The sequence below is a fragment of the Pinus tabuliformis genome, chromosome 8, assembly GCF_031772625.1.
Source record: "Pinus tabuliformis cultivar Carrire ecotype Pingquan chromosome 8, CPIR1, whole genome shotgun sequence".
Classification (NCBI taxonomy): Eukaryota; Viridiplantae; Streptophyta; class Pinopsida; order Pinales; family Pinaceae; genus Pinus; species Pinus tabuliformis.
This window is the reverse complement of record NC_142294.1, coordinates 1,679,108,789-1,679,180,877: the sequence shown is the minus strand read 5'-3', so window position 1 is coordinate 1,679,180,877 and position 72,089 is coordinate 1,679,108,789. Positions and strand designations below refer to the sequence as shown.

The following is a 72,089-nucleotide window of genomic DNA, read 5'->3' as shown; positions in this document are numbered from 1 at the left end:
CCTTATTAAGTTCTTAGTTTGTTTTTAAAAAATGAAATGTTGATCTAGTAAAGAAAATTATGAGTCATCATACAAAGTGAGTAAATATAGAAGAAAAAATTCTTTGTTTTTTTAAATATTGATGTAAATAATGTTAATGTGAATTAAGAATATTTTTGAATATGTTTATAAATGAGTAAAGTTTATATTTAAGAAAAAATAAAATATAATTTTTAAAATAAGAATATTTATATTTTTTTAAGTTATGCTAGTGAAACATGTCTAAAGAGATTGAACTTTAGATTACTTAATACATAAGAGTTGTCTAACGAGGTGTAGGAATTGCCTCGACGACCAAAAGTGGTGAGAATCTGGGTAAAAATATTTCAAAAAATCTTGTAGAGACTGTTTGAATTGTGTTTTTGATGGTGAAAATGGATTCAGCACCATCAAAAACATCTAGGGTACCTAAAATTTTGAAGTTTAACAACTATAACTTGGATTTACAAAAATCTTTGCCGGATTTTCTCCAAATATAACGAGAATTTCCGTAACTTTCTGGGCAATTCCTTCAACTAGTTAAACTACGGCATACATAAGCGTTTGTCAACATGTTTTTTTTAGTGTGATACAAAATATTTATAAATTTAAATATAAACAATATTATATAATAAAATTATGCAATTTATAAATGTAATTAAAATAATAATATTAATAATATTTTAAAGTTATAAATATTAAAATGTATTAAAAATAATAAATTCTTTTCTTTTTAAGCTTGGCACGTCCATTCTATTTTCTATTATATAATAGGCAAGTTTACACTACCGAGATTAACCCGGTGGCCTCAACTTGCCCACAAGGCAAACCAAGTCTGTTGGCCAATGGTTAGTGTTATAAGACATCCAAAAACAATATTGTCTTAACCTTTGAGCTAGGATAGATATGTCTCTATCTCTTGTCCATACACTACATAAATGGAAAAACTAGCATTTGCAACATGAAAAGTAAAAGCTAACTGCATGAAACAAAATTATGCATGGGTAGGAGTCTAATCCTTTTGATCCTCTAAGGTAGATACAACAGATGTTGGATCCTCAGTGGATGCCCCTGGCATACCATATAGTTCCAGAATGCAAGGGATGTGGCTCTCAATTATGTCCAACCTAATATCATGCGGATGCCCCTCGTATACCATAGAGTTCTAGAATGCAAGGGATGTGGTTGTCGATTATGTCCAGCCTAATATCGTTTATGCAGTAGAAAAGTATTTTATCCATATCCTTCTTATTGTTGAGCATTCCCTGTAGAGTCACCGCCATACCCACGATATATGCTCCATGGCCTTGCGTAGTAAATTATTCATTAACCAGTACAAGTACAGTGTTTACTTGAACTATGTGATTCTCCCATGGGTGTTACCCAGATCTGGAACTAGAGTCCTCCAATTATCCATATCTTCCTCCGTCTCGCTTCCTTGTTTTACCTCCTCTTCCCATTCTTCCAGTAGTTTTTCGAATGCTAGCATCCGTCCCTTCTCGATAAGCCTTCATTGCTTCAGTGATGAGGTTTTCTACTGATTTCTGACCCTTGCTTGTTTCCGACATGCTCGACACCTTATCTTTCATGGGTGTCAGGTTTCTCCCCACACCCACAACCCCTCACAGCACGAGCTATAACATGTTTTCCAGAACACTGATGACACACATAATAAGTTAGAATAAAACACACCAGCTCGCTAGTTCATGATTCTTCTCTTCGTCATTTCTCACTGTATTCATGTTGGGGTGGGCTAAAGCCCGCAACGCCCAAAGAGAAAGTCCTTGTCCCTTACCCTTGGAACGCCTTTGTTCCCATCCCCCTTACCAATGTTTGTATACATGTCATCCCTTCCCGGCCCAAGCAGAGCCCATAAATTCTTATTTTAATTCCGAGAATAATTATATTATATAAAAAAAATTATATGTATGAACAAAGGGAAGAAATCATAATTTGTATGCATATGGTTAGAAAATGCATTAGGTAAAAATTTATATTTATTAACAAACATATTATCATATAAAATAAAATTTTACATATATATTATTTAAATTTATTGTTTTTATAAATATGTTATTATTCATGTTTATTTTCTCAAATATGTTATTATGTAACAATAGAGGAGGAATTTATATACATTATTTACGTTGTAATTTGGTTATATTGACATGATAAAATATAGATAATGAAAATATATAATATTTGGATTATAAAGAAAATATGTGTTACACTTTAAAAACTTATATTTATCTTATATAATAATGTTAAAACTTATATAATAATAATTTTAAAGAGAAAGCAAGTGACTTATATAGTTGATATCTAAATTTAATTTAATATTTTTTCATATAAAAAGATTTGATGTAGGTTTGGAAAATTAATTCATTAGAACATAGAAAAGACGAGTTAACATAAGATTAGATTGGTTTGTTTTGTTTTTTTTTTTGTTTTTTTTTTTGTTTTTCTTCTCCAAATCATCATTTGTATTATTATACCATGTTTTACCATGTTTTACATATAATTAAGTTAATAATATAACCACCACCATAGTCACAAGATATGGAAACATTACAAAACAAGTGTTGCATGGTGGTATGGTCCTTGTAACAAAAATTTATAAAAAGATATTAATATACAAAAAGGTACTTGAAAAAGGATAAGCAGAGGATACCTTGGTGTTGTGATTCTCATGTCTCTATCAACTCACAAAGAACTGAAAAATAGTTACATTAACGAAGCTCTCATGCTTTGGGGAAAATGTAGTTGCACAGCCTTAGTTGTAGCATAGAATACGGCTACACAACGGTTATTCCATTATGCTCCATTGTACATGTCATGAAGGTGGAAATAAGACCTTCAAAATATGAACCAGTGGGACAATTACAAATTCGTTTTTTAATAATGTTAAAAAATAAATCTATATTTTGTAAAGTTAACATTAGAGAATATATTGATCAAAGCTCAACTAATGAATAGTCAAAAGAAAAATGATTGTTAAGTTCCGCCTTAGGGACTATAAAGATAAATCCTCATGGTTGACAATCTTATTTTATGTTTTTCTAAATTCATATATATTCAAATTATATATTGATTAGTTTTATAATTAAATAATAATATTTTTAAATAAAATTATAATTTAGTTATATATATATATATATATATATATATATATATATATTTTCAAATTATATATTAATTACTTTTATAAATAAATAAATAATAATAATAATATTAAATTTATAATTTATTTTATTTTATTTTTAAAATTATTTTAACATAACAAGTATAATAAACTAATTATTTTTTATAGTAATCATTAAATTTAATTTATATTATTGCTTTAATATTACTTTTATCTTAATCTAACTAAAATTTTTATTTTAAATAGACAAAACAGATAGTGATACAAAAATTTTGTATCCAAGACACACACCCATGATTTGAGGTATTGCTTTCAATAAAGTTAAAAAGTTTGGATCATAATAATGTGTCTAATAATATAATATAATATAACATTTTTAACTCTAGCAGTATAATTGACGAGCATTATGAAAATGAATTGTTCTCTTAAAAAAACTAATTTCAAATCATACCCTTCTTTGAGCAGACGTGTGGTGTTACCATGGGCTCCCCCCTATCCCTTGTTGTTGCTAATCGTTTTATGGAAGATTTTGCATCCAAAGCTTTGGCCTCAACCCATCTCCTGCCCAATCTTTGGAAAAGGTTTGTAGATGACACAAATGTCATCTAGTCTCATGGCGGAGATGAGTTGAATCTCTTCTTCAAGCATATCAACAATCAATCCTCTGCCATTAAGTTCACCATGGAACAAGAAGTTGATGGATGCCTTCCTTTCCTTGATATTCTTATTTCGAGGAATAATGACAGTTCCTTCTCCCACCAAGTGTTTCGGAAGAAAACACATACTGAGCAGTATCTTCATGCAAGTTCCCATCATTTCCCTGCTCAAAAGTTGGCCATTCTCAACACACTTGCTACATGCCCTGAGAATCTCTGATGAAAAGAGCTTCAATAAAGAGAAAGCCCATCTCCTTAATGTCTTTGTTAATAATGGTTCTAATAGACACCTTGGTGAGACGGCTTTCCTTAAAGCCAACATGAATTCGTTGGTTAAGAAAGTCCCTAAGGATCGAGTCTTAGGGGTCCATCTACCTTTTATCCAAGAGACCACTGATAATATTGCAAGGATTCTTAGGAAGGATAATGTTCCCTCGACCTTTAGACCCCTTAACACCATTCGTAATTCCCTCCGATCGGTAAAGGATCCTGTCAACCCTAAGGACATAAAGGGTGTCTATATTATTCCATGTTCTTGTGGGACCCCCTACATTGGCGAGACTAGGCGCTCTATATCAGAGGATTAATGACCATTCAACAGACCTAAAACATGGGAGGACCGAGTCTTCCCACTAGCAAAACATGCGAAGAAGACTAAACATCATGTTTGTATTGAGGAGGTTCGTGTTATTGCTAAGGTTATGCAGTTCCATCACTGGAAATTTAGGGAAGCCACTGAGATTGAAAAAAGGTCAAGCAATATCAATAGAGATGATGGTTGGAAAATCAGTTGTTGTTGGATCCTTGCCCTCTCTTCCTAATCGTTTCTTCCCCCTCGCCTTCTCGTTGGTTGTTGTTTCTGTTTTTTCATTTCTTTAATTTTTTTTGGTCCCCTAGTTTCTTTCACCCCGCCTCAATTAATTATTTGAACTAATTGTATATTCATAAAAATCCTTTATCTTTCCCTAATTATTAAGTAGTAAAGTTTTTAACTAGCATGTTTTCTTTCTCCTTAGTTCCTCTTTGATTTTTTGGTCCTTTTAGAAATTTCCCTCATTTTCTTTTCCTTATATTTATTAGATGGTCCATTACATAACTAACTTAGTGGGTTAAGATTATCTATTATAGATGGTTATTGATCAAAATTTTAGAAAGTTCAAGCTTACATTAGACACCTTAACTAATAAATTTCTATTAATAAGTTACCCAAACCATTAATAATAATAATAATACTAAGAATAATACTATTATTAAAATATTATTATAGTAATAATAATATAATTTATGAGATAATAATTAGTTTTATAATATTATTATTATAGTTATATTAAGAATAATAATAAATCCATACTATTATTCATATTAATAATCCCTAGATCTATTAATAAATTATTATTAACATATTAAACATAAATATGTTAACATTTTACTCAATTATTATTATTAATATTCCCTAGATCTATTATTTTTTAACATAAATATAGTTAACATATTACTTAAATAATAAACAAGACCAACATAAAAATATTAAAATGATATTCATATATAGCATTTCATAAGTTTATCATTTTAGACATTAATGGCATTGAGAACATTAAAAAATATTATATTAAAAACTATAATACATTGAATAACTATTTATCTAATAATATTATTATAATTAATTAATTTTATCAAGTATAATATTCATCCTTGTCCCCATCCGCTAGTCCAGTCCAGTTGGCTAGTCAAATTTAGTTATTTCATGGTCAAATATAGTTGTTGGTCTAGTCTAGTCTGTTATAGTCGTTTTCCAGTCAAACCTAGCCATTCGAAGATCTGCTCTCCCTATTTAACATGCAGCCATGATCTAATTATTCAACTTGTCATGACGATGAACCACACTCGTTGGTTCCAAATGTGTTGACAAATGCATCATTATGTGATTTACATCGAATTTTTTTTCTCATGAAAGATATCTAACTAATTAGTTTCCTCTCGTCACCAAAAATATATATGTATATAATTGTTTTTATAAAAGGTGTGACATGTGCATTGTTTAGTCTATATGGTAGACTGAACGGAAATATGTGTAGTACTACCAAAAGTAGGGTTAGCTGTCTTAGGGTTTGTACACATGCAAAATATCCTATTGGGCGTTGTTTAAATCTTAAATGTACATGACAATAAGACTATTATTTATCTCCACTCCTTGTGATAGGTCACTGATTCAAATCCCCCATGGGTACTTAGGTTAGTCTTAATTAGAAAAAAAAAAAAGACTATTATTTATCTTAAATTAGCTTATTAAGAATTTCAATGTTTGGTTCAAGAGGTAATGAGATTTTAATGTATATTCATTTATATTTTTTGCTTAACCTTGTTCCTGTCTCTAAACATTTGTGTAGGTAATGTATCTTTGAAATTTACATTTTTTTAATAAGGAAGAAACATATTTTTGATATTTGGTAGGAAATCAAAAAGTACAATTTCTTGGTTGTATAGTAACACACTTGATAACTTAAAATTGGGTTGATAAAAAAATCCTACATATATCTTGGATCTCAAACATAAGTTGAGACTTAAATAAATATTATTTGAACATGATCAAACATATTAAAGGGAAAATAAGACAACACATTACTATTAGACACTTTTGAGATGGAAACTAACCTAGTAGAATTTCCTTGGGTAACATACAAATTTGTGAGCATCATCTATCAATGAAATTCAATTGAGTAATATGTTGGATAGATATATTTGAAGGAAAGATTCGTACAATGCAAAATTGTGTCCTAAAGATAGTGGGACAATAAGAACAACTTTTAAAAGAAGCCCAAGGTATGCATTACCTTTACGTAAAGGGAATAATAAAATGTCAAGTTGAACGTGACGTGGAGATATAATATGTGATGGGAATAAAGAAATGTGGATTTAAATGAGATTAACTTGAAGTCATTGTTGTGTCGCTTGCCCATTGGGTTGTGTTATATTCTTTCCACGACTAGCCCACGTAGTTAACTGGGGGGTTAGAGTGGGGGCGGAGCCCCCCCTTCGTTGCACCGATTGCGTAGCGGGGGGATCACAGGGGGTTTGAGGGGTGCAAGTAACCACACTTTATGGGGTCCGAGGCTCACCAACTTTGAAGGTGGTGAACCCCGGTAATATCACAATGGGATCCGGGGCTCACCACCTTTGTTCGGCATTCCGAGGATCTTGGCTAACTTTTGAATCTGGCTCTGATACCACTTGTAAGGACTCTAGACACCACATATCTCCACAATGGTATGATATTGTCCACTTTGGGCCTAACCTCTCATGGATTTGTTTTTGGGCTTTACCCCAAAAGGCCTCATACCAATCGAGATATTTTTCCATCCTTATATACCCATGATCCTCCCCACTTCTAGTTAATGTGGGACTTTGGTCGTATACCCAACAAAGAAGATCTAGCATTTAAAGCTTGTAGAGCACATTAGCATTGACAACTTGTTGGAGTAGACAATATGATCTTCGAACACGTTGAGGGACATCTTAATGCCAGAATTGATAGAATTTATTTGCATCATAGTGAAGACGTAGGAAATTACCTTGTTATATATATATATATATATATATATATATATATATATATATATATATATATATATAATAATGAGGAACTTATTAAAATTGGAATAATCTCAACATGGAGGAACTTATTAGAATTTGAATAATCTCAAATCCCTAGGAAATTGGTGGGTGGGGAGCCACGTGGCATGAATCTAATTTTTAAAATTTATTAAAAGTAATGGATCATTTTGCTAAATAAAATTTGCTTATATATAAATGAATGTTATAAATAATATTGAAGAACTTATTAGAATTGGAATAATCTCAAATCCCTAGGAAATTGGTGGGTGGGGAGCCACTTGACATGAATCTAATTTCTTATATTTATTAAAAGCAATGGAGTATTTTGTTAAATAAAATTTGTTTATATATAAATGAATGTTATAAATAATAATGAGGAACTTATTAGAATAATCTCAACATGTGGAACTTATTAGAATTGGAATAATATCAAATCCCTAGGAAATTGATAGGTGGGGAGCCACTTGGCACCAATATAATTTCTTAAATTTATTAAAGTGATGGACCATTTTGCTAAATAAAATTTGTTTATATATAAATGAATGTTATAAATAATAGTGAGAAACTTATTAGAATTGAAATAATATCAACGTGGAGGAACTTATTTGAATTGGAATAATCTCAAATCCTTTAAAAATTGATAGTAAGAACTACGTGGCACAATTATATCTTATTTTATAATTACATAATTAAAAAAATAAAAATTATATTAAATAAAATAAAATAAAATTTTTTAAATTTTAATTTCTATTAAGTTGATATATGTAATTTAATTTGTGTAAAAAGCTAATATGGATAACTTTAAGCAGCTTGGGTTACCTGGACAAGTAGTCGTCTTGGAGAATCTTTATTTTTAAGTCATAAGATTCACCGACCCAATAAAAAAGCCATACGCTGCCAACTTTTATGCTCCAACAGATTTATTCCTTCATTGCAAGCACGATGCCATTATCGTGCTTCTTTATTGATTTTACCAACCTATACGATGTCCCTTGAGCCATGAGATTGACCAGTGCAATATTCAAACTATAATCTAAACAAGAATTATTTCATCTCAATACCTTTCTCTAAATGTATGCTACGCCGGTGGCCAACTGTAAACATTGATATCACATGTGCTTCTTTATTGATTTTACCAACCTATACGATGTCCCTTGAGTCATGAGATTGACCAGTGCAATATCCAAGCTATAATCTAAACAAGAATTATTTCATCTCAATACCTTTCTCTAAATGTATGCTACGCTGGTGGCCAACTGTAAACATTGATATCACATCTGTTGCACTAAAATCCCACTGACCTGTTGGAGTCATGATTGTCGTTACACCAAAACCCACAGTGGCCAACTGTAAACATTAATATCACATCTGCTGCACTAAAAGTTCACTGACGTGTTGGAGTCACGATTTCCGTTACACCAAAACCCGCAGGTGTTAGTAAACATACACATTGCTAGATTTAAGCACATGCCATGAAAGAGATGGGGAGGGTTGACATTCTACACCGCCCTTAACGGGGAGCCAACAATCACCCCCCCCCCCAACGCAAGCCTAGTGTGTCTCGAGCTGGAGACCTCTGGCTCTAATACCACTTGTTGGAGTCACGATTGCCGTTACACCAAAACCCGCAGGTGTTAGTAAATAGACACATCGCTAGAATTAAGCACATGCCACGAAACACATGGGGAGCGTTGACCTTCTACACCGCCATTTGTTTCTAGATCATTCCAAATCTCCATCTGAATCACATACATGATTCTAGATCCTTCTTTTGCCTCTATAAATTTGTAATTGCTCTCGCCAAGGAAAGCAAGCCAAGGCTCAAGCTTGTTATGTAATGTAAAGTGATTTCTGTTCTCCAGTGATTGTTTTATCTATTTCGTTGTTTTTGATTGAGTAATCTTGTTGTTTCTCCATTTGTGTGTCTCTGTGAATTATTCTCTGCTTTTGTCATCTAAATCTCTGAGTATAAATTCGTTGTGTTATGTATGCTTTGAACTAATAACTAGTATCAGAGCTAGGGTCGAATATCCACTGTGTAAGCCACTTAGTGCCATCGCCTTACTCTGGCAACGTTCGTTAAAACGTTGGTTGTTACCCCTGGATTTGTTCAAGGATCTATCTAGGAAATCGCTGAGGAATGCTGGAACTAAAAGGCAGTTGCTGCAAGAAAAACAAGGTCATGGATCTATGTTGAAATGTGTTGCTAGAGTTTGAAACGTGGAGATCCGTGGAGATTGGAGTTGAAATGTGGTGTTCGTAAGTTTTTTTTACATCAAGTTTGCGCGTATACGTCAAGTTTTTTCTCAAACAAAATATGTATGTGTGAAATGTGAAAAGGTTAAAACATTATATATGTTTTTATATTTATTATGAAAAATATATAATTATATGTTGGAATTTTGATAAGTATATTTTTAAAGGAAGCAAGAATTTTGAAAAGGGTATTTTAAAAGGAGAAAGAATAATAATTAAAGTTTTATTTTTAAGTGGAGTTTTTGTGTTTTGGGGCGTGAATTTGATTGAAAATGGAGACAACAGATACAGATATGGAGAAGTTGAGCGGGGCTAATTTTGCCTATGGAAGTCATAGATGGAGGATATACTGATTTTAAAGGATTAGTATGTGCTGATTGAGGGCACAACAAAGAAACCCTCATCGATGACAAATGAAGAGTGGAATAAGCTAGATAGAAAAGCGATTGCAACAATCCACCAATATTTAGCAAAGAATGTTTATTTCAATGTGTGTGGAGAAAAGACTGCTGAAGGATTATGGAAGAAGCTCTATGATCTATATGAGAATAACACGACATCCAACAAAGTGTTCTTGATGAATAAGCTTTATAATCTCAAAATGAAGGAGGGTGCTTTAGTTGCTGAGCACTTGAATGCATTTAATATTATTACTAATGAACTTTCCTCTGTTAAAATCATTTTAGATGATGAAATTAGAGCCATATTGCTGATGTGTTCTATGCCAAAACGTTGGGAAAATTTAATTGTAGCTATGAGCACTTTAGCAACTACAAGGACCCTGAAGTTTGATGATGTCAGCAGTAGTTTAATGAATGAGGAGCTGTGACGCAAGTCAATTGCGGAAAACCAGGGAGGAGAGGCTCTAGCTCTAGCTGATCGTGGTAGGAGAATGGATCGAGGCCGGAAAGGGCGATCAAGATCGAGAGGCTGATCAAAATCAAGGAGAGGCAGAATCATCTACTTTCATTGTGGCAAACCCGGGCACATGAAGAAATAATGTCGATTCTGGATGAAAGGACAAAAAGATGAGAGACCGTCTAGTACAAATCACAAGTCATCTAGCACAAATGAAGGTGAGACTAATGTTGTAGCCAGAGATGGTGACGTATTGTTTACTGTTTTAGTAGAGGATGCATGTGTATACACATCTAACAGTATCTTTGATTGGATCCCTAACTCTGGGGCATCTCACCATGTAACCCCATGCAAAGATAGTTTTGTTTCATATAATCCTGGTGATTATGGTAGAGTGAATTTGGGGAATAATCGTTTTTGCAGTATTACTGGAGTGGCAGATGTCCAGATCAAGATGAAAGATAGACAAGATATATTTTTGAAAGAAGTCAGGCATGTAACAGAAATGTGCATGAGTTTAATCTCTATGGGATGACTGGATGATGAAGGATATTCGATAAGCTTTGGAAAAGGAGGCTAGAAAATTAACAAAGGTGCATTGGTCGTGGCCAAAGGACCCAAGGCAGGAACATTATACACATTGAAGAGGCTGATAGGAAAATCAGATTTGGCTGCTGTCACAAAAGAAGGAAATTTAGCAGATCTATGGCATAAGTGTTTGGGTCACATGAGCGAGAAGGGCTTAAAAATCCTTGTTGGTAAAAATTTATTGCCAGGTTTGAAATCCTACAATCTTGATCTTTGTGAGAATTGTATATATGGTAGACAAAGAAGGGTTTCATTCCTTAGAGGTGGCCATGACAGAAAGAAAAATGTGTTAGAATTGGTACACTCAGATGTTTTTGGGCTAGTTAATTCAAATCATTAGGAGGAGCAACATATTTTGTAGCATTTATAGATGATGCATCGAGGAAGGTTTGGGCATATCCTATGAAAAATAAAAGTGAATTGTTTGAAATATTTCAAAAATTCCATGTTGTTGTTGAAAGAGAGACTAACAAATTGCTGAAGTGTTTAAGAATAGATAATGGTGGAGAATATTGCTCAAATGCATTTAAGGAATATTGTAATAGGTTTGGCATAAAGCATGAGAAGACTGTTCCTGGTACTCCTCAACATAATGGTGTCGCAGAAAGGATGAATAACACCATTATGGAAAAGGTGCGAAGTATGTTGTCCAATTTTGGTTTGGAGAAGAATTTTTGGGCTGAAGCTATTAGGACCACTTCCTACCTCATAAATAGATCTCCAACTATAGTCTTAGATGGCGGTATCCTTGAAGAAGTTTGGACTGGTAAGAAGTTGAATTATTCTCACTTGAAAATCTTTGGATGTGAAACATTTGTACATATTCCCGAAGAAAATAGAACTAAGTTAGATGATAAATCTATGAAATGCATTTTTCTGGGATATGCAGATGAAGATTTTGGTTATCGTCTATGGGATCCAATCAAACATAAAATTATTAGAAGCAGGGATGTTATATTTAATGAGTCAAAAATGCTCAAGAGGACTGTAGGTGATTTAGAGGTCAAGAAGGTTATTGACAGGTTTAAAGAGCAATAGGAAAACATACCACCAATACAAGAAAATGAACAGAAAATTCAGGAGCATGAAGAACAACAAGTGGAAAATGATGAACAACAAGAAGAAGGAATCTTGCAGGAACCTTTACAGGAGATTCAACCTGATAATGCACCACCATAGTTGGTTCACAGATCTTCTAGGCCTCATAAGCCTTCACAAAGGTATTCTCCTTCAAACTATATTTTGTTGACTGATGAAGGTGAACCTAATTGTTTTCAAGAATCTAGTAAAGTTGAGCACAGTAAAGAATGGAAGAAAGCAATGGAAGAAGAAATGAACTCTTTGCTGGAAAATAAAACATGGGAGTTGGTAAACCTCCCAAAGGTAGAAATTCTCTACAAAACAAATGGGTTTATAGGATTAAGCATGAAGGTGACGAAAAGAAGGAGAGGTATAAAGCAAGGTTGGTGGTGAAAGGTTTTTCCCAAAAAGAAGGTATTGACATCACTGAAATTTTCTCACCTGTTGTTAAAATGTCACCCATTAGAGTCATTCTTGGTCTAGTTGCTGCTTTAGACCTAGAATGTGAACAATTAGATGTAAAAACTTCTTTGCTTCACAGTGAATTGGAGGAAAAAATTTATATGGAGCAGCGAGAAGGCTTCATAGAGAAAGGCAAAGAAAGCCTTGTTTGTAGGTTGAAGAAGAGCTTCTATGGCTTGAAATAGGCACCTTGACAATGGTACAAGAAATTTGATTCATTCATGTTGGAACATGGTTTTTAAAGGTTGAAAGCTGACCATTGTGTCTATATCAAGAGGTATGATCAAAGAAAGTATATCATGTTATTGTTATATGTGGATGTCATGTTGATTGTTGGGCATGATAAGAATAAGATCAATAAGTTGAAGAAAGATTTGTGTAACAAATTTCCAATGAAGGATTTGGGACCAACACAATAGATATTAGGCATGCACATTATGCATGACCGGAAAAACAAAAGGTTTTGGTTGTCACAAGAAAAATATATCAGGAAGGTGCTTGAGAGGTTTAATATGAAGGAAGCCAAGCCAGTTGGTACACCCCTTGCAACCCACTTCAAGCTGAGTACTGAATTATGTCCTAGTAATGACAAAGAGAAAGAAGAAATGAGCAAGATTCCTTATGCTTCAGCAGTTGGCAGTTTGATGTATGCCATGGTATGCACACGACCAGACATTGCATATTCAGTGGGAGTAGTGACTAGGTTCCTTGCCAATCTAGGCAAACAATATTGGCAAGCAGTAAAATGGATTTTGAGGTGTCTCAAGGGTACTAGTCATTATTGTTTATGTTTTGGTCATGATGAGACTATGCTTGAAGGATTTACATATGTGTATATGGTTGGAGATATGGATACTAGAAAGTCCACTACAAGTTATTTGTATACATTTGTAGGTGCAACAGTATGTTGGGCTTCAAGGCTACAAAGAATAGCAACCCTCTCTACAACAAAAGCAAAGTACATAGCTTCCTAGGAGAGATAGGAATAAAGCAGGACAAGTATGTGTTATATTGTGATAGTGAGAGTGCCATTCACTTGGAAAAAAACCTAGCATTTCATTCAAAAACCAATCATATTGACTTAAGGTACCATTGGATTCGACATGTGCTGGAGGAAGAACAATTATCCTTGGAAAAGATACATATAGATAGGAACTCTTCTGATATGCTCACTAAGATTCTACCATGAAATAAACATGAGTTATGTAGAGGCATGGTAGGACTTGATGACTCTTATTTGGCTTCAAGTTGGAGAATGTTAAGTGTGAAGCCAAATTCACTCAGGATTCTAGATCCTTCTAGATTAGATCTTTCTAGATCTCCACACCGCCATTAGTTTCTAGATCTCCAGGATTATAGATCTTTCTACCTCACCATTCCTTTCTAGATCATTCAAGATCTCCATCTGAATCACATACAAGATTCTAGATCCTTCTTTTTCCTCTATAAATTTGTAATTGCTCTCGCCAAGGAAAGGAAAGCAAGCCAAGGCCGAAACTTGTTATGTAGTGCAAAGTGATTTCTGTTCTCCAGTGATTGTTTTATCTATTCAGTGATTGTTTTATCTATTCCGTTGTTTCTGATTGAGTAATCTTGTTATTTCTCCATTTGTCTGTCTTTGTGAATTATTCTCTCCTCTTACTGTTTAAGTCTCTGAGTATAAATACACTGTGTGTTATGTATGCTTTGATCTAATATGACACAACCATACAGCATTATTATTCTTTAACAATCCTGTAATAAATGTCTATCTAATTCTCAACAGAACCAAAACCAAAACCAAACAATTCTGTAATAATTGTCTTTCTAATTCTCAACAAGATCAGAACCAAAACCAGCTCATCTCGAATCTAAATACACAGGTTCTTGCATTTTTTTCAAGAAATATTGGCATTGTCCGAAACCCTACTCCTCTCCTCAAGATGGAAGTGGCTACAACTATACTCACCATTACAGTTTTTCTTTTTACTATTTTTGTTGGGGTAACTTTGCTTTGGAAGCCTTCACCATGTCTGAAAACTCGACGGGGGAAGCATGTTCTAATAACAAGAGGGTCCAGTGGTATTGGCCTTGCTATTGCCAAAGAGGCTCTACCTCAAGGAGCTTTCGTTACTTTGATAGCGAGAAGCTCTGCCAAACTGGAAAAGGCCATAGACAAGTTGGTCGATAATACAACTATAAGTGCTGATAGAATATTCTCAAAGGTACATAAAACTGTCAGTGCTGATAGAATATTCACAAAGGTACATGGATAGGTTTTTCTCATTGTCTTTAATTATTAGATTTTCCAATTCTATACTTTTGGATAAGTTTTTCTCATTGTCTTTTATTACTGAAGTTCCAAATTGAGTACTTTTGGAATATGTAATCGAGTTAATTTCAAATTTTATTCTTGAAATCTAGAAATTAGAATTACTTTTTTCGCATGCCATACAACAATCATTTCAAAGGAGACCTATTGATGTGGTTGTTTGCAATGCTGGGTGGGCGAGAGTTGGATTTATAGATGAAATTCCCATCAAAGATTTGCATGAGACGATTAACACAAATTTATCAGGGATGGTAAACACTCTGCATGTTGCTCTTCGCTTGATGAAGCATCGCACAGACCAAGACCATGCCCGACCGCCCATGTCTGTTGTTCTCGTTAGTTCTTTGGGTGGTCTGGTATGATTCATGAAATTGGTTTTTGGGTTGCACATGGTTTTTATTTTTTGCGATCAGAGTTTCACTTTATTAACCATATAATTTATCATATAAGAGGAGATTTTTTTAGTTAGTTATAATTAAATTTGAGTAGTGATGTTTAAAAATTTGTTTAATTTATATAATTTTCAGAGTATCCAAAAATATATTTTCATAAAAAAAAATTACTATGTTATCTTAAAATTATATTTTAATATTCTAATAAAAAACTATTTCGTATAAGTTAGACTATTCATAAATGTGTGGCAATGGATTCACCCTTTCATGGGCTTTGCAGTACGCGCAGTATGGGGCTTCTGTTTATACTGCAACTAAATATGGCGTGAAAGCACTTGTTGAGGCTCTTAGACTTGAATTGATGCCTTATAACATCGGAGAGAGCGTTTTTTACCTTGGGTATGTGGAGACTCCCATCCTCGATGCGAGTAAGAAATCTTCATCCTTTGGACTAGTTTCATTTGTAATTGCATCATTGGGTGAAATTACATTGAAAATTTCATTTGCAGTTGCATCATTTGGTGAAATTGTAATATAAACTTACACTTTTGTTTCACCAAAAAGCTTAAATTCAGAATTAAAGTATATTATAGCTAGAGAACGTGATGGAATTTTCGCTATTGCAGATGGGCTGTAATATGAATTCTTAAAAATAATTAAACTGAAAAGAAAGAATAATTTAACCAGAGAACTTAATGGGGTTGATCATCACATTAACAAATTTTGCTTATAAATCTTTACAGTCACCCATTTGCGTCCATTAGACTTTGTTTCTTTAAATCTTCACATCTACCCATTTGTAAGTATAAATGGAGCCTCGTCTCTTGCACCATTCTTTTATATTAACATTTATCTTACTGGTTAAAATGCATTTTTTCTTACACAAAACCTTTAGATTACAATAATTCATTTTATTTATTACTATAAATAATTTTTCAAACCTTTTAACTTATAAAGAGAATCCTGATGGTCGTTTTACCTTACCAACTCAGATTTCATGGATAAGAATGTGACATGTTTCGCTGCAAAAATGTGGGGAAATTGTTTATACTAAGCTGTTAATAATTTTGAATAATATATAGTTTTAAAATTATAAAAATTACATTTCATTTTATTTTTTCATTGAAGCTAGTTTTTTTCTATTGAGAACTTGTTTATGGTTAGGTATTTAGTATATAAAAAGAGATTAACTCATATGAAGACAAGGAGTTTCTTAAAATTGCTTCAAATTCTAGCCAAAATCAGTTTTGAGTTAAGTAAATATGGCATAAGAATGGCTAAACCATTAAAGACAAAGGAAGATATGATTTTGCAGATCAAGATAATAGACCACAATGGTCTTAAGGTTGGATAGACCACATTGGTCTTAGTGGAAGTTAAATCATCATTAAAAATATTGTTAACTCAAATCTCAAAAATCAAAATTGTCTCTCTTTGGTGACTACTATAAAAAAAGAAAATAAACATTGGTAATATAAGAACAAATTTTCATGAACTCGATAAAATTTACCCTATTAAAAAAAATATAAACACTTCTAAAAGTACATCTATTTTTTCAAATTTTAAATAATGCTAGTATAGAATTACCATATACCAAAAAAATTCCCATATGTCAAAGATAATTACAACCAAATTACCTAAAACTCGTATTAGGAGAAAGTACACCAAACACTTAGCTACCTTCCACACATAAAAAAATAATTAATAACTTAACAAACATACATTATCTTCACCAATAAACTAATAACAAATTAACTTCTTCATCATCCTTACCATAAAAACAACATTTCCATCGACTTCCTTTTCCATCATCAATTAAATATATACTTAATTTTAACTTTACTTAAAATTTTAAATATACTTTGAATGTAATTCAAATAATGATCACTTACATCATGATTATTATACCAATAGGCATGTTTGTTTTAGAATAAAGATTAATTACCAATAATTATTAGGTGGATGGTAGAGATTTAACATCTACATAATATTTTAGAATATTCTTGGTAATATACACAAACCAAAAGTTGAGATTCATCTACAAAATAGTTATATATATTTTTTACCTATTTAATGGATTAATTAAATAAAGTGTGGACAAGTTTCATATGAAATGAGTTACTCTTGTTAGTATATGTTATTAATAAGCCATGGTATTAGCTCATGGTATTGTAACAAACCCTATTTATAAATTAAAAATCTCCTTAATGAAATATTGTTACAAAATTATTTAAATAGCTTTTTTAAATGTGAATATATTTTATATATTAATTCTTTTTATAATTATTAATAATAACAATAATAAGTTAAAATAAAATTATAACTAAATGTGTGTTTTGATGTTTATCAAAATTTACCAGCTATAATTAAATAATTACCTTAATTATTAACCAAATAAAATACATTTAAAACTTTTATCATTTAAATTTATTTATATTAACTTACATAATCATAATTCAACTTTCCACACAATTTTATATTCACTTACCAAAACTTATATCCCTATCATATTTATAGTCACATTTCCTCAACATAGTCAATGACGAAATTAAGCTACCCTATTAAATAACTACCTTAAATTAAGCTACCCTATTAAATAACTACCCTAATTAAATACCCTAATTAAATAAGATAACTCTTTATTAAATAACTATCCTAATTATTAACCAAATAATATACATTTAAAAATTTTATCATTTAAATATATTTCTACTAACTTACACGTTCACAATTCAACTTTCCACACAATTTTATATTCACTTACCGAGACCCATATCCCTTATCATCTTTATAGTTATCTTTCCTCAACTTACCACTGACGCTATTGAGCTTTTAAAAGATATACTTTGAATTTAATGATAGTCGTCTTTCCTCAACCTATACATGACTTACAAATGTTGAAATGGAGTTTTTAAAAGACCTACTTTGAATTTAATATCTTTAAATTATCTAAATGTTATTATTTTGAGAAATCTCTTATATTATAATATATTGTTAATGGTTTATCATATCATTCATATATATATATATATATATATATATATATATTTGTTTTTAATATTATATGTATAATTTTATTTTATTGTATATAAGGAAATTGGTAATTAGATTCCATATTTATATGACATAGGTAGATTTCAATTGTGATAATAATACAATTCAGGTGGTATAGAGACTTATACAAAGATATTGAAGATGTCAAAGGTATTTGGCTTGTACAATTGCATCCAAGCAGAGACATCAGAAGAGGTTGCCAACTATATATTGGATGCAACTAAGAATGGAACTTTTATGGTTACATATCATATTACTGGGTTCATGCTATCAACATTATCATGTGGATTTATATCTGTTGATTCAGTTGGGAGGGCTTTCACAGAATTGGTTTTGTATGTACCTTTCAGAATGTTTAGTTACGTGGTTGCCATTTTCTTTGAAGTTTCTAGGCGTGCCCTCACATAAAGGACAACTAAAGTTGTTTGACTTTCTCGTAAGGTAATGTAATGGCATAAGTGATAGACCTGAAGCTTTGGATAAAAGTAGGAATGATAAATTCTTATTGTATGACTTATTTAATTTTTATTATTAGGATATACAAATTCTTATGACTTTTAAAGTTATCTATGGTCATCCTCTTGATCATATTTTTCTGGTAATTTACTCATTTGAATGTGTGTCACACAATATGAAATAGGATTCATATTAATTACTTTAAAAGGGAGTTGATAGATAAGTTAACGAAAAAAGTATTTTTTTAAGAAGTTAAAGTTTTTTCAAATGTTTGGGTCGAACACTATTTCTGTATTCTTGTTGTTATTGTTGTCACATATGTTGTTTTGAAAGATGTTTTGATGTAACGGAAAATGGTTCACTTTGACACATTACATTCTTGTAAATTATTGATGTGATATAAAGTGCTCATATTTTAATATATTAGCATCTGTACCAAATGTTGCAAAGGAAATGCCATAAGTCGATAGCATATGAAAAAAGAGTAGAGATGAAGAGTGATGTGATATGTTATAGACTCTTATAAATACATATAACATAAGGCATTGTAATACACTTATTCATTTATCAGAATTACGTTATTTGAGATTGTTAATAATGTACTTGTTGCACATTTAAGTAAAAGGAAGGGTGTTGTGTTAGCTTATTATTACTGTAGTTGTTTTGTTCTTGATCACCTCTCTATCATTCACACTTTTACTCTCAAATTATTAGTAGGCTTACTTTATGCATAGATAAATGCAACCACAGTCTATATATGAGAATAGTACGAGTGAGCTAGAAGGGGGGCCATGGAGCTGTAGAGCCTATTTGAAAAGGGTTAGGGCTTTTTGCAGCCGAGCGACATGACTGCACCCTACCCAACCTACCTACGCCAATTGTCGCTGTTCGCTTACCTCCGGCTACCGCAATAGTGGCAGCACCCATATCCCATCAAAGCCTTCCATAATAGCACAGTTACCCCATCCTCCTCCCCGATTACTGCATTACTCGCCGATTTCCGAACACTCACAACGCGGAGATGGTTACGATTGTCCTGGAGGCAGCTGGTGGAGAACATCTCGGAACAAATATGGAGCTTAACCTAGTAGACTGTATGGAGGACTCGTTGGAGAATGTAAATATCTGGCAAACTCCTCGCTCCGTCGTGGATGTCCTCCTACCCTTCTGCTGCGATCTATCGGCTACCATCGCGGGTCTACCCTTGATATCGAGACCTTCCTACTCCACTGTGACTTTCTCTGAACCTCCTCTAATGTGGCAGATTCCTCCCTCGCCACCTCAGTTACCATCGGCTGCAAATTTTGAATTAACCTGCTTCTATCCAAAACCTGAGGTTGCAAACTTGCAAACCCCCCTCTCATCCCACCTAGTTGGATCTACAAGCAACCCCTCGAGGCACCTCAACTTGGCTCAGGGTAACCTACAAGCTGTTGTACCTGAGGTGCCTCCATTTGGTAGCTACGTGGCGGTACCCTCGCTTTTGAAACCAATTCTAGCGGTCGACCATATTTGCCCTCATAACCCTGATACAAGCCCTAACCAACTACAGGATCGATCGGACGCCCCTGAAGAACCAACTCAGCTGGGCAAAAAGAGGAAGTTTTTCAAACCTAGAGGCGAAGATGTTATTCTCAAACTCAGGGAGGATATACAGTAGGATGACACCATGGACACGGCAGATCGAGTGTTGGTTGGAAGGATTCGAGACCAAAGTTACAGAGCGGCTAGGCTCAAGCTGTGGACCTTTGAGGTATGGGGTTAGCACCTCGCGGATCTCCATTTTGTTCAAACCTTTGTTAGAGGTTGGTATGCTCTGCGCTTTTCCATAGTCGAGCACACAAAATGGGTCTTGTCTTCTTTCTGGCATTTTGAGCATGCTCCAATTCTTCTTCGGTGTTGGAACCTTCTTTTTGATCCGGAAAAAGAACAGATAGGAGTTGGGCCTATTTGGGTTTGGCTACCTAGACTACCCCTTTAATTCTGGTCAAAGGATATACTTTGGCACATCGGCAACACTCTGGAAACCTACGTAGAGCATGGTAGATCATATCTGGATACCAACATGATGGCATATGCCACGATACCTATTCATATGGATACTCAGGGCGACCTTCAGGAGCATATCAACTTATAGTGGAAAACCTTCTCCCGTTAGCAAATTCTAGATTACGAAGGAGTCCATTTCTGTTGCAGATGTTGTCACAAGGTGGGACACTTGTTCAAAAATTGTCCTCTAAATAAGAAGGCAAAGGAGGGAGCTAAGGGGAAGGAAAGTCCACAGAAAAGCTCACAATCACAAGGTAGCCCTACAGTGGTGGAAGAGGCTGCAAACTTGGCACATTCAGATTTAGTACCCGCACCTACTAAGGAGATAAAAAAGAAGCGGGGTAAGGAACCTATCAGCGCACCCTCTCCTCCTCTAACTAGAGCAAGGGCGGCTACCGAGGCTGCATTCTCTACGGGTATGTCGAATACATTCTCTTCCTCTGCTTACTCTATTGTTTCGCCACACTGTATTGATACAAGTTCTGTTCAGTCCCTTGCTCACACCTTCAACCCTCCCATCATTGTGGATTTCCCTATCAAGCCCTCCTCACCCATCATATCCTACACTCCATCATCCTTTCCCAAAGAACCTCTTCCCAACCCCCGCATCCATGCTCCTCCCCCTCATCCTAGCCCTCCATCCTTCAGATACCCCACCCGCTCTTAGCTTCGATCACAGACCCTTGACACCCTGGGTATTGGACTGATTACCTCTCCCCCTCCTCTAAATTTGACTAGAGGTAGACCCTGCTCCCTATCCAAAGCTAAGCTACAAGCCGGGGAAGAGATTGCTATCGACAAACAACATTCCATCAATTGGGTACTTAGAGCAGTGAATATCCATGAGCACCCTCCTCCATGAAATTTCTCTCCTTCAACTGTAGAGGGTTGGCTAGCCTTGACAAAAAACTAGCCATGAGCGGATTTCTCTTATCTGAACCCTTTGATATCCTTTTTCTTCAAGAAACCCTAGGTCAGGGTTGTGTTATTACCCACCTTCTTGAATCATGGCTACCTGGTTGGACTTTTTACACCCTTGATGCAACAGGGCATTTTGGGGGCCTCGCCCTGCCTGTAAACAACTATTCCATTAGAGTTTGTAATACTTGGGGGAGCTTAGGCCACCTAGGAGCAGACATATACTCCTCTAAACTCGATCCCGAGCTTAGGGTTATCAACATATATGGCCTCTATCACAATAGGGAAGATTTTTGGAGTAGACTGTTAGAATCACACATCCTTCAAAAGGACAAGCTCATTTTGTGTGGGTGGGGGGCACCTAAATTTCTCCATTGGTTTTTTGGAATCATGGCGGCACAATGCATAAAGAGATAACCTCTCAGATTTTTTTGAGATTATTTTGGAGGATCATAATCTCATTGATATCCCCTCCTCAAAAATCCTACCTACTTGGAGGAATACCAGATCAGGGGTGAAAATTTCTCCAGAAGACTAGACAGATCCCTCATCAAGGAACATTTGCTAAACTTGGGGTAGGGAATTAGACAGTGGGTGGGCTTAGGGGGATTATCAGACCATAGGCCAATCTATTTGGAAATCAGAGAGGGTGTGAACAAACCAAAAAGTCCCTTCAAATTCAATGCTACATGGCTAAGAGATGCAAATTACACCCTTCTAGTAATTGATTTTTGCAAGGCTCATCCCCTTGCGGCAGAAAGGACTATCTCGGAAGGATTTGCAAAAAACTTGAGAGAAGTAAAAAATCTATCCAAAAAATGGGCACATATGAAGACAACACAGGAATACAATATACTCAAATTGATTGAATAAGCCATAGAGGATTATGAGAATGAATTTGGGGGGATCTTCTCTTCCTATAACACAAATAACAGTTAACCTCTCTTCTAGCTGAGAGAAGCCAAATTCTTAACGATAGGGAGGAGAGATGGAGATTGAAGAGCAAAGCCATCTAGCTCAAGGAAGGAGATGATAACACCAGGTTCTATCATAAATTTCCAAATGGGCGCAAAGCTATAAATACTATTTCATATCTAGCAGATGAACAAGGAGAATTGGTGAACACCTTCCCCCGATTAGCAGCTATGGCCACAGCCCACTTCAGGAACATCTATAAGGCTCCCCCAAATGCCACCCTGGTGGAAATCATGAGGACTGCTCAATTGTTTCCAAGGTTTGTTGACCAAGAGGAAGCCTTCGAATTGGCAAAAGAGGTCTCCTTGGGAGAAGTAGAATCCACCCTTAAATGGTTTAGGGGAGACAAAAGCCTAGGCCTGGATGGCTGGAATGTGGAACTCTATATGGCTTTCTTTAATACTCTGGGTCGAGATCTCCTACAAGTTATAGAAGAATGCAGATCCTCTGGAAGAATGTATGAGGCCTACAACACAATCTTATCACCCTCATACCCAAATCGGACAACCCCACCTCCTTCAATGACTTCCGACCCATTTCCTTGGGTAACTATATCTACAAGATCATCGCCAATATCATAGCCAATTGCCTTCGGCTGATCTTATCAAACCATATCTTAGTTGAACAATTTGCCTTCCTTCAGAATAGACAAATCCATGAAGCAGTTGGAACTACTTAAGAAATTCTACATTCTATTCAGACCGAGAATCTCAAAGGTGTGGTCCTAAAAGTTGACCTCTCAAAAGCCTTTGACAGAGTAAATTGGCTATACATTAGAATGATATTAACAAACTTGGGATTTCCATATGAATTCATAAAATGGATTATGTGTTGTATTACTAATGTAACATTCAGTGTTCTTATAAATGGTGCAACCTCTCCTTTCTTCCACTCCGAAAGAGGTCTTAGGAAAGGATGTCTGCTGTCCCTACTACTTTTCTTACTCATCATAGAAGGATTCAGCCATATATTAAAGGAAGAACATTGATGGGGTAGGCTAAGGGGGATCCACATCACAGAAGGATGCACATTGACACACTTTCGCTTTGTTGACGATATGTTGCTCTTCCTAAATGGGAGTATTGGTGACGTGGCTTCTCTACTCAACTCTTTCATTATCTTTCTAGCAACTACTGGTTTGTTGGTTAATGATACAAAGTCCACTATAACGGCTATAAGATGCTCATCATACAAGATTCAGTATGCCCTACGAAGATTCCCATATACCCTCTAGCACTTGGATGAGGGCCTCAAATACTTGGGCTATGGATTAAAGCCCCTTGGATATAAGAACGTTGATTGGATCTGGAATATAACCAAAATGGAAAAAGGGATAAACATATGGTTCCAAAAATACTTATCAAGAGCAGGAAGGTTGACCCTCATAAAAGTAGTTCAAGAGCAGGAAGGTTGATCCTCATAAAAGAAGTTCTGGAAGCAACCCCAGTATACTGGATGTCTTTAGATTGAATACCAAGGGGAATACTGACCAGAATAAAAAACCTATGCTACAGATTCTTGTGGAATGGGAAACAGCGGGGAACGATACTTGCTTGGACCAATTGGGAATCCTTGGCACTCCAAAAGAAATGGGGAGGATGGGGAATCAAAATCCTTGGCAATTATCCACATCCCTAGTGGAAAAACTAGGGTGGCAGCTAGTCACATCACATAGCCTGTGGACTAAGGTGGCTATCTCTAAATACATATCTCCTTTAAACCTCATGGATTGGATTTGACAACCACAGTGGATACAAGCTGGAATATCAAACATATGGAAAGCAGTCCTACAAGCAATGCCCCTTATCAGGGAAGGTCTCACTTGGAGAATAAAGTCGGGAGATGCCGTCAAAATAGGGATTGATCCTTGGATTGGATGCGGGAATGCTCACAGACTCCCCTAGGAGCTTAGAACTCACCTCACTACCTGAGGGATATCACATCTTAGTCATATAACGGAAAATGAATGCTTTACTTTTTTGCAACAATCTTGGAAATTTTGGAGGGCATTGTAGATCCCTCAACCATGGCAACAACACTAGAAATAATACACAGAGGCCCTCACGGAATCTCATATCAGGATACAGGAAGGGGAGGATGAGTTAATCTCGGCACTTGTGAAGCATGGGAAATATACACCAAAAATGGGTTATATAACTCTTATGAACCTAATGAATCCTCCACTGTGTGAACCTTGGTGGCAAAGCTTATGGAAACTAAAAGCACCTCCCAGAACGAGGCTCCTCATGTGGACCATACTGAGATATAAAATCCCAACAGGAGAAAATCTTATCAAGAGATCCTTTCATGGACCCTTTTGGTGCGGCCTTTGCAAATTCCACAATGAATGAGTGGAGCATCTCTTCCTTACATGGCCATCCATAAAAGAGCTATGGACTGCTATACACTTACATATACCCTTGCTCCCACATTGGAAGGGTGCTACTATTCGGAAAGCCTGGGAGGGATGGTGGTCTATTATACCCTCAACAAAAGCTAAGAACCTCCCCTTACTTACTTGTTGAGCCATATGGATTGCGCAAAATAGATTTATTTTTCAGAACTCCCTCCCCCACTCGTCGGCCATCACTGCACAAGTCTTAGCTGACTATCAACTGATCCGAGATGAGGAACCAAATCCCAACCCCAGGCATATCATACCTGAGGGCATTAACCAATCTCACCCCTAGGAATATTTTGACAGCTGAGCTCAAGACATAGGATGTGGGGGGGCCACTGTCCTACATCTTATATCTATTCATTATTTCAAAATTCAAATGGGACTGGGCAAAGGGATGAACAATTTTGTTGAGCTTTCAATAGCAAAATACACCATACATTTTGCACTGGAAAAACAATGCAGAAACTTACAACTTTTTGGAGATTCAAAAACAGTATGCAATTGGATAAACAAAAATACAAATTGTAATGCTTTTTCTCTGAGACACATCATGGAAGAAATCCATAGACTCATAAACTTATTTGACACATTTAATTGTCAACATATATACAGGGAGAGGAACACAGTTGCCGATTTACTATCCAAGGAAGCAGTGCATAGGCCTATAGGAACATGGAGCATACTGGAGCAAAAGGATGGAACATTCCATCAGTACTATCATCAACCTTTTATAGACATATCAGAATAGCTAGCTCTAAAGAAGCTTGAACATATTTTTTGTTTATTTGTCTTTATATAATCTTATATATAAGCATCACCAAGAAGACTTATACATGATAGTTATTTTTTTATACTCTCCGCATAGGGTAAGTACATATTTTATATTGAAAATCCAAGTAACGGAGTAGTGTCTCCCTGTGTGGAGTACACCTCAAATTTTGATTTCTCAAACAAGATAGGATTTCTAGCCCAAAGTACAGTATATGCCATGGGCATCTTCAAAATGTAATTTTCCTCATTAACGAAAATTACAACTTTTTGCGAGGAGAAAAAAATGATAAAAGTAGAGCTATTCATTATATTTCACTATAGATCTCTACTTTTTATTACAAGAAAGTAGTTAACGTATTACTCCTTTCTGTTCAAAGGTAGATGTAAAAATGCATTGACAAAGCTTCATAATAAGCAAAGGAAATGGATGTTCTCATTTTCACTTTCTATGGCATTAAAATTTCTAGTTAACAAAGGGGCTAGGTAGATGTTAATTGTCTAATTGTGTTAAGTTTATAACAACATACTTGGAAAAAATGGATGTTCTCATTTTAACTATTCATGGCATCAAAATTTATAACTAAGAAAGAGGTAAGGTTGATGGTAAGAGCGTAAATGCGTTGATGGTAACATCCTAATTGGATTGGATTTTGCATGGTAAAACTTGTGTCTATTGACATTTGCCTTATGTTTGATACAATTTATGTGGTTTTGGGGATTCCCTAGTCCTCCTTATCCCATTCCTTTTTGAGTTGAGGGATTGGAATCAATGGAATAAATGCCTTGATGAGGCTACTTGTTAATCCATTACCAACAAAACCTTCAGCCTGATTATGGCATTCATTAAAACATCCTTTAGCATACCTAAAGCCAAATTCACCAAATATCAAATATAAAGGTGTTGAGGCAGTTGAACCAAATGCATGGGGAGTAAATTATGGTCATAAATTTATGACCCTTAATAGATTTGTATGCAATGATTTGTCGACTTAACAGATTATCTAAGGTACACGATCTAAAAACCTTCCAGTTGGGAGCTTGATACTCTGGCCAATGTGATGCAACTATAATTTCCATTTCTTCACTTAAGGAGGAAAGATTGGTATCATGAAATCTGATTTAAACCATTTCTAACTCATATAAAAGTTCCTTTTTGTCTACCTCCATTGATTTGGTCCCCACCATTAGACATGAGTATGGGAGTGGGTTAAGGAAACTATGTATATCCATTAGATTGAACTAAATATGTTGGTCTTCCAATGAGCCATTCAAAAATTCAACCAAATCATCCTCCATAAAAAATGGAATGTGGATAACAATGCTAAACCCTTTGATAGAAGCACTTACTTGAAAACTTATTGCTTATGGTAACCCTAAACACCATGATCCTACATTAGAACTTCGATTTCACATTCTCACTGTAAATTAATTATCATTCCACTTAATTGGTCTACCTGTATAGCTCCCTAAAATGGTAAAGAAACTAAACTCATTACTTCTTATCCATACCCCAATGAAGCTAAACTAATCTAGTCCCACCCCTTAGTTTAAATATGGCTAAATTACAATAAAAATGTTGAATTCAAATTAGTGTTAAGGTTTAGAATTCCATCAATTTAATTTTTATTGATTGGTAAAGTCTTGCTCTGTGCAATTAAAGACCAAGGCCTTGATTTCAATGCCTATGCAAACATAGCTTTTAAGAAAAATACTTGTAAAGGAAGCATTGTAAGGCATAAAATTGAGAAGAATCATGACATATTTGATTTATGAATATAAAAATTAGTGAACATAATTCCATTCAAAGCTAGAAGATAAAGATAAATCGATTACATTATGCTAAATTTGCAGATTCTATACCCTTTCCAACATAAATTTCCTTGCAATCTTCAAAGATGCTCTTTCAAGTTCTAATAGAAAATATTTGATCAAAAAGATGCATTTTTTCAATATTGAACTGTCTCACTTGATCAAAAGCTTATAATCTTTTACCACTTTCTCTTAAGGTGATTGGATTTGGCTTTGCTTGTCCTTGCTTAAATTATTTTTGGCATTTGGACTCATTTGTGACATAGGAAGTTTATTCAAAGATTTTTTCCAAAATGACAAATTCAAAATTTACCATTAGATGAACTAGTTTAAAGCAGATCTACGAAATAGATATATCAATAAAGTGAATCACTCACATGGAAACTTTACATTGTTTGATAGAAGAGAAGTGAATATTTTGTTGAGCATTGATTAAATAATTCTTCTAGCTAGCATAACAACTTTAATTCATTATTCAGAGTTACCATGGTGAACTCTTATGGTAGTAGCCACGAGCTTTCCTTTATTCAACATGATATTATGTGACACATGGCTATGTATTTGATGAGGAAAGAGAATATAAATAAACGAAAAAGGATTTTTATGCCTTCGAAAGTAGACTTTATTCCCAAAAAGTGGAAAAAGGCTATGAAGTGTACACTTGATGCTAAAATTATTTCCTTCCACACAGTTTTGGTGCATATTTCTTTCTCCTCTCCTAGTCATTTTTGATCATTTTTCAATATTGAACAGTCTCACTTGTTCAAAAGCTTGCAGTCTTTTACATTGTACATGCACATAATTTAATTTTGAATGTGTTGATTTCTGCATTATTGTATGTCAAGGTCCAATGGAGGAGAAGGATTGGTGTCATACATAGATTTCATAATTATCGTTAATTTACCTGAACATAATTTTGGATACATGAAAAAAAAAACAAAACAAAACAAAACTGTACATGTGAATTTTTGTACACGCTTTGCTTCAAGCAAATAAATTTCAATTTCTGCTTCACATTGTTCAATCCACATTCTTTGGAAAATTTATGAGCTTGCACCATGATGTGTGGGTATCCATCTTATAAGCTAAGGCAAGGGAGTCAACCCCACGAACTTGCTTTGCAATTTTATTATATGTAGGTTCTAATGCTTGGAAATGGCCACACCAAGGTGGGTATATCTACCAGGAACAAAAAATTGTCAAACAAGGATAAATATATTGACTTGAGAAAAGCCATCTAAAAGTCCCTTCTGATTTTTAAGGACATCAAACCTGGATTACCAATATGAATAAGACAACCAACTTCAATTGCAATACAATAAAAAGCTAGAAGTTTGAGTGACAAGTAATCAAAAGTCTCCTAAATTCAATAATCAATTACAATAAAATAAAGAGCTAATTTTTTTGAATAATACTCATGAAAAATCTATGAATGGTTTCGGACTCTGCTAATGGTTTGATTGGTTGTTAATCAATTATAGGATAGATTTACTATTGTGGAAAAAATCTCATAGGTATCCATCTGATGATTCAACAGGGATTAACTTTCCACACCATGTCTCTTTATTTTCCGCATGCACTTCACAATTGCAGCTGAAAAGGTTTTACTTGACATGTTTCTCTATCAAACTCCTGTTATCACCCCAAGAAACGCACCTAGGTTGTAAATCGCTGATGCCCAGGAACATTAAAAATTCAATAGTTTTGTTGGATAAAATGATGGATAAATGGAAGATGTGCAACACATTTAAGCCAGATAACCGTTTCTACTATGACTATCCCCAGACATGGGTGAAGACCCTCAAACAACAAGGCTTTCAACCACCAACTACTCACAATTTAAGTTAAAAGTGATAATGGAGAAGACTGATTGCACCAGCAGATGCACAGGACCCTATGATGGCCAGCTGCAACCAGTTAGAAGGTCTGCAAGGCTATTATTCAATAAACAGGGAGGATGAGAGCTCTCTGTTACTTAAATAACAGCAATATGCAAGCAAAAATCAATAAACCACTAAATTGTAACATTGAGGTGGGATGACAACCCCTCTGATGTTAAACATTCACATCATATCAACAAATGCAAGCAAGAAGAGCCTGGAACATAGAAGTAGTGAGAAGCGAGCAGGTGACAATAAAAGAAGCTTGTATTAGTGGAAATCAAGACCAGAAGCTGCAGGTCTCATAGTATTAATAGTCTCCAAAAGTTAAAAGGCTACAATAAGCTCTCATTCATCAAACACTCATCAATCCCTTACATTCTGTTTTCTGAGTATATATGGTGTTACAATACAAAATATCTCTGCTAAACAATGCGTGGAGGAGCCCATAAATGGCCACCAACCACATTTACACTTAGAAATGGGCCTCTGATACAAATTTGACTGTGTTTTAAATGGATTTGACCCTCTCTGGCGCTCTGAGGTCCTCCTTGGGCAGGTGGAGTGAAATATGGGTGAAACCCATAACCATTGAATGCTCTCAACTGATCGGCAGTGTCCTGCTTCCTCCTTGGCCATATTGCTGATTAATTGTAGTCGCTGAACATTAAAATGGCTCAATCATGACTGTTTTGCTTATAAACAGTGAAACGCGGCCAAACTGCTCCTTCCCGCCCATCACTGCTTCTTTTGGACTTTAAAAGTCCTTAGGCATGGTTCAATCATCTATCGGGTCCGCGATTCAGGCTGCAATCACATATGATAGCCAGCCAATGCTCTGTTTCCTTGTATTTGCAAATACATTCAAAAACGCTGCATAACATGAAAATTTCCCTTTGGCGGACTTCAAATATTAAATAATTTCGTTCCGGAAACCCATCGGGTCCGGGTCTCATCGCATCGACTCTCATATATGCAAATGCTATGCACCATTGGTTTCCCCGATTGTGATATGCCAATTGCGATATGGGCCGATACCGCCGACGCTCCTCTTTTCTTTATATTTGAAAATACATTGAAAAATGCTGCAAAACACGGGAAAATTGCTTTTTGCGGACTTGAAAACATATATATTTTACTTCCCGGACCCCATCGGGTCCCGGCTTCATCGCTATCGGCACCCACCAAGGCTTCCTTGATATTTCCTTATATTTCTTTATATAATGAAAATGCGCCAAAAATCATTGAAAACAGCCTTAGCGTGCAGACCTGAAAATTTATAAAAAATCCTTTATATCGCCATCGGGTCCGACCCATTGGGTCGCATACATGTATTATTTAAAAGCCCCACCTCTTTGAAAATGCCGATAGCGATATCGCTGCAGACCCGACAATTTATCAGAAATAATTTAAAATGCCATCGGGTCCGGCTCATCGGGTCGGAAGCATATCATATGTGAAGGCCCCGCCCCTTTGGCTATCTCGATAGCGATATTGCGACATGATCTCGGCCGTTGATCCTGATGCGTGATCGACGGTCCTCATGAAATCGCCGGTCAGCATTTCCATCGCCCTTTTTAAAAGCGCCAATACCGCCGATGCTTCCGTCGATTGCGACCCGCCGATGCAATATCGACGGTCGCTCATCGATGATGTATTGTGCCCCAACCCCTTTGTAAGTCCTCCATTGCGACATGATCTAGGCCGTTGATCCTGATGCAGTATCAGCGGCTCTGATTGAATCGCTATATCGCATCGCTATGCCACCGCCGATACCTCCGATTGCTCCGATGCTCCAACCCGCCGATACGCTAATCGGCAATATCCCATGTCACTGCCATTGCCTGCCTTCTCCGATTGCGATATGCTGACACGATCTTGGCCGTTGATCGGCCAGATTCAATGGCTGATATGATTTCGGACCTCTAAGCCTGCGATTTGAGTTTTTTCCTAATTTTAGAGTATTTGTGCCTTTTGATAGTGTATTTTTGCTTTCACAAGGGCTTTTCTTTTGCAACCAATTCGATCGGTGGAAGGATTTTAATCAAAATTTGAAGATTTCAACAACAACAATGGATCCTTTGGTATGATTTTAAGTGTTTTTGTAGCCTTTGAGACTGTTTTGAATCCATTTTTGATCCTTTTGCATAGCAGAGCTAACACTGGCTCCTTCTGGGGATGAGATCCTCCCTGTGAGGTCTCAAGAACCTGCAGATCAATGCCTTTCCAGCAACGAACAAATTAGCCAAAATTCCTAGTGTTCCATTGGGCATGGAGTCTACTACAACTATACTAAAAACTGAATAAAACACAATATTTACAGCTTTTCAAGGCCAAAGACCTTAAATCACATAGTTTTTCAAAAACCGCCCATTAACTGGGCCATCAAAAACTGTCTCTCCTTCCATACTTTTCAGTATGAAGGTATTGTTCCCTTGAATATGTGAAATTATGAAAGGGCCTGTCCAGAGAGCATCAAATTTCCCATGATTTCCTTTCTTTTCTTTAAATGCATCCCATTTTAGAACCAAATCCCCAACCTGCAAATTATCTCTTTTTGCCTTCTTTTCAAAGGCTCTCTTGATCTTTTTCTGTTGTGCTGTAGCTTTTTCAATCAATTGCTCTCTGATCTAATACAATTCTGTTAAATCAGTGATTCTATTGGCCATATCACCTTCTTCATCCTACGCTGTTTGGAGCAACTTTGACACAAGGAGGGTAAGTTGAATTGGAAAAACAACATCGGTACCATATACTAGCTTGAAAGGAGAGTAGCCTGTAGATCTCTTGATGGTAACCCTGTCTGCCCAAAGTGCATACTTGAGCTTGGCATCCCAATTCTTCTTATTATCCTCTAACTGCTTCTTAATTATCCTGATCAGACTCTTATTGGAGGATTCTGCTAAACCATTCCCTTGGGGATAATAGGAGGTGGAATGAACAAGTTTAATGCCCATTGAATCACACATTTCCACCAACTCTTTTGCCCTGAAGGCTGCTGCATTATCTGTTATTAGCTTATGGGGGCAACCAATTCTGTTGAAAATGTTTTCTGATAAGAATTTCATGACCACATTATGATCAACCTTCCTTGTTGGGATTGCTTCAATCCATTTTGTAAAATAGTTAGTGGCGACTAATATCCACCTATGTTGGCCACTAGAGTGTGGGTTGATTTCACCAATGAAATCCAAGCCCCATTGCTAAAAAGGTCCCTTTGCAATTATTGGCTTTAGGGACAAGGATTTTAACTACTGCTTACCTTCAAATCTTTGGCACCTGTCACAAGATTTAACAAAAGAAAATGCATCAGAAAATAAAGAGGGCCAATAGTACCCAGCTCTGAGAATCTTATGGGCAGTAGTTCTCCAATAATGATGTCCTCCACACATGCTGTCATGGAATTGTTGCATGACCTCTATTGACTGTTCTTTGTCCAGGCATCTTAAAAGCACTCCATATGGATCCCTCCAGTAGAGCAAGCAATCATTGATGCAATATTTTGTTGCCTTGAGCTTTAAAGTTCTTGCTTGAGTTTGAGAAAATTTTGAAGGGACTTCTAGCTTTAAAAGAAAATTAATTATTGCAGCATACCAGCTACATGAAGCTAGGTTCTCGGTGATTGGCTGTTTACTCTCCAATTTAGCTGTTTCATGCTCTTCTATTTGGCCATTTTCTGCCACAGTGAACAAGAAATCAATGTCCAAAGACTTGCAATTCTCTTTAGCCAATAACTTGGCAAGCCCCTGACCTCTTACCAACTTGGTGGGTTTCAGCTCTATGTTGAATTCTATCATTTTTGCAATCCATTTCACTCTTTTTCCATCCGCATCAGGCTGCGTTAAGACATCCTTTATTGCAGCAGAAGGCACATATTCAACTATTTCAGAATGCACGATGTACACTCTGAAAGCTTTCAAAGATTTAATAAGAGCATAAGCCTACGTTTCAATAATATCATACCATAGTTCAGCATCCCTCAGATTCTTGCAGAAAAAGGCCACTGGACGCTCTTGACCTGCTTCATCTTGCTGCAACAGAACAGCTGCAATGCTATCCTTAGAGGCAAATGAAAACAAGTTAAACTCCTTACTATAATTAGGGCTTATCAAAGTGGGAGCTTCCATAATAGCCTTCGTAATGGAATCAAAAGATTTCCTTGCTGCATCGGTCCATTTTACCTCTGCTCCCATTTTCAACATGAAGGTTATATGCTTAACCAGCTCTGCAAAATTCGGAATGAACCTCCTTACAAAATTAATTTTTCCCAGAAAAGACTGTATGTCTTTCTTTGATATTGGGAGCGCTAAGGCCTGAATCGCTTTGACTCTTTCTGGGTCAATTTGAACACCTACAGCAAACACTACATGCCCCAATAGTTTGCCTTCTTCCAGAGCGAATTGGGATTTTTTGGGATTGATTGAAATCCCAAACCTTCTGCACTTCAAAAACACCTTTCTTAAATGTTGTAAATGATCATGATGGCTGCTGGAATAGACTGTTATATCATCAAGGTAGATTAGCACAAATTTATCCTTCTCTCCCACAAAATAAATATCCATAGCGCGCTGAAAGGTGGCTCCAGCATTCATAAGCCCAAACGGCATTTTGGCATACATGAATGTGCCCCAAGGAGTGGTACATGTTGTCTTCTCTTAATCATATGGGTGCACAACGATTTGATTAAAGCCTGAAAATCCATCTATAAAAGACATTACTTTTGCACCTAAGACTTGTTGCAACAAATGCTCCATTTTTGGCAGAGGATAATTATCCTTTTTGGAACATTTATTTAGATTCCTGAAATCAACACACAGTCTGATTTCACCATTCTTCTTCCTCACAACAACCAGATTGGCCACCCATTTAGAATATCTGAGAGGCACTATAATCTTAGTAGCCAGCAACTTTTTGATTTCTTTCTCAACCAGAGGAAGGAGCATAGGATTCATTGGTCTCAGCTTCTGTTTGAAGGGAATAATGTCTTTCTCAAGCGAAATTTTATGCTGAATTATATTCTTGTCATATGTCTTCAGATCACTGTACTCCCAAGCGAAAACATCAACAAAATGCCTCATTAACTTGCAGTATTCGGCATTCTAATCAGTTGATAGATTAGTAGACAGATTTATAAATTTGGGCTGACATGGGCATCCTATATTATGCTTACACACAACAGATTGATCTTCTTTATGGGTAGCTTTGTAAGGCACATCATTGTGGTCAAATAATCTCTCAAGAGGAATCAGGCCCTAGGAATATGGTTGCCAGGGAGTTGGACTATGTTATTCTTGCCGATCTTATTTCTAAGGTGGGACTTGGGATCTTCTAACAAAGCATCATTATTTTGGTCAATTTTCATTTCAGAGAACTCATCAATGACTTGAAGGAACCTATTTAACTCATCATCATAATCAAAAACCTTCCAATGGTGGACATTATCAGGTATGGAGGGTCTATACTTCATTTGTGCCTCATAAAATAGTTTGGGAGGTGATGGAGGTATGAACAAACTAGCTGAAACAGAAATGGAGTCGGCAAGCTGATTTTGGGATCTAGGAATGTATGAAATGCAAAAAATCAAAGAAATCTTTGACTCTCCATACCTCATCTCTGTATCCTCTCAGCCTCGGATGCTTTGCTTGGAATGCTTTATTTACTTGCTGAATTATTAGGTTAGAATCTCCAAACACCTTCAGCCTTTTTATTCCTCTGTCTATGGCTGCATGAAGGCCCAATAACAGTGCTTCATATTCTGCTATGTTGTTTGTGACCTGAAAAACCAGCTTCAGAGACAATTCAACTCTTTCTTACCGTGGGGATACTAGCACCACCCCTACTCTTGTAGTCTCTTTGGTACAAGCTCCATCAAAGAACATCTCCCAAATCTATCCTCCTACATCATGCTCAGCCTGATCTGATTGTTTCCTGATCTGCAATGAGGCCTTTTCAGATTCTTCTTTTTGAAGAATGCATGCACCAAAATCATTGTCCACTGCATATATGGGATGGTTTGTAGGATTCTTCTCATCACTAATGATATATGCCAGTTGTGCTTCTCTATATAATCTCCCACTTTCTCCTCGAAACACTGGGACAGTTGCATAACATAGATCATTCTGTAATGTCCCTCCTGGTCTCTTAATCCACCCTCTAGACAACAACATACCAAACTTCGGAGGGACATCGGCCACCACTATATCCATCATCATACTCTTCATGGGCAGCTGGGTTAAGGTAATGGCTAGATCCTTAATCAATCCAAGGCATTTTACCTTCCTTGAATCAAAAGAGAACAAATCATGATAAGGTCTAGTGATATCAAGGCCTAACTCTTCCATGACAGTTTTAGGCATTAGATTGTTGCTGGCACCTATGTCTAGCAGGCAATTGTGGAGGATTTAAATATCATGGATAGTTAATGAAACATAGAAATATGGAGAACTATTATCAGCAGGTTCAATCATGGGACTAAGCACAATAGCAGGCTTGTCATCTTGCAAATTGACAGAGTCAATAGAGGTTTGTTTAGACTCTAGCTCAAGGGCTTCAAGGATGGGTTTTCTAAATAGTTCGCTCTTTACCAACACGACCAAAGGCACAACTACTTTCAATTTCTGAACTTCTGATTCAAAACTGAAGGAAGAGAATACTTTATCAGTAGCTTTTACCTCTTGAACTGGGGTTTTGACGGTGAGATTATCAGCTTCTAGTCTTCTTTGCCTAGTATTCTGTGGCGCTATTTGGGCAGCAGCTTCTTGTGCAACGGTTTCTTTGGCCTTCTTTGCATTGGATCTAAGATTATATTTTTGCTACTGCTCACCAGACTGTAGAACAACACCACTGTCCCACTTCTGACTGTTTTGCTCTTGCAGTAGTGACTCTTCATATTCGGCCAATGTTAAAAACACAGCGCTGCCTTTATCTTCCATGCAGTGAATTTCATCCTCCTCTTCTTCCAATTGTTCCCCCTCCATGACTGCATTTTGAAAGAGAGTTTTAACCTTATGATCCTCTTTTGCTTCTCCACCCTTTGCATGATTTGTAGCTAATCATTTGCTTTTCTGAATGGGTTTGGGTTTCTTGGAACAAATGTGCTTTGCTGCCTTGTTTTTCCTGAAGTTTGCTCAACCTTTAGCTTAGATATTTCAGCAGCCAATGACTCTATCATCTTAGTCATTTTGTCTAATTTCGGCTCTGAAGTAGAGGTAGAGGAAGAAGAGGCCTCACCTCTCAGCCTTCTTTTATCAACTTGACTCTTCAACTTCTCTGCTGCCATAATATTGGATTCCACCTCCAGGGTTGCTTCTTGCATATCATTCAAAGTGGCACATCGTCTTTCTCTCAACAATAAGTAGAAATCAGGGTCAAAAGCATTGGCATATGTGAGTTTGGTGGTGGTGGGGGTAGGCTTTACCTCAGCTAGTATTTTAGTATACATCCTATTAAATCTCTTATTGAAGTCAGGCAAAGACTCACCCTTTTCTCTTTTCAAGTCTCCAAACTCAGTATGATAATATAATAAGTCCTTCTTATCTCCCCATTGCTTCAAAAATGCTTCATCTAATGCTTCAATGTTTGTTATAGATCACTGGGGTAACCCTCTAAACCACTTCCTAGCCTCTCCATCAAGGCTCTGGACAAAAACTCTCATCCATTCATCATTTTCACTTATATCTAAGTTATCAGCATAACTGTAGAAGGCTTCAAGATGTTCTTCAGCTGTCACTCCCTCTGTTCCAGTAAATTTAGGCATATATTTTTGATATTCTCCCATAGGCATAGGATTTAGAGGCACAGGAAATACCAAAGGTCCATATCTAGCAGCAACAATCCTCTCAATCCTAGTGGGCGCTTGCTGTCCTGCCATATTTGGAATATGTGGAGGAATACTAACAGATGGAGCAGTAGGAAACAATGCAATGGATGGAAGAGATATTGGGATGTTTTGGACAGTATGGGAAGCTTTCTTTGGACTGAGATTCAAAGGGGAACTGACTGCACAAGGGGCTGAACTAATCTCTGAAGGAATTTCTTTATTAACAACGCTGGGCTCCAAGACTTCAGGTTGTGATTCTTCAACTATAAACTCATTTTTCATAGATAAATCAGAGTTTTTAGGCTTACCTGATCCTGATGCCCCTTTCTTTGATTATTTCTTCGATTTAACAACCTTTTCAGGGTCAAGCAACGGTTCAGTTGGATATTTCTGAGGATTCCTTCTTGTATGCCTCACAAACTAAGCTAGAACTTCAATGTGGAGTCGCCAAAGGATGGTTTGCCACCAATGGAGTCGCTAGACAGATGATTACAACCAACATATGTGTTCAAAATTTGTTTGTCATCAAAGCTTGAAACTATGTCGTTTTCCCAAGGAAGCTTGAGCTCCGATTCTCTTCACTCCCTGACAACGGCGCCAATTAATGTTATCACCCCAAGAAACTCCCCTAGGTTGTAAATCGGTGATGCTCAGGAACATTAAAAATTAAATAGTTTTGTTGGATAAAATGATGGATAAATGGAATATGTACGACACATTTAAGCCAGATAACTGCTCCTACTATGACTATCCCCAGACATGGGCGAAGACCCCCAAACAACCAGGCTTTCAACCACCAACTACTCATAGTTTAAGTTAAAAGTGATAATGGAGAAGATTGATTGCACCAACAGATGCACAGGACCCTGTGATGGCCAGCTGCAACTAGTTAGAAGGTCTGCAAGGCTATTATTCAATAAACAGGGAGGATGAGAGCTCTTTGTTACTTAAAGAACAACAATCTGCAAGCAAAAATCAATAAACCACTAAATTGTAACATTGAGGTGGGATGACAGCCCCTCTGATGTTAAACATTCACAACATATCAACAAATGCAAGCAATAAGAGCCTGGAACATAGAAGTAGTGTGAAGTGAGCAGGTGACAACAAAAGAAGCTTGTATTAGTGGAAATCAAGACCAGAAGCTGCAGGTCTCATAGTACTAACAGTCTCCAGAAGTTAAAAGGCTACAATAAGCTCTCATTCATCAAACACTCATAAATCCCTTACATTCTGTTTTCTGAGTATATATGGTGTTACAATACAAAATATCTCTGCTAACCAATGCGTGGAGGAGCCCATAAATGGCCACCAACCACATTTACACTTAGAAATGGGCCTCTGATACAAATCTGACTGTGTTTTAAATGGATTTGACCCTCTCTCGCACTCTAAGGTCCTCCTTGGGCAGGTGGAGTGAAATATGGGTGAAACCCATAACCATTGAATGCTCTGAACTGATCGGTGGTGTCCTGCTTCCTCCTCGGCCATACTATTGATTAATTGCAGCTGCTGAACATTAAAACGACTCAATCATGAATGTTTTGCTTATAAACAGTGAAATGCTGCCAAACTGCTCCTTCCCGCCCATCACTGCTTCTTTTGAACTTTAAAAGTCCTTAGGCATGGTTCAATCATCTATCGGGTCTGCCATTCAGGCTGCAATCACATATGATAGCCGGTCAATGCTCTGTTTCCTTGTATTTGCAAATACATGCAAAAATGCTGCAAAACATGAAAAATTCCCTTTGGCAGACTTCAAATATTAAATAATTTCGTTCCAGAAACCCATTGGGTCCGGGTCTCATCGCATCGACTCTCATATATGCAAATGCTATGCACCACTGGTTTCCCCGATTGCGATATGTCGATTGCGATATGGGCCGATACCGCCGATGCTCCTCTTTTCTTTATATTTGAAAATACATTGAAAACTGCTGTAAAACATGGGAAATTTTCTTTTGGCGGACTTGAAAACATATATATTTTACTTCTCGGACCCCATCGGGTCCGGGCTTCATCACTATCGGCACCCGCCAAGGCTTCCTTTATATTTCCTTATATTTCGTTATATAAAAATGCGCCAAAAATCATTGAAAACGGCCTTAGCGCGCAGACCTGAAAATTTATAAAAAAATCCTTTATATCGCCATCGGGTCCGACCCATTGGGTCGCATACATGTCTTATTTAAAAGCCCCGCCTCTTTGAAAACGCTGATAGCGATATCGCTATGGACCCGACAATTTATCAGAAATAATTTAAAACGCCATCGGGTCCGGCTCATCGGGTTGGAAGCATATCATATGTGAAGGCCCCGCCCCTTTGGCTATCCCGATAGCGATATTGCGACATGATCTCGGCCGTTGATCCAGATGTGCGATCAGGTAAAATTTTAAGAACCCCCCCTAAATTTATAAATATAATAAATGGGTGAATCTCCATGGTATATAGGAAAAATGGAAGGTGATTTTATCAATAATATAATATGTATATATAATTATTTGGCGAATCTCTCACCAGGCATGGCGAATATTTTACTCAATTATAAAATCTTGTAAGATCTTGGTGAGTCTTTCACTAAATAATAAAACTTTGTAAAGTCCTAGTGAATCTTAGCATAGGCTACATGTTGGTTTAATTCCCCCATTTAAATAGGCTACATTCCAGGTCAATACCATGGGTCAATACCATGTGCCCTTTTGGTGAATACCATGGGTCAATACCATGTGCCATTTTTATTTTTATTAATTCTAATATTAGCGTTAATAATGGTTTTTTGCATGGTATTAATAACAATGTAGTCCATGGTATTTGTCCCATAGTATTTTGGCCACTGGTTTCACCTAAATATAACCCATTTTTTGAGTGTTCGTAAATATAAGGTGACTTATGGAGTAAATATAAAAAAATGTTTTATTTGTTTACCATACCTCTCGTTTATTTATATTTTTATTAATTTACCATACCTCTTTTAGAAATATGATATTTGGCCCATAGGATTCACTTAACTAAAACGTATTTCTTGAGCCTTCATAAATAGATAGAGGGTTATGGACTAAATATAAAAAGAAGTTTTATTTATTTACGATACGTCTAGTTTATTTATATTTTTATTTATTTACCATACCTTTTGAGTAAGTATAAAAAGACGTTTTATTTATTTACCATACCTCCACTTTACTTATATTTTTATTTGTTTACACCCTTACATGTATATAAGGTGACTTGTGGAGTAAATATAAAAAATGTTTTATTTATTTACCATACCTCTCATTTATTTATATTTTTATTAATTTACCATACCTCTCATTTATCTATATTTTTATTAATTTACCATACCTCTTTTATAAATATGGTATTTGGCCCATAGGATTCACTTAAATAAAACCTATTCTTGAAAATGGGCGAATGGATTCACTTAAATAAAACCTATTCTTGAAAATGGGTGAATGGAAGGTTGTAAGTCCTAATTTCAAGGGCTAAATTTACCTTTTTTACCCTCTCCCTTAAAATAAGGTGGGCTATTTGAGGTGATTTGTAAAAATGTACTATGATACAAAATATTCGCCCACTAAAAATTTAAAACCCCTTAATTTTGCCAAAGGGCGAACATTCGCCCCTAAAATTATCCTTGTGTGCGATCGACGGTCCTCATGAAATTGCCGGTCACCATTTCCATCGCCCCTTTTAAAAGCGCCGATACCGCCGATGCTTCTGTCGATTGCGACCCGCCGATGCAATATCGGCGATCGCTCATCGGCGATGTATTGTGCCCCGACCCCTTTGTAAGTCCTCCATTGCGACATGATCTAGGCCATTGATCCTGATGCACTATCAATGGCTCTGATCGAATCGCTATATCGCATCGCTATGCCATCGCCGATACCTCTGACTGCTCCGATGCTCCAACCCACCGATATGCCGATTGGTGATCACTGATCGACAATCTCCCATGTCACTGCCATTGCATGCCTTCTCCGATTGCGATATGCCGACGCGATCTGGGCTGTTGATCGGCCAAATCCAACGACTGATATGATTTCGGACCTCTAAGCCTGCGATTTGAGTTTTTTCCTGATTTTAGAGTATTTGTGCCTTTTGATAGTGTATTTTTGCTTTCCCAAGGGCTTTTCTTTTGCAACCAATTTGATCGGTGGAAGGCTTTTAATCAAAATTTGAAGATTTCAACAGCAAAAATGGATCCTTTGGTATGATTTTAAGTGTGTTTGCAGCCTTTGAGACTGTTTTGAATCCATTTTTTATTCTTTTGCATAGCAGAGCTAACAACTCCTACACAAGTTCAAATAATAGGAAGGAATATATAATTACAACACGCCTACTAGTTAGCGAAGAGTCTTGACTCTGTAGTATATCATGATATTGAGTAGGTTGAATGCCTAGGTCCAATCCTTCCACAACAGAGAAGTAGTAGTGCAATATTAGGAATGGATGAATCATGAGAAAGGTTACTCCTACATAAAGGAAACTATGGCTCTACCATACCCCATAAATGTTTTCACAATAAGTTGGGTTCATTTTTGTTTCTTAAAAAACTTGATATAATTGATAATACATGGTTGATTTGAGCCTAGTAGACTATTATTGTATAGTATTGATAATGGGTGGAGTGTCCACTTAAAATATTTGTGAGAACAATTTGATCAGCGAAAGAGTATTTAATCTACAAAAAAAAAGCTATTAACTATTCTTATTTATTTTAATCTACAAAACCCCTAGACTACGAATATGAATAACACATTCAAACCAATGAAAACTAAAAAAAAAATGGGAATAATTAACACATAATAGCATATAAACAATGGTATCATTGTTTCAGTGACAACTATCAAAATTGTACACATTCTAGCTTTCACATTCCAACTTCCAACTAAGAAACAATCAAGGTAAAACGTAATTAGTTCCAAGCAATCTAATGGAAATGTCATTCTACTTGTGGGTGGTATACATGTAGTTCTCTTGCAACATTTTTGGTGGTACAACGGTGCTAAACTATACCTTTGGGATGGTCTCTAGATCACAATGGATGGAACTTCATTATATTTTTGTGTGATATGGGGAGGCATCTGGGTTAGTGCTCAATGGTAGTAAGTCATTGCCTCTCTTTTCAAATAGTGACAGGAAGGAGATAGATTTCATTGTAGGTATTTTTGGTGTTGGTTCCAAACCGCTATTCAATGGATTCACATAACTAGGCTTCATATCAAATCCAAACAATTATAGGTCAGTATATTGGATTTGGCTTCTAGAAAAAATTCAATATAGATTGAATTATTGGACTCATAGGTGGCTTTCCTTAGGAGGGAGATATACACTCATACATCATGTTCTACAACAAATCTCTATATATTGAGCCCATATTTTTCCACTTTCGTCATCAATTATTCTGAGAATCTAGTTTATACTTTCTTGCTTCCTATGGTCGGATACTGGAGAGTCACGAGAATATGATTTGATAAATTGGGAAATGATCATTCCTCCAAAGGAATGTGGACGTTGGGGCATCTTGGATACAAGAGCCTTTGGGTGGGCTCTACTAATTAAATCTCTATGGAGGGCTCTATACAATGAAGGTACATGGAGGGATATCATTTCAGTGAAGTGCCTAAAAGGGAAGAGCATATTTGATTAGTACAAAGCGGGTAATATATGCATCAAATTTGGATCTTACATTTGGTTGAGTTTTCACAAAGTGAAATGTTTGTTTTTACAAAGGCTTAGATGGTCATTTTGCAAGGAAAATCACATTTTAATCGGGATTAACCAAGTTTTTTGTGTGAATTCAACTTTACAACTACAAGAGGATACCATAGATGTTCTTCATGTCAAGGGTTACATTTTCTTGGAACATGTCATTCAGAATTGGAGCAAGCAATATACAGTTTGGAAAGAGGCACCAAAATTTTTCTTAAAAGGTCATTGAGCGGTCAATTGGAATTAATTTGCATGAGATCTTAGACAAGCGGGTCTTTGCAGAGCCGAGAGGGGGGACTTTCTCACATGGGATAGGAAACTTTACCTATGAGCTATGGTGGTCACAAACATATAAATGTATATTATGTGCACTAAGATTTTTTTAACTAACCCATGTTGGTTTAAGAAAGTGTGGAAGTGGAGGGTTCTCATGAAGATAATCCTCTTCACATGGTTGGCTTGGCATAATAAAATACCGACTTGGGAAAACCTTTGCAGGAGGGGATTCAAAGGTCCTGGATGGTGCCCACTATGTCGAGAGTCAATTGAAATAGAACTACATCTTTTCCTACAATGCACGAAAACCTCACAGGTATGGCTATGGGTTCTACAACTTTATCACCTTCCTTATAGATAGTTTCTCTCGGTTGAAAAATTCCTTTGTTGGTGGGTCTCGATGGGGGGTCAGCATAAGTTAATTCCTTTATTTTTATTCTCGGAGATCTCGCGAACAAGGAACTTTTACATTTTTGAGGGTATTCCTATTAATGTACACATAATTTGCTACAACATTGGGACATGGATGGACACACAAGGGGATTGCACTCGACCATCAAAGATTTACATGTTTGGATTATTCCCCCCACATATATGGTTTCCTGTAGGTTTTGCCGATGGAGCTGCATAGGGTGTTTTTTGTGGTTGTGGGGCATGGCTCATAATTTGCAATATGACACATTAAAAATTAATTTGGCATGGTGGTAGCAGTACAAATACTAGAGCCGAGATATTGGCAGTATGGGAATTGCTCTGGTTCTCCAAGAAGAGGCTTCTAGATTGCATTCATATATATGGAGATTCAAAGTCTATCATTGATGGTGTTCTGGGGCACCCTAATTTAGCTCCACCAAACCTTTGTTGTTTGTTGGATTGTATTAGATCTCTTCAACTATCAATCAAAAATATAACTTTCCAACACATATTTTGAAAACCAAACATGGTTATTGATTCCATATCAAAAGAAGGTCTTAATGTTGTTGTTGGCATTTCGAGTTTCAAATATATTGAGGATAACATAACTAAGGATGAGGATGTGATTCCTCTCCCATAGGCTCTATTTTTAGTCTTACAATGATGAATATAGATAAGTCTATTTTGGTATATTCAATATGACATAATGTTTTGTAAATCATAAATATTCTAGGTAGTAGGGATGCATGGTTTACATGAGACAATTTGTGTGGACTAAGATGGACATCTCCCTCATGCAATGGTCTATTTTGAACAACAAACAACATGCCCAGTGCTTTTATTGTAGTCAGTTTCATGACAGGTGACATTGCTCATTGGAGCATAATTTCCATCAAAAGAATAAAATTATACTCTTTGGTTGGTGCATGTTGTAGAAAATTCCAGGGATACAACTTGTTTTTTTAGTACACGATGTCATGAAACCTGTGCAATTAAAACTTGATGTCATGAAGCATGTCGAATTAATGCTTGTTTTATTTAACCGATGATACCATCAAACCTAAATTTTATAATTGAATTACAACTTCCTTCATTTATGATGATGTCATCAAACTTTGATGCTAAAAATTAATGTCCTTCAAGCTTCATTTGCTTCATTTATGATGATGTCGTGAAACTTGGATGCTAAAACATAATGCCCTTCGAGATCCATTACATCAAGCTTTGGTTTTGAAGGACCAATTTAGGGCACCTGTCTCACTCTCCTACCAACTAAAGGATTCCATCGCTGCTATTATGATAGCTGCTATATTAGTTTGCTATTGGAAGATTCCACCCCGTTTGGTATTTATGGGGATTTTGATTTTAGTTAAACACCAATTGGATGACATATTTACATCGAAGGTTAAAGAAAACCTTGGCAAAGTGGATGCCCTCAACCAAACAAAATGGGGGCAGTTTGAGGCACGATAATCAAGATCGAATTCGAATTGAATTTCAAACAAAAATTGAAATGGAAAATTTGTTGACATACATCTAAGAGACACTCAAAATACCATAAGTTTTTAAATTTGAGTTTGGGTGTCACAAATTTTTTATTTTATTTTATTTTGCAATTCAATTTATTTCTTTTTGAAATATTAAACCATTCCAATACTACATATTTCAACACATACAAAATTTAGTTTTGTAGAGGAAAGAATTTGTGGACATTGCATTTTGGTGTTGGTGTTGGAATGCATAGTTTAATATTGTTTCTGGAAAAACTAGTGTCTTTTCAATCGACTAGCCCTCTAGGTTTGGTAGCTACCCTAGAAACAATAGTTCAAAGTAATTCAACGATTTCTTCTATGCACAATAGATAAGAGAAAGATGAGAGGACCATCCTAGAACTTCCGCTTGATCCTTTGCTTGATCTTTATCCCCCTTGATAGAGCTTGCAACTCCTCTTCGTACTTATCCCGCTTGAAGAGTACCTATAGAAACAGAGTAGCAAAGAACCATCATAGCATCTTGATCTATTTTATCATAAGCATTACAGAATCAGATGTATAATGAACATACAATGGCATTCACAAATAATAACATTCACAAGTAATAACATTCACAAGTGCAGAATTATATGGAAGAAAAATTGAAGAACTTTATTAAGTAGAAGGGATAATTACAACCCAGTTTTCTGATTTAGCATCATCCTCCCAACATCAATCCCTATTCACCTCATGAAATAGCAAGATCACACCAACAATACAATGTTTTTATCTCAAATACAAACTATCAGCACTTCCTTGCAATTCACAATATTCCAGCCTCTAGATCTCTCAAATGAGGGATCCATTTATAGATGTGTGCAAGGGTGTGAGTCATCTCTAGGTTTTTGATTAGTGTCATTCCACTTGTTGCATTTGGTTCCAGTTGGAGATTTCTTGGATCTCTTACTCATCCTTGGGCGAATTCAGAGAGGCAAGTGTCATAGGAGAAGTTTCTAGAAGATTCCATGAGCATCTAGTTAGCAAACTATCTCGGACATTTGTCCATCCTCGATCATCACACCCTACAAAAGGCCTCATTAGTATGCATCGTACCTAGCTAGTGTAGAAGTCAGTATGCATCACACCGTGACAGTGGAGCAGTCAGTATGGTCTAGTTTAGGCCAATTCTGGATGGTTTTTCAGGTGGAACTTTCGGGGAAAGATGTAATCAGTTGACCATGATCTTTTAGGGTATGAAACAACTCTTTTAGGGGTTAAAGAGCCCTAGTTTATCGACATATAAGATTGGGGCTGAAGTGCCCAAATATGTCTATAACAAATATGATAAATAATAGTAAAGAAAAATAGTTATCTTTTGTGATGTTCATTAAATTTCTAAAAGAGACTGAACATTATTCATAAATCTCAATATAATTTAGTTGAGATTTATCTTATTTCTAGATTTACCAAGATTCAAAAGGGATCAAATCTTTATTCATTCTAAAATACCTTTTGATTTTATGAACGCTTGGTATATCTTGAATTAAGATAAATAATATAATATTATTTTAGAAATTAATATATTTATATTTTTGTATGAGAAAAATTTGATAGTTAGAAGGATAAATCAAATTCAAAACATAAATTGACAAATATTTAAAATTTTCAACAGTTAAAAAAAACTTCCATTATTTTTTTATATTTTATTTTTATGCTAAACTTAATTAATGTTATAAATTTTACATATTTATTAATTTGTTAATAAGATGAATGCTTTCTAGCCGTGAGGCTCATTCTACAGCCCATTAGTTCATCTATCCATGCCACTTAAAAATAAACTTAGAACTTAAAAATTATGATATAAATAAAAAATAATGTAAAATATAATTAAAAAAATTAATGTGTTATAACGTATTTAGAAGTAAAAGAAATGTGTAAATCAGATGTTTAAATCTTATACTTTTAAAAAATATTTCAACAAGAGATTTAAGTAAATTATTTGAAGGTCTATGTTAACTAATTTATCTTCATATCAACTTCATATATATCTATATATAGAAAACATATTAAGTTTTATGGTTAAAATTTTTACTTGGTCCTATATTAAAAAATACAATTTAAGCAATGAAAAATGACATGGAATTTTACACTCTAAAAAGTAAGCATTAAATTGATAAGAGAGGCAAACTCATTTACAAGAACAATGATGCTTGAGCCATTCAAGGTTGTAGCAAATACTAATATGGCAAAGGCCATGCTGAGAGTGGAATCTATTAGCAAAAGTAGATAAATGGGGCATGCCTCCATTGCATAATGCACGAAGTTGAGGGTTGGGAGAAATAGTTAAGGGTGAAGTGAATGGAGATAGAACAATAGGTTGATTTGAGCTTTAAAACTTGCGTTCCGCTTGAAACCACTCCCTTTTTCTGAAACACTCCTTTTTTCTCTGCTGGTCTATACCTTGCGATGGACTGAACGATTGTACACTTAAAAGCTATTGACCAATGGAACTCCGGGAATTTTTTGTCAATTTTGGGTAGTGGGTCACCTACAAGCAAAAGTAGTACTAAGAAACTTTAGTCTCTTGCCTAACTTAAAATTGAAAAAATAATTTAATCACCAAACTTTGATTGAAAAACTTATCACAAAAAATAGGAAAACGTACTACATAAAGAAATCTCTTCGAGAGAAGCGCTACCCTATTATGGGGAAACAAGAGAGGAATAAGCCTCCACTTTAACCCTCCATTCTTGCTTGGTCGTAGGTTCCTTCAAGGTGTAAATCATAGCTCACTTTTGGCCACTTCAGAAACAAAGGAAGAAATATTGGGCTACTATTTTCATATATGCATAAAACCTAATTATTCTTGTGTTTTCTTTTAATTACAAGAATATTAAAAATACAAAGTCTAAAGTCGAGCCCATGATCATGAATAGAGAAGGAGAGTCGAATTCCATATGCCTCAATAACGTCATTGTCCTCTTTCTTATGCACGATACAAACACTAAAAATCCTTAATCTCTGTTTCCCAGCCTTTGAAAATCGATGGCGTAGCAACCCCACGGGGAAGAGGAGCTTTGAACTTGCTCCCTCAGTGCATCAAATGTAGCGAAAATCCCATATAGATCCCGGAAATGCACAGAAAAAGGTATTGGTGAGTACACTACACTGGATATGTGGTTAAAAAACTTTCAATATAAATACCTAGATAGCATGGATCATGAACGATGAAGCAGAAGCCAATATCACAACAAGAAATCATCATCATTTGGTTTGGGGGAGGCGAAGAGAGCAAGCATAGAGTCAAAGGCGATCTTCTTAGCAAGAAGAAGAATAAATTTTGGTTAGTGGTCTCCACAACCGAACAAGGAGAGGGCAATCAAAGAGGAGCCAGTCGCAGCCAACCTCACTTTGTAGCATCGCCACGCCAGTTGGATGGAAACGACCGCCCATGTCCTCCACCCAGAATAGTAATACCTCGAGATGGAAACTTTGTCTAAATGTACCTGGTGGCCAACTATCAACATTGATATCACATCTGCCTTATTAAAATCCCATTGAACCAATCATACAACATTATTATTCTTTAATAAATCCCACTAACCCAACCATACAACATTATTATTATTTAACAAAACCCACTAACCCAACCATACAACATTATTATTCTCTAACAATTTTCTAATAAATGTTCTATCTAATTCTCAGCAGAACTAGGACCAGCTCATCTCGAACCTAAATACACAGGTGCTTGCATTTGTTTGAAGAAATATTGGCATTTCCAAAACCTTGATCCTCTCCTCATGATGGAATTGGCTACAACTATACTCATCATTACTAGTTTTCTTTTTACTATTTTTGTTAGGGATAACATTGCTCTGGAAGCCTTCACCATGTCTGAAAACTGTGTGTGGGAAGCATGTTCAAATAACAGGAGGACCCAATGGTATTGGCCTTGCTATTTCCAAAGAGGCTCTCTCTCAAGGAGCTTTTGTTACTCTGATAGCCAGAAGCTCTGCCAAATTGGAGAAGGCCATAGACAAGTTCGTCGATAATAAAACTATCAGTGCTAATAAAATATTCACAAAGGTACATGGATATGTTTTTCTCATTGTCCTTTCGTCGATAATAGAACTATCAGTGCTAATAGAATATTCAAAAAGGTACATGGATATGTTTTTCTCATTGTCTTTTATTATTATTATTGAAGCACCTTAGCTGAATATTTTTAGAATTTGTAATCCAGTCAAGTTTTAGCTTTTTGCAGACAACTGATGTGAGTGACTATGAAATTCTTTCACATGCAATACAACAATATTTTCAATGGAGACCTAATGATATTTTGTTTGCAATGCTAGGTGGGTGAGATTGGATATATAGATGAAATTCCCATCAAAGATTTTCATGAGACAATTAACACAAATTTATCAGGGATGGTAAACACTTTGCATGTTGCTCTTCACTTGATGAAGCATTGCACAGACCAAGGCCATGCCCGACCACCCATGTCTGTTGTTCTTGTCAGTTCTTTGGCTGGTCTTGTATGATTCATGAAATTGGTTTTCCGGTTGTAGATGGTTTTTATTTTTTGTGATTAGAGTTTTAGGTTAAAGTTTGTTTATTGTTATTTTTGTTAAATCTATTTATATATTAAAAATATATTTTTATAAAAAAAATTCACAATCTTGAAATTATATTGTCGCATTCTAATAAAAATCTATTTCAATGGATTTACTCTTTTATGTGTTTTGCAATATGCATGGTATGGGGATCCTATTTATTCTGCAACTAAATATGGCGTGAAATGGCTTGTTGAGGCCCTTAGACTTGAATTAATGCCTTAAATGGGACGACACACAATTGCAGCAGTGTCTGGATTTTTGGGGTGTTCCACTTCGCTGCCTTATTTTCCATCATACTGGTCACCTTATTGTGCACTGTCCATGAAGGAGGGGAGTACGTCGCATGGCTCACAAGTGACATATATGTGATATAAAAGGGAAAGCTAGAAGTCCACCTGATATCTAGATGATTGGACGTGGTAGGACACATCATTTGGATATGGCTATGAGTCCTACATGTAATCCTCATTTCAACCCTACTTCTCCTGTTGTTGATTCATATCCATTGATCTATGTTGAGTCTGTACCTATTTTGGTTCAGTCCGCCTCATGGACATCCAAGGATTCTGGAACCTTGGATGCTCGAGAGACTTCCCTACCTATATCAGACACGATCCCTCTTCTAACATGCCCCAAATCGACCCCTACTCTTTCTATGCCAACTCATATGTCGCCTCTTGACATCCCTTCCACATCTCATTTTTCATATATCCCTTCTCCTATTACACATCGCCATCACTCTCCAAGTTTTGCCATCCACAAGCCACCTGGCTCCATGTCCCCTCTCATTAGCCCTTTATCGACTAGAAATATTATTATCCGTCGAAAAAAGAAATGGGATAGTCAAAATTTTAGGGGGTGTCCCCGGAATATCCCTTTTGAGTCTTTCAATCCTCACTCCTTGACAAATGTCCCCATTGCGTTGTCTTCCTCTCCCCAGGCCCTTAGAGGCAAAAATCCTATAACCAGACCTTCATGAATTACATTATGTCCATGAACATTTAGGGACTAGGGTCGTCCCGCAAATTTTGGCCCTAAAGGAGCTATTCTTCATGACTCACCCTTTCATCATTCCACTGCAAGAGACTATGCATCTAACACACCAGGTGATCAAATATTTTTAGGAAGATGCTCCCTGACTGGTATATGGTGGCTACTAATACTGATGGCCTTTCAGGGGCTTAGTTTCTTTATGGGATCCTCGATGGGTAAGGATGATGGCATTCTCATGTTTTGCCGATATTCTATTAGCTGGATATATTAGAGCTTTAATGGGCTGTATCCATATAATGAACATATATGCCTCATATAGGGATAAAGACTCTTTTTGGCGGAAATTAGTGGCAACACAGAGGTTGGAGATTGCCACACGAATCATGGTAGGGGATATGAACTGTACTACTAGTTTGGATGAGGTGTGGGGTTGGAACAGAAGAATAGATCCTGCTAGTGCCCAGATAAAAGATATCATCATTGACTATAACTTCATTGACATCTGACCATGCAAGATTGCGCCAACCTGGGACAATGGGAGATTAGGTAATGATTATGTTGCTAAAATATTAGATCATTTTCTACTTCAGGAACATGTTATTGAGAGACTTGGATTGGTCAAATCTGACATTGTGGATAATTACATATCCGACCACCGGCCCATTATTCTCAGCTAGCACCAGGGGGATATTAGGTTTGGGATGCCATTTAAATTCAATCGAGTGTGGTTGGAGGACCCCGATTTTGGCAAGCTAGTGCAGGACACTTGGGAAAAGCCTATATCATATTCCCCTTCTCCCATGATGTGTATGCTGGAAAATCTTCGGGCCACTAAGAAGGTGGTTAAAATATGGGAGCGAATGCGGATTTCCCAACAAAAAATAGAACTGAGTTGGATAACAGCGGCTCTATCTTCTCTCCAAACACTTTTGTTAATGCATCAACTCTTAGTGGAGGTTTGGGGCGAAATTCATTCACTTGAGAATAAGAGGAAATTAGTACTCAAATGTCCTAGTTGTTCCATTAAACTCAAACTTTCTTATAAAAGCAAAAAATCAGAAATGTTATCAAAGACTTATTTTGAAAAGTGAGGAGTAAATACTAGTTTAACCATTATTTTCCTAAAAGGAAAATATATTACAAACCTAGAAGGGCTTATCTCCTAAGAAAATTAATTTTTCAAAATTTGCCCATTTACGGGCAAAGAATCTTTCCTATCGGACAAGTCTTGTGAAAGAAACGTTGATGGTCCGATTTTTCCAATAATCTGAAAAGGGCCAAGACACAGCCTTTGGAATTTGATATGTCTACCCTTTTCCTCATGTGCCTTGTCCAATTTCAGGACTAAGTCACCTACTTCAAAGGATTTTTTATTGGCAGAAGTTGTATCAAAATAAGCTTTGACTATTTGTTGGTGATGTAAGTGGGTCATTTTAGCCTTTTCTCTTTCTTCTTCGAGTTTGAGGATTTGAAATTGTCTAGCCTGGAGAGAAGATGAAGGGTTTTCATTGATAAATTGTATTAGGGCAAGAGATGGTATTGCTACATTTGTGGGAAGAACAACTTATTTTCCAATAAACTAAAGCAAAAGGAGAAGAACCAATAGAGGCTTTATGAGTAATCTTGTCTACCCACAGAGCAAATGTCAATGATGTCAGGTCCCTATAATACTAGTGATTATCCCATTACTATTGTAGTTGTATCCCTTATTAACATTGTTGTGCCCCTTTTTTCCTCATATTGTTAATACTGTGCCCCATAGAATCCCTCTATTGTTATTTTTGTGCCTTTATATTATTATTGTTAGTTCGGCTGGGTTATATTGTGACTCCTTAGACTCCTATATATAGAAAGGAGGTTTTGTCATTTGAATCATCAAATAATCATTCATTTGTGTAATATAAAGGAGGTTTCCCCCTCGAAGAAGCTGAATTCTAAGGCATTGATCTATCTTTTCTATCCTTTTGTGAGCTAGTTTCATAACATTTGGTATCAGAGCTTTGAATTCTAGGGTTTCACTGCTCCAAACAAGTCGTCATGGCATTTGCGCTATACCTATTTTTATGTTACGTTTCAGATGCCAAAAAAAACCCATTTGGGCCGAAATCATTCTAAACTGCAAATTTGAATTTTAGAGCTTTTCGTGCTCTATTTGTGGAGATATGATCTGAGGAAGTTGGCATTTTTGTAAACTCCCAAATTACATTCCAAACAGGTGACCTAGGGAAAATATTCATAACTTTTGTTTTGAGCATCAGATTGAAATTTCGTAAGAAGTTTAAGAGAGAATACAGACTGTAGTTTCCTTTGTATATTTTTCAGATCCTAAGTTCGAAACAGTGACACGTGACACTTCCTACAAGTTCGCTCTTCTTAAAAGGTCTATAATCAGGTCATCTTGGGAGCTTGTGCATAACTCTACCTTGGAGAATCTAAATTTGATCAGACCGGTGGCATCAGAAAGAGGACACAGAGGGATACTGTAGGTCGCAATTTCATAACTGGATGATCCCAAATTACAGAGATACATCAAGGGCAATATCGAGCTCCTACGAAGTTAGAAAAGGTGTGTAGATTTTTTTAAATTCTTGCTTCAGCTTGGTTTGAAAAATTATTTTAAAGGAATTCAAAGGGAATAGTAGAGAATTATTATCAGTGATTGATGCCCCAAGGAAAGAAAATGCAAACACCTAGTAAACAACCTGAAAGTCTAGCATGAATTATGAAGAATAAGAAGAAATGCAACATGATATATCAAAATTACGAGACCAAGTGCAACAAATGTCACTTAGACAAAAAGTAACAGAATCTAAGATGGATGGTTTAAAGAAAGATGTAGAAGCTAAGATGAATGACGTGGAAGCTAAGATGGATGATTTGAAGATAGATTTGAAGACAGGCATGGTAGATTTGAAGACAAATTTGACAAATTTTCTACAAGAAATACTTACTAATGGTGAAAGGGTATTAAAGGAAACTCATGATGAGAACAAAAGAAATGTTAATCATGATTTCATAGACTCTAATGTTGGATCGAAGACCCACCATATTCCAAAAATCGATATGAGGAAGTTTGATGGCAAGGATCCCGTAACATGGATATTACAGATGGAGCAATTCTTTGATCTCAATAATATGCAAAACACACAAAAGGTGTGTATTGCAACTTTATATTTGGAACCAAATCAGTTTGTATGGTATCAATGGCTTTGCTTTCATAAAAAAATTATCACTTGGGCAATTTTTACGGAAGAATTGATAACACATTATGAGGATACAAAAAGTAACACTTTTTTTAGCCAATTGATAAGTCTCAAATAAAAGGTTTCAATAATGGACCACATTGAGGAGTTCCAAAAATTGAACATAAGGGTAAAAAATATTCCAGAGGAGCATAGGATTGATGTGTTCATAGGGACTTTAAAGGATAATATCCAACCTGATGTTCGCCTTTGGGACATGATTCATTAGAGAAGGCATTTAGGTTAGCAAGTAAAATGGAAAGAAAAATTATGGCAACCAGGAAGCATACCACCCACAACTATAAAGATGGAAGTGTTGTTGCCCCTAGTCTTCCACAACCTATAAGGTTTACACCACGACAATTGGAAGAAAAAAGAGCAAAAGGGCTTTGTTACAGTTGTGATAGCAAATACACTAAAGGTCATAAGTGTGCTGAGAAGAAATTATTGTACATAGATTGTGAAGAGGAAGCAGAAAAAGAGCAAGAAAGGTCAAAGGAATCCAACCATATCTTGTAATGCATTGGCTGGAATTACCACTCCTCAAACCATCAAGATAGAAGGACAAATCAAGAAGAAAAAGGTAATAGTGTTGATTGATTGAGGAAGTACCCACAATTTTATTCATTGTAAGATAGCAAAAGAATTGAATTGCTTCCTATATCCAACACCTGAGTGTCAAGTGATGGTTGCAAATGGAGGAATGATAAATTTCTCTGGAAAGTGCCATAATATCAAACTATCCATGGGAGAATATGTATTGACTAGCCCAATGCTTTCCATTCCAATGGGAGTTGCTGATGTTGTACTAGGAGTCCAATGGCTACAGTCCTTGGGTGTAATAGCTTTTAATTTTCAAGAACTTTTCATGAAAGTTTCTACGGAAGGAAAGGAAGTTGAATTAAGGGGTATTGTAGGGAAAATAGGAAAGATAATCAGCTCTAACAGTATGACAAAGCTTCTAAAAAAGGAACAAAGAGGTGTAATTGCAATCGAAATCATTTATTTCTCCTGATCTCCAAAAAGTTTTGGACAATCATTCCAAGGTTTTTGATACTCCCAAATGTCTCCCACCTATTCGTGATCATGATCATGCTACTCATCTGATTCTAGGAAGTGTTCCTCCAAACATTAGGCCATACAGATATCCCTATGCCGAAAAGAGTGAAATTGAACGTATGGTTGCAAAAATGCTAGAGGCTAGTATAATTCAACCTAGTCAAAGTTCTTTCTCTGCTCCAGTAGTATTGGTGCACAAGAAGGATGGATCACGGTGCATGTGTCTGGATTATAGGGAGCTCAACAAGCTCACTATTAAAGATAAGTTTCCCATTCCTGCCATTTATGAATTACTGGATGAATTGCATGGGTCAATTTACTTCACCAAGTTGGATCTTCATTCAGGATATCATCAAATCAGAATGAAGACTGAAGACATTCCTAAAACAACATTTAGAACTCATGAGGGTCATTATGAATTTTTGGTCATGCCTTTTGGCCTTACCAATGGACCTTCTACATTTCAAGGTTTGATGAATTCCATTTTCAAACCCTTCCTTAGAAAATTTGAGTTAGTATTTTTTGATGATATACTAATCTATAGCAAGTCTTGGAAGGATCATGTTGAACATGTTGACAGGGTGCTACAACTATTGGAGGAGAATCAATTATATGCAAAAGACCCAAATTTTTATTTGGATTACAAGAGGTGGAATATCTAGGTCATATTGTATCTCATGAAGGAGTTAAGGTAGACCCTAGAAAAATTAAATCCACTAAGGAATGGAAAATCCCCACATCCATAAAGAATCTGCGAGGATTTCTCGGATTGGTAGGGTATTATAACAAGTTTGTTTAGAATTATGGGAGAATAGCAACACCTCTAACAAAATTATTGAACAAAGATGCATTTTCATGGACTCCAAAAGAAACAAAGGCCTTCGAACATCTTAAAGAGGAAATGTGTCAAGCACTAGTCTTAGCTACACTGAACTTCATAAAAACCTTTATTGTGGAATGTGATGCTTCAGGAAATGGAATTGGTGTTGTTCTAATGCAAGATGAAAGACCCATTGCATTTGAAAGTCGTCCAATTAGGGGAAAGTTTTTACACAAAGCTACTTATGAGAAGGAAATGTTGGCAATACTACATGCACTTAAGAAATGGTGACCCTACCTAATGGGAAGACACTTCAAGGTAAAAACGGATCATGATAGCCTTAAATACTTTTTAGAAAAAATATTATCCTTTGAAGAGCAACAAAATTGGGTTACAAAGATGTTGGGTTATGACTTTGAAATCATCTACAAAAAAGGGAAGCAAAATGTGATGGGAGATGCACTCTCAAGAAAGGATGAGGATGTGGAAGCATTGTTGTACGCCATTTCTATTATCCAACTAGATTGGGTAAACGAAGCAAGGGAGGAATGGAAGAATGATGAAGAAGTGAGGGCACTTATTCAAAAGTTACAACAAGATTCCAGTACATCTGATACATTCAGCTGGAAAAATAATTCATTATGGTACAAAGATAGCTTATACCTCTATAAGAATTCCAAACTCAAACAAAAGATTCTTATGGAATTGCACACTTATCCCTTAAGAGGGCACTTAGGATTTTTAAAAACTTACCACAGGGTTAAGAAGGAATTTTTTTTGGGATGGACTTAAATCGGATATTCAAAAATTTGTGGCAGAATGTTTGGTTTGCCAACAAAATAAAGTTAAGCAATTAAGACCCCGGGTCTATTACAACCTTTATCCATTCCAAGCCAATGTTGGGAGGAGGTTTCAATGTATTTTATCACAGGTTTACCCAAGTCTGAGGGAAAGAGTGTCATCATGGTGGTAGTTGATAGACTTACCAAGTATGCACACTTTTGTGCATTATCACATCCATTTAAAGCCAATATATTTTCTACTACATTTATGGAAACAATTCAAAAGCTACATGGAAACCAAAAGATTATTGTAAGTGATAGAGATCCCATTTTCACTGGAAATTTTTGGACATAATTATTTTCTTGTCTTGGTACTCAGTTAACTCATAGCTCATCTTATCATCCTCAATCTGATGGGAAAACTGAGATAGTAAACAAATGTTTGGAAGGATATCTTCGTTGCTTTGTCTCTGATAAACAGACATAATGGGTCAAATGGTTTCCTCTGGCTGAACGGTGGTATAACACTTCCTTCCATACAACAACAAAATTGACCCCATATATAGCACTTGATGGATATCAGCCACCATCCATCACATTATATTTAAGAGAAAATTTTAAGCTTCAAGCATTGGAACATCACATCGAGCATCAACAACAAGTCCTCCAACTCTTAAAGGATAACCTCGTGTTGGCATAGAATAGAATGAAACAACAGGTAGATAAACATCACAGCGAAAGAAGTTTTGATGTAGGTGATTGGGTATTCCTATGGCTACAACCATATAAACAAATTTCCCTCAAGTAAGCTAAGAAGGATAATAAATTATCACCAAAGTATTATGGTCCGTACAAGGTGTTACAAAAGATTGGTACTATGTGTTGATGCCTTGAACATCACTGCATCGACATCATGGAAAACCACTCGGTCAGGGACAACAATCAAATGCCTAAGTTAAGGTAAGTGATACATTTTCCTGAGCTCCTCTGGCTGAAATGAGCCGAATATCATCCCATTAGCTGTGCAAAATGTTTTGTCTGAGACTGGAATTTTCTCTACCACCCATCTCACTATGTCAGTATATGGCGGGATTTTAGCTCGTGCTGTTATCCTATGAAGATAGCAACAGGCCAATTCTTTAAGAGTTCCTTCTGATTTGTTAGTTGAATCGACAATGGATTCCTCTGATAATTCCTCAAGCTCTTCTGCTTCTATCAGATTGTAAATTCTCTCCCAGCTCGTGTTTCCTAGACCAAGGCATGTCATATTTAAGATTAATCCTTTTTTGCATGGTCCAGGATCTTTGATTGGATGAGTTGCTGCTGTGGACTTCTTTGATATTTTACCCATTTTCTTTGGTTCTCTGGTGTCAGAAGAATTATGCACAAATAGTTGCAAACACTGATACAGAAAAATACTGTCGCAAGCCAATATGAATAGAATTATGTCAATTGGCATAAAATAAAATATAGTTAAGGATTACCATGGATGAAATCCTTTGAAAGATCCATCCTTAACTGCAAAATTGAATAGCCGTTTAAACTGTCAATCGTGGTAAATAACCTCATAAATTTCCATCATGTCGTTTATATGCCGAATGATTGTTTTAAGCATGCCTTAGATTTTATTAATCAAGGATCAGCGATAAATCGTTGATCAACAATCGAGAATGTAAGAGGGAAGGCTTTTAAAACTTGCTTTAAATATCTTCGATCACCGAAAGGTGATACAATATAATGCATGCAAACTTCCTTTAGTGTATATTTTCTTTTCGAGATGTGTGCCCAATTAATAGATTGCAGTTGGGATTTTGCATGATCTCTCATATCTTTATCATTTGACTTCGCCCAATGCCAATTGTCGATTGCAATTAGCTTGATCGCATCGGGAGTTTTTTGGTTAGGCCTCTTTACATATATTCCTTTATCATTGACACCACCGATTTGCCAATTGCGATTTGCTTTATCACATCAGAGGAGTTGAGGGGCTCTGCTTTGTTGTGCGTCGGCATTTGTTTTCCCCGATTTGCCGATAGCAATTACCTTTTTGGGTCGGAGGATTGGGTGATGTGGTTTTATGTGTGTTTCCTTTAATATTGCAATATGCGATCTCTGATCGCTTTATTGCAATATAGAATGATTTTTATAAAGAAACACCTTATTTCTTATTTAAAAGGTTTGTATAACATGATTTATATACATCGGGGTTTTAACAAGGATTTTCCTTATGATGAGGTACATACACATTTAACTAGGTTTATTTTTTTAAAAAGGGACCCATTTCATATTATGATCTTGTGTAAAGTTTTTTAATGAAATGGGGGGTTCTTGTATAGCACAACAATTGGTGATTCACTGGAAGAAACATTTATTTCTGAGAAAATAATATAATACTTTAACTTTCTCAATCTGAAATCCTTAAAAGATAGAGAAAATCTAATATAACTAGATAATCATAAATTCTGAATATAATGAAGACTATTTTTTCCGTTTCTCTCTTATCTCAAAATTAAATACATTATAAGTTTTAAGTAAACCTTACTTGGTTTGTAATGATAAAATGAAAGAATTCATCAACTTAGCTTGTATAATGACTTCTTTGTCATGTAGAAATTTTGAATAATATAACACTTATTCAGAGAGATTATCCTGATTATACACTATTGCAGAATGCATGCATAATACATAACCTCCTCTACTATTGATCATCAATTTGTGGAATTCAGAAACAATCGCATGCGCACATTGAAACATCAATCACACATATCAACATAGTATGTAATGGGGAAAGCATGCAGCTGAAAACCCCCGACTATCTATATATTATAATGATAGAGAACATGTAACAATACATAGTACAATACTCCTCGCAAGTACTCAGTACTAGCTCCACCTGTTACACACAAACTAGCTCAGATCTGAAACAATCACAGGTTCAAATCTCCTCCGCTGTTTGCCTGCCTTCACTGCACAATCCTGCATGAGAATAGAATAGATCCAAGCTCGTATTCCCTTGGTTTGCACTGCGCAATCCTCATTGGCAATCTCAATCAATGATTGTGCAAATATCATGCACAATTGATAGTAGTCTCACCCTTTTACTCACCTCTAACACTTGTCTCCACTGAATTGTCCATGCATTGAGTTAACTGATGTATTCTTTAGTTGATTTATGAGTTAATAATTAGTGAATTAATCAATAATTAATTCACACCACTCATCACCAGTGTATTTGTCAGTTAGACTAAATACAACTAGTTCAACTAAGTCAAACTGAACAGAACTCCATCAACTCCTCAATCAACTCCACCAAACTTAATCTCTTGAGTTCTAACTGAAGTCCATCATGCAATAGCTCAACTAACCCATAGGAAAGGCGTATTTTCTTCTGGAAGTTTCATGTGCCACATCCGTAGCTTGAACTGAAGTGTTTCAAGAGGATAAGATAATGTTTATAGTCCAAATATTATTAAGAGCTAATAATATTCGACTGTTCTATTTTTAGACTTGCAGTCTAAAAATAGACTCTGCCCATATGTCTAAAAATAGAGGTCCATCTATTTTTACCAACATGACCAATCATCCATAAATAGCATCCTGAAACTCATAGACCATGATCCATATGTCTAAAAATAGACATAGTCTAAAAATAGACTTTGCACCAAAAATAGCCTGCAGGCCCACTTAGTGAAGGTGACTTCTTTTCACAAAGCTCCATCATCTTATTGCATTTTCAACACTCCCTCTGAACAAGATATGGATTATCTGCAACCCCTATCCTTCCTCTGTGGTATTCGAATTTGCTCCTGGTGAGCACCTTCGTCAAGATATCAGCATCCTGCTCCTCTGTGGGAATGTATGAAAGTAACATGATTCTCCACTGCACACAATCTCTGATATGATGGTACCTGTCATCCTCCTGTCTGTACCACATTCCATATCCCGATGTGCCTCTGAGATAACGCAATACATGCTTTCCTGCCTTCCAGAAGAGCTTGGTTGGCTTAACCATAGCTTGTGAAAGCTGGTTAACAACATAGCATATATCGGGTCGTGTATTGACCAGATAAATAAGCGACCCCACCAACTGTCAATAAACACTGGCATCCACTACCTCCGCTAAAGTATCATCCTCCTTCCTCCAACCTCCAGGAAGAGGAGTATCAATAGGCTTGGAGCCATGCATGTTGAACTTCTCCAGTATCTCCCGGGCATACTTACCCTGAGAAACAAATAGTCCATCACTGCGCTGCCAAATTTCCAATCCCAGGAAATAATGAAGGAGGCCCAAGTCATTCATCTCAAACACTCTAGCAAGATCCTCCTTGCATGAAAGTATCAACTTCTCATCTCCCATCAAAATCAAATCATCTACATAAAGTACAATGATTAGGAACTTACCCTCCACCACAATCTGGTATAGGTTAGGATCTGCCTCACTCTTGGAGAATCGAAGTCTGGTGAAATAACTGTCTATCCATGTGTACTAAGGACGAGGTGCTTGTTTCAACCCATATAACTCTCTCTTGAACCTGCACACATGCACCTCACTGCTAAACATCTCAAAACCTTCGGGCTACTCTATGTACACCTCCTTCTCAATGATTCCATTGAGGAACGCAGTCTTCACATCCATCTGATGGATGTGCCACCCCATCTACGCTGAGAGAGCAAGAATCGTTCGTATGGAAGAATATCTTGCGATAGGTGCAAAGGTCTCCTCATAATCGATCCCCTCTATCTGTGAGAAGCCTCGGGCAACAAATCTTGTCTTGTACTTCTCCACACTCCCGTCAGCTACCTGCTTCACTTTCTAGATCCATCTTGAACCCACCACTGATTTCCCCTCCAGTCTTGGGACAATCTCCCATGCACTGTTTCTGACAATCGAATCATACTCTTCCTCCATGGCATCTACCCATACGGGATCCTCCACAGCTTCCTCAAAAGAGGATGGCTCAGTCATGACACATTTGCTCACAAGAGCCATGTATCCAGTGTACCGATCAGGTGACTATCTCTGTCTGTGCTGTGCTGTAGGTGGTCCTACAACCTTCTCTGCATCTCGAGGCAGTCGCTTAGCTTCCGTAGTGCGCTTTCTCCCTCTGATGGTTGGCGCTGCATGAGTGGTCTCTTCCACTCCATGAACTTCATCTTGTGGCTGATCCACATCCTAAAGCTCATCCTTAGGAACTAATAGCTCCTCATCTGCATGCAAGTGTGGCTCCCTCTCAAGCGAACACTTCATGGCTTTCTCCTCCTAAAATTTGATATCCCATCGCACAACAGTCTTGCAACTGTCTGGCAAATACACATGATAGTTGTGGGGCATATCAGCGTACCCCACAAATATCCCAACCTCTGTAGTCAGCTCCAGCTTCTTCCTGGCATCCTTCGTCACATACATGTAAACAAGAGAATCAAAAATCCTCAAATTGGAAATATCAGGCCTCTTACCAGAATAAACCTCCTCGGGTGTACTCATGTCGAGTATCTTGTAAGGACAACAGTTCTGCACATATACTGAAGTATTGCATGCCTCTGCCCACAAGTGAAGGGGTAGGCCTTGATCACGCAACATCGCCCGTGCAACACCCACAATTGTTCTGCTCTTCCAGTTAGCAACCCCATTCTGTTGTGGGTTATGGGTAGATATGAGATCTCTTCAAATCCCTTCTGCGCTGTAGAAGTCCTTGAACTCGCCAGAGATGAATTCACCACCATTGTCACTCTTAAGAGCCTTCACCTTCTTCCCTAATTCCTTCTCAACCAGTGCTTCAAACTCACAGAACTTTGAGTATGTCTCGCTCTTCTTCTGCATGAAGAAGATCCAGCACTTTCGAGAGAAATCATCAACAAAGATCACATAGTACTTGTGCTTTGGTGTTGAAGCTACTGAGAAAGGTCCACACAAGTCTATGTGAATTCTCTCAAGGATCATCGTGGTGCGACTATCCTTCTCGTGAAAGGTGGCTTTCACAAATTTTCCCAAGGTACACCCCTTGCACTGATCTGACTGCGCAAGAGTGCCTTTAGGAAGCCCAGTAGAAATCTGTTGCAGTGTCTTCAAGGCTCCATGGTGAAGGTGGCCCCGTCTCCGGTGCCACAACTCGCCATCATCCCGGCTCACCACTCCTTCTGCCTTACATGCCATTACTGCGTAGCCATCTACATGCAATTGATGAAGGTTCTTGACTTGAACCCCTATCTTCCGGGTTTCTCCAATTGTCTTACTGCGCAAGAAAGCCTTTGCCTCGCTGAAGACAACATCATATCCCTTGTCTTCTAACATCACCATAGAGATAAGATTCTTCTTCAATCCTGGAACATGCATCACTTCCTTCAATACGAAGGGTTTACTAAACTCCCTCTCAAAGGAAATGGTACCGATACTGGTCGCACTGTATCTACCATCATCGCCCATCTCGATGTGCACTCCAAGGTCTTTCTCATCCAGATTAGAAAACAAATCTCGATCTCCTGTCATGTGAAAATACGCACCACTATACAAGAACCATACTGATCCCATCACACTTGATACCAAGCATGCGATCAATGAAAAATCTAGCTCAAACTGCGAGGCTAAGGCCTCTCCCGCTGTAGATCCAACAACTTGCTTATTTTTCTTCTTCTGCGGACAATTTGTGGCATAATGTCCATGCTAGTGACAATGAAAGCACTTCACCTTGGACATGTCCTGCTTCTTGCCTTTTGCACTGGAATGAGAAGCTTTCTTGTTCTTCCCCTTCTTTGCTTTGGCAGCCAAAGTGCAATTTTCTTCATCAGATGCCTTTGATGAAGATCCGTCCTTGGTATTCTGCCTGATCTCCTCTTGCACAAGATCCAACCAAAGTCTCTCCCATCCTAGCAATTTCTCCCGACCATTGACAGAGTCCTGATAGGAATTCCAACTCTTCGGAAGACCAAGGAGAGCCAAGCTCACCAAGTCCTCATCATCGACAGTCACCCCCACACTTCCCAACTCATCCTGGCATTGGGTGAACTTCGTGAGATGCTTGGGAATACTGTCTCCATTCTCACACTTAATGTTTATGAGTTTATCCTTGAGCGCCAACTTCCTCTGGTCGCTCTTGCTTTGGAATAAATCTATCAACGCTTTCCACATCAAGTATTGAGAAGCCTTTCCATGCAGGACGGATACAATGTGATCCTTCATGCCCTCCAATAGAATCCTTCGACAATTTGCTGTCTTCTTTTGCTAAGCCTCAACTTGAGCAGCATCAGTAGGCTTTGGGACTTCAGCATCTATGAACTCCTTCAACCCATTGTCATCTAACACTGCCTCCATCCTATCTTTCCATGCAATATAATTCGAGCTGCCTTCAAGGGCATACTCCAATCGCAATTCGTTGAAAGACACTTCAACTTCGACACCAAGAAAACACTACTGCAAATTCGAATTCCACCAGCTCAAAACTCAACCGCTTCTGATCTAAAATTCGTGAGAAAACAATATTTTTCATACAGATATTGATTGTATGGGAATTTACCAGATATCTCACCTTCCAAAAGAAGGATGAATCCAGTGGCTACCTGGCCCGATTACAGACTCTGCCTAAAGAAATAAAACGTAATCACTTCCTGAATAATAGATCTGATGATCAGCAACTCCAATACCATGTAGAAATTTTGAATAATATAACACTTATTCACAGAGATTATCCTGATTATACACTATTTATGGAATGCATGCATAATACATAACCTCCTCTACTATTGATCATCAATTTGCGGAATTCAGAAACAATCGCATGCGCACATTGAAACATTAATCACACATATCAACACAATATGTAATGGGGAAAGCATACAGCTGAAAACCCCCAACTATCTGTATATTATAATGATAGAGAACATGTAACAATACATAGTACAATACTTCTTGCAAGTACTTAGTACTAGCTCCACCTGTTACACACAAACTAGCTCAGATTTGAAACAATCACAGGTTCAAATCTCCTCCGCTGTTTTTCTGCCTCCAATGCGCAATCCTGCATGAGAATAGAATAGATCCAAGCTCATATTCCCTTGGTTTGTATTGCACAATCCTCATTGGCAATCTCAATCAATGACTGTGGAAATCTCATGCACAACTGATAGTAGTCTCACCCTTTCACTCACCTCTAACACTTGTCTCCATTGAACTGTCCATGCACTGAGTTAACTGATGTATTCCTTAGTTGACTTATGAGTTAATAATTAGTAAATTAATTAATAATTAATTCACACCACTCACCACTAGCGTATTTGTCAGTTAGACTAAATACAACTAGTTCAACTAAGTCAAACTGAACACAACTCCATCAACTCCTCAATCAACTCCACCAAACTCAATCACTTGAGTTCTAACTGAAGTCCATCATGCAATAGCTCAACTAACCCATAGGAAAATTTTATTTTCTTCTGGCAACTGCATGTGCCACATCTGTAGCTCGAACTGAAGTGCTGCAAGAGGATAAGATAATGTTTATAGTCCAAATATTATTAAGAGCTAATAATATTTGACTGTTCTATTTTTAGACTCGCAGTCTAAAAATAGACTCCGCCCATATGTCTAAAAATAGAGGTCCATCTATTTTTACCAACATGACCAATCATCCATAAATAGCATCTTGCAACTCATAGACCATGATCCATATGTCTAAAAATAGACTTTGCGCCAAAAATAACCTGCGGGCCCACTTAGTGAAAGCGACTTCTTTTCACTAAGCTCCATCATCTTGTTGCATTTTCAACATGTCATAGGTAGAGCCACTGCTGCCAGCAAACGTTCATAGTCTCAGCAAGGTTGCCATTTAACCATTTAATCATTCATTGTCCCATCCATTTCAGGGTATAATTAAAAAGAATGAATCCAAAAAATATGTTTCCACATTTTTTGTATTTCATTTTCTTTTTTCCTTATTTCTTTATTTTGCACAATAAAAAGCCATTGTCTTGGTTTGGTGGCCAATTGTTGACAATGCCATTCACTGGTTGTAATTTAATTGAACAAGCTGGCTCGTGATGAGACCCCTTGTCTTATAATTATAAGCCATTACCCTGTTTTGGTATGCAGTGTTGGTAATGTTAGTTGAACTATTCCCCTATGATAATGGTAAGCATGCTTGCAATAAGACCTCTTATCTTTTATATCAAATATATTTTAGAATTACACTCTGAAAAATTATAATCTTTGATGGATGGGATGAACAATTTTCTCCTTAAGAGAACATAGATGACATTTTTGAGAGTTGAAAATGCTAAAATTGAATCAATCTTTGTTTTTTATTGATAACCATTTTTAGGCTTTTAAAAATTTAGAATGATTTACAATATTTCTAAGTTTTGAAAAGATTTCACAAAAATAAAATGGGGTTTTCAGAATCTAATTATACCTAATTTCCTAGAATTTTTGTTTTCCTTCCAGGCTTCCATTTCTTAAAAGTAAATATTGAAACTATTTTCTTTTGAGTAACTTATTCAATATAGTAAAGACCAATGGAAGGCTATTCACAACGTTATTTCCTAAGAGAAAAATAACTAATTATTCACACAAATCCTGCTGAAAATTGAATATTTACAAAGGGAGAAGGGGTTACCTCCTCAATTGAAGAATTTTTTCAGAATAAGCCCATTAACAGGAAGAGAGTCTCTCTTTCCTGATAGATCTTTCAATATGAATGTAGAAGAGCTTATCTTCTCGCTGATTTGGAATGGTCCAAGACACATTTTCTAAAACTTGGTGTGTTTTCCTTTATCTTCATGGGCTTTGTCCCATTTCAAAACCAGTTCACCAATTTGTAAATGTTTTGAGCTGGTTGAAGTTGTATCAAAAGAAGACTTAATAATTTGTTGATGCTTTTCATGTGTAATTCAAGCTTTCTCCCTTTCTTCTTCTAGTTTCAAGATTTGATCATGTCTCAATTGAATAGAAGATGAGGGACTTTCTTCAATAAACTGCACTAAGGCTAGTGATGGAAGTACTAAGTTTGATGGTATGATAGATTCCTTTCCATACACTAGATTAAATGGAAAAGTTCCTATTGAGGCCTTCTATGTTATATGGTCTACCCATAGTGCAAATATCAAAGACTTATGCCAGTTTTTATGATTTTGCTCAATAGTTCTCTTAATAATTTTGATAAGATTCTTATTAGTAGATTTTGCTAAGCCATTACCTTGAGGGTAGTAATTTGCATAATATTTCAATTTGAATCCTCTTTTGATATCAAATTCAAGTATAGAGTTACTAGAGAAGTAAGATGCATTATCAAAAATAAGAGCGTTTGGAACACCAAACCTGGTAATAATGAACTGATCTATGAATTCAATGATTGCCTTAGAGTTTTTTGTCTTCAAAGGAATTGCTTCAACCCACTTAGTAAAGTAATCGGTAGCTGTAAGGATATACCTATGCTATTAGGATGAATGTGGAGTGATTTCTCCAATGATGTCAAATCCCCATTGTTTAAAGGGTTGTTCAATGTTGACTGGCTGTAAAGGAAAAGCTGGCTTCCTTTATCTTCCACTGGTAGTTTGACATATTTGGCATTTCCTTACATATTCATGAGTATCTCTAAACAATGTGGGCCAATAATATCCAGCATGAATGATTTTGTGGGCTGTTGTATCAACTCCAAAATGCCCTCCTGCCGGACCATCATGTAGCTCCTGCAAGACCTTTTGCACTTCAGGTTTTTCTAAGCATCTTAACAAAATTGAATGATAGTTCCATATAAACAACACATCATCAACAATCATGACGTTTTTTTCTTTTAGTCTTATGGCACTCTTGTTTTTATAGGAAATATTAGAAGGAGCATATTCGTTTTTCAAATAGAATATCAAATCTGCATATTGGGATTCAGGATTAGTGGTACTTATCTGATTGATTTCTTCAGTATCATTTGTACCTTCATGTTCCTGAATATTAGAAGCTCCTGCTAACAACCTGCAAAAACCTTGGCCCTTGACAATCTTTGCTGGTTTAATTTCCAAGTCATATTCTTGTAATACTGTAACCCAATTTGCCCTTTTTTCTCTCAATTCGCTTTGAACTAGTAACTGTCTTACTACTGAAAAAGGGACTATTACTTTGGTGTCAGCCTTTAAGAGAAATGGTTTGTAGTGTTTAATGGCTTTGTATACAACAAAGGCTTGTTTTTCAACTTTAGAGTAATTAAGTTCAGCACCTTGAAGGTTTGAACTATAAAATGAAATTAGTGCTTCCATGTTTTGATCGTTGATTTATGCCAGCACCGCTATGTAAGATGAATCAGATGAAAGAGTATATAAAATGAAATGATTTGAAAAATTAGAAGTGCTTAAAGCAAGGGCATTTATGATTGATTGTTTGATGGAATCAAATGCCTCTTTTTCTATAGGTCCCCACTTAAATACTGAATTTTTCTTGATCATGGTTTGTAATGGTAAAACAATCTTTGAAAAAATTGGAAAAAATCTTTTTACAAAATTAATTTGACTTAAAAATGATTGCATTGTTTTTTTATTATGTGGAAATTGAATCTCAGAAATCTCTTTAATTCTATCTGGATCAATATAAATACCATCCTTTGAAATGATGAAGCCCAAGAGTTTACCTTGGTCAAGAGCAAAAACTGACTTCTTAGGATTGAGTGAAATGCCATACCTTTTGTAGTGTTCAAAGATCTGTTTCAAATCATGCAAATGACTTGATCTTTTCTTAGAGAAAATAGTAATATCATCTAAATAGACAACTACTGATTTACTGATTAGACCTTTGAATGTTATGTCCATCTCACTTTGGAACGTAGCTCCAGCATTAATTAACCCAAAAGGCATTTTTTGATAGGCATAAGTTCCCCACTTGGTTTTGAAAGTAGTCTTAAGTCTGTCATCGGGGTGCACCAAGATTTGGTTATACCCTGAAAAACCATCTAAGAAGGACATTAATTCAGAGCCAGCTATTGAATGGAGAGTTTGTTCCATTGTTGGTGAAGGGAAGTTATCCTTTTGACTTGCTTTGTTAAGATTTATGAAATCAATACAAATTCTAATGTCACCATTTTTCTTCCTTACTACACCATGTTGGACACCCAATTTGAATGTCTAACAGGAAAAATTATCTTGGCCTTCAAGAGTTTGTTTAATTCAGCTTTTACTTGACTCTCTAATTTAGGATGAATCTTCCTTAATTTCTGTTGTACTAGTTTTTGCTTAGAAAACATTGGAATTGTATGTTGTATGATAGATGTATCATACATTTTCAAATCATCATATTTCCAAGCGAAGATATTTTTATATCTATGCACTAATCTAATGAATGTAGTTCTTTCTTTTGAAGAAAGTCCTAATCCCAAATTGATGTCTTGTGGATTGTCTTTGGTACCCAGGTTTATCAATTCAAATCTCAAAGTATCACTTTGAAGCATTGAATTAGTAACCTGTTTAAACCTATGTTTGATGTTGTAAAGATCTTCAAGTTTGACCACTAGTTTGGGTATTGAGTTTTCTTCAAGATTTTCTTTCATTTGAAGATCATGCTCACTTTCATCAATAATTTGATCATCATAGGACTTATCGGAGGTTAAGAAATTTAAAATATCATCATCATGATTGAACACTCGCGAGTAAGTGACATTATCAGGAATCGATGGTCAAAAAATTAACTCTACTGAAAATCTATTGGGACTGTAATCTTCGGATGGAAGGAGCTTAGAAGTAACATTGGCTAGTAAATCTGATACTGCATTTTGGGATCTAGGGATGAGAGAAATATTGAATGCTAAAAAATGAGATATAAGGTCTTGTACCAAGGATTGATAATGTTTAAGGTTACTAGAAAGGCAATGTATAGTATTTTTGACTTGTCTTATAACAATTTCAGAGTCACCGAACACTTTCAAATATTGAACTTTAAGACCGATTGCTTTATAAAGTCCTTGAATCAAGGCTTCATATTCAGCCATAGTGTTTGTGCACTCAAATTCCAATATGCATGATAACATGGTCTTTTCTCCCTTAGGGCTAACTAAAATACATCCTGCTCCTACACCTTCATTAGATTTAGACCCATCAAAATATAATGACCAAAACAAATATTTATCTACAATTTTATTTATAGTTTCCTTAGTAGTTTTAACACACCTTGATGTGCCTTTTTTGAGAAAAAATTTCAATTTGAGATGTGAAACTATTAACTAAGAAAGATGATGATTGAGCGGTAAAATTGCCAAAGAATGATTCGAATGAGTACTTACCCAGAATGTTGTTGTTGAATGTTATCGGTTAATTTTCTTATTCAAACTCAGTCACAGTATGAGTCATATGTTTCTCCCGATCAATATTTATCTGATTTGGCTTTCCTTTATAGGGTAGCCACATATGAGACCAATCGGTGGAAATATAACCATGAAATTTCTCAGACGAGTCTCTACTCAAAATCAAACCATCGAATTCAGGAATATCAGCGATTAAAATATCAATTCTCTGAACTAATCTTGGATTATATGATAACCTAAAGGTAACTGAGTTGATTTCTCTTAATACCTAGACCTTAGTTCTATCCAACTAGACAATATGGATTGTCGACTTTTGGGGTTAATTGTTCAATTTGGAACAAACTGAAGCTGACATTATATTTTAGGAAGCCCCTGAGTCAATCAAACAGTTGTGCAAATTTCTATTATAGATCTCATAGGTTAAGAGAAAAGGAGGAGTATGGGAATTTGATTTATCTCTGATTAGGATAGCATCAGTAACTTCTACTCTACTAGGAGGTGGTTTACCTATTTCATTAGCAGCTTTGGATAACAGAGCATTAGCAAGAGGAGAAGAAGGTACTGCATCTAACTCCTTAAGTGGAAACGTTTGTTGATGTTTGAGTTTACTAAGTTCAAACATAGTGATATTTTCCTTTGTTTTCTTCATGTCTTCAATAATGTTGTAGTCCATAGAGTCTGTAACTATTAATGTTTTAGCTGTTGTAGGTGGATTTGAAGCTGATGGCTGATTTTGAGAAGGTGCGGCCACAGACTTCTTTATGGGAGTTTTCTCTTTTGTAGTGGTACCCATGTTCCTTTTCTTTTTATTTACTTGAACAGGTTCAGGAGTTCCTTTACGTTTGGTAGTTATAGGAAAAGCTTCCTGTTCATTTTTTGTATCAGAATTAGGAAAAATTAAGTCCCACATCCCATGACATTCTATAGATACTTCTTCTTTTGGTTCTTCAGATGATAAGAATGTCTCTTCTTCTTCATCTTTTTCGGGGTCTGAGTCTGCATTGGATATAGCATTTGGAGGTTTTGATTCTGGATTTTTGAAGTTTCTAAATGGTTTTTTAGTTGAAGTCTCAGCTACTTTCTTCTTAATTTCTATCATTTTGTTTGACATAATCTTGAAAACGTTTTGGAGACCTTCCATATTACATGGATCTTTAGCCATTTTCTTCTTTGAATCATCTTTGAAAGAGACTTTTTTATATTTTATGTCTTCAATAACAACTTTCTTTTCTAAGTCGATGATATGTTTTCCCACAACAATTTCCTCTTTCATATTGCTAGAGTAGGTTTTCCAGCTCTATCTACAAATATAGTTATGTTTGAAGGTAAAGTTGTTATATACCATTCACTTCTAACTTGTTCACTAGGATTAGAGGTAGTCGAGATCTTATTCAAGAGTTTATTAAATCTTGAATTGAATATTTTTATAGGTTATATGGATTCTTTCATAAGATTTGAAAGATCATTGATTAATTTTGCTACAGATTTGTCATCACCGTATTTAGTCAAGAACTGTTCTTGGAAAATATTCCAACTGGTAATGGATCCTGATGGTAAAGAAAAGTACGAAGACCCATCTGATCCTTGTAGGGTATAAGGGAAAATCCTAACAACCACATCTTCTTCTATAACTTCTTTTAAGTTAACTGACAACATAAAGTTGTTAATGTGTTCATCTACTGGTATGCCTACATCTAGATTAAATTTTGGCAACCATTCTTCAAGATGTGTTGGCAATGGGTGCAAAGGTGCAGGCATAGTGACTGCACCTCGACTACTCCATGGGTTTTGTGCCATTGTCAAGCTACTAATAGAGGATAATGTTGATGAAGTTCTAGATGGTTGGAAAGTAGATATTGTGGTTCCAGAAAGTTGAGAGGCCGATGTTGAAGTTCCAATTCCCTGTTGAATGACAATTTCGAGT

General features: G+C 36.2%; 1 protein-coding gene and 1 pseudogene across 1 annotated transcript; both read left to right on the top strand.

The window, feature by feature from the left end:
* Window positions 1–14,594: 14,594 nt before the first annotated feature.
* On the top strand, window positions 14,595–15,913 carry LOC149242667 (3-dehydrosphinganine reductase TSC10A-like). Its single transcript, XM_089370942.1, has 3 exons — window positions 14,595–14,888; window positions 15,076–15,339; window positions 15,656–15,913. Exons 1-3 carry the CDS (start codon window positions 14,595–14,597, stop codon window positions 15,911–15,913), a joined length of 816 nt encoding a protein of 271 aa, XP_089227068.1.
* A 4,641-nt stretch (window positions 15,914–20,554) lies between these two features.
* Window positions 20,555–51,503, top strand: LOC149242666 (3-dehydrosphinganine reductase TSC10A-like; annotated as a pseudogene).
* The last annotated feature ends 20,586 nt before the right edge of the window (window positions 51,504–72,089 follow it).

What these genes read in the sequence shown, in the direction of transcription:
- LOC149242667 (XM_089370942.1), top strand. Translation starts at nt 14,595, where the DNA reads ATGGAAGTGGCTACAACTATACTCACCATTACAGTTTTTCTTTTTACT. An exon ending in TCTCAAAGGTACATAAAACT is followed by an intron (nt 14,889 to 15,075) that starts GTCAGTGCTGAT and finishes CTTGAAATCTAG; the next exon opens with AAATTAGAATTACTTTTTTC. An exon ending in TTAGTTCTTTGGGTGGTCTG is followed by an intron (nt 15,340 to 15,655) that starts GTATGATTCATG and finishes TGGGCTTTGCAG; the next exon opens with TACGCGCAGTATGGGGCTTC.